Source organism: Carassius carassius, chromosome 6 (assembly GCF_963082965.1).
Source record: "Carassius carassius chromosome 6, fCarCar2.1, whole genome shotgun sequence".
NCBI classification, from domain to species: Eukaryota; Metazoa; Chordata; class Actinopteri; order Cypriniformes; family Cyprinidae; genus Carassius; species Carassius carassius.
This window is the reverse complement of record NC_081760.1, coordinates 1981212-2053300: the sequence shown is the minus strand read 5'-3', so window position 1 is coordinate 2053300 and position 72089 is coordinate 1981212. Positions and strand designations below refer to the sequence as shown.

Genomic DNA, 72089 nt, shown 5'->3' with positions numbered 1-72089 from the left:
TCATGCCGGCGCTAATGATGTTCGACTTCGCCAGTCGGAGATCACTAAAAATAACATTAAAGAGGTGTGTGAACTTGCAAGCACGATGTCAGACACTGTAATATGCTCTGGTCCCCTCCTGCTTACCGTGGTGATGAGATGCATAGCAGATTGTCATCACTCAATGGCTGGATGTCTAAGTGGTGCCCACAGAATAACATAGGTTTCATAGACAATTGGACAAGCTTTTGGGGCAGACCTGACCTGTTTAAAAGAGATGGTCTTCATCCCTCCTGGGGTGGCGCCACTCTTCTCTCTAGAAATATGGCAAATAGTCTTCGTGTTTATACTTGACTAACTGGGGCCCAGGTCAGGAAGCAGACAGACTGGCTAAACCGACCGTCTGCTAGCCGCCTCCCGTCACAGAGGTCAGCTAATTCTCAGCACATAGAGACTCTTTCACCTAGATATCACACTATAGAGACTGTGTCTGTTCCCCGAACTAGAAAAAACAAAAAACCAAGTTAAGATTAACAATTTAATTGAGGTTCAACAAATAAAAAACAGAAGCAATATGGATAAACAAATGATGAAGCTTGGCTTATTGAATATCAGATCCCTTTCTACGAAAACACTTTTTGTAAATAATATGATCACTGATCATAATATAGATGTACTCTGTTTGACAGAAACCTGGCTAAAACCTGATGATTACATTATTTTAAATGAATCCACCCCCCAAGATTACTGTTATAAACATGAGCCGCGTCTAAAAGGCAAAGGTGGAGGTGTTGCTTCAATTTATAACAACGTTTTCAGGATCTCTCAGAGAGCAGGCTTCAAGTATAACTCATTTGAAGTAATGGTGCTTCATATAACATTATCCAGAGAAACAAATGTTAATGATAAATCCTCTGTTATGTTTGTACTGGCTACTGTATACAGGCCACCAGGGCACCATACAGACTTTATTAAAGAGTTTGGTGATTTTACATCCGAGTTAGTTCTGGCTGCAGATAAAGTCTTAATAGTTGGTGATTTTAATATCCATGTTGATAATGAAAACGATGCATTGGGATCAGCATTTATAGACATTCTGAACTCTATTGGTGTTAGACAACACGTTTCAGGACCTACTCATTGTCGAAATCATACTCTAGATTTAATACTGTCACATGGAATTGATGTTGATGGTGTTGAAATTATTCAGCCAAGTGATGATATCTCAGATCATTATTTAGTTCTGTGCAAACTTCATATAGCCAAAATTGTAAATCCTACTTCTTGTTACAAGTATAGAAGAACCATCACTTCTAACACAAAAGACTGCTTTTTAAGTTATCTTCCTGATGTATCCAAATTCCTTAGCATATCCAAAACCTCAGAACTTGATGATGTAACAGAAACTATGGACTCTCTCTTTTCTAGCACTTTAAATACAGTTGCTCCTTTACGCTTAAGGAAGGTTAAGGAAAACAGTTTGACACCATGGTATAATGAGCATACTCGCACCCTAAAGAGAGCAGCCTGAAAAATGGAGCGCAGCTGGAGGAAAACAAAACTAGAGGTATTTCGTATTGCTTGGCGGGAAAGTAACATATCCTACAGAAAAGCATTAAAAACTGCTAGATCCGATTACTTTTCTTCTCTTTTAGAAGAAAACAAACATAACCCCAGGTATTTATTCAATACAGTGGCTAAATTAACGAAAAATAAAGCCTCAACAAGTGTTGACATTTCCCAACATCATAGCAGTAAAGACTTTATGAACTACTTTACTTCTAAAATCGATACTATTAGAGATAAAATTGCAACCATTCAGCTGTCAGATACAGTATCATATCACACAGTGCACTATAGACCCCCTGAGGAACAGTTCCACTCATTCTCTACTATAGGAGAGGAAGAATTGTATAAACTTGTTAAATCATCTAAACCAACAACATGTATGTTAGACCCTATACCATCTAAGCTCCTAATAGAGGTGCTTCCAGAAGTCATAGATCCTCTTCTGACTATTATTAATTCCTCATTGTCATTAGGATATGTCCCCAAAACCTTCAAACTGGCTGTTATTAAGCCTCTCATTAAAAAAACACAGCTTGACCCCAAAGAACTAGTTAATTATAGACCAATCTCGAATCTCCCTTTTCTGTCCAAGATACTAAAAAAGGTGGTATCCTCACAATTATATTCCTTCTTAGAGAAAAATGGTATATGTGAGGATTTCCAGTCAGGATTTAGACCGTATCATAGTACTGAGACTGCTCTCCTTAGAGTTACAAATGATCGACTCTTATCATCTGATCGTGGGTGTATCTCTCTATTAGTTTTATTGGATCTTAGTGCTGCGTTTGACACAATTGACCACAAAATTATTTTGCATAGACTTGAACACTTTGTTGGCATCAGTGGAAGTGCATTAGCATGGTTTAAATCGTACTTATATGACCGCCATCAGTTCGTAGCAGTGAATGAAGATGTATCCTATCAATCACAAGTGCAGTATGGAGTACCTCAAGGCTCAGTACTAGGGCCGCTACTCTTCACGCTCTATATGTTACCCTTGGGAGATATCATCAGGAAACATGGTGTTAGCTTTCACTGTTATGCTGATGATACTCAACTCTATATTTCTTCGCAGCCCGGTGAAACACACCAATTTGAAAAACTAATGGATTGCTTAGTCGATATAAAAAACTGGATGACAAGTAATTTCTTACTGCTAAATTCTGAAAAAACAGAGGTGTTAATTATATGACCTAAAAATTCTGCTTGTAATAACCTAGAACACTGTCTAAGACTTGATGGTTGCTCTGTCAATTCTTCGTCATCAGTTAGGAACCTAGGTGTGCTATTTGATCGCAATCTTTCCTTAGAAAGCCACGTTTCTAGCATTTGTAAAACTGCATTTTTCCATCTCAAAAATATATCTAAATTACGGCCTATGCTCTCAATGTCAAATGCAGAAATGTTAATCCATGCTTTTATGACCTCAAGGTTAGATTATTGTAATGCTTTATTGGGTGGTTGTTCTGCACGCTTAGTAAACAAACTACAGCTAGTCCAAAATGCAGCAGCAAGAGTTCTTACTAGAACCAGGAAGTATGACCATATTAGCCCGGTCCTGTCAACACTGCACTGGCTCCCTATCAAGCATCGTATAGATTTTAAAATATTGCTTATTACCTATAAAGCCCTGAATGGTTTAGCACCTCAGTATTTGAATGAGCTCCTTTTACATTATAATCCTCTACGTCCGCTACGTTCTCAAAACTCAGCTAATTTGATAATACCTAGAATATCAAAATCAACTGCGGGCGGCAGATCCTTTTCCTATTTGGCGCCTAAACTCTGGAATAACCTACCTAACATTGTTCGGGAGGCAGACACACTCTTGCAGTTTAAATCTAGATTAAAGACCCATCTCTTTAACCTGGCATACACATAACATACTAATATGCTTTTATTATCCAAATCCGTTAAAGGATTTTTAGGCTGCATTAATTAGGTAATCCGGAACCGGAAACACTTCCCATAACACCCTATGTACTTGCTACATCATTAGAAGAATGGCATCTACGCTAATATTTGTCTGTTTCTCTTTTGTTCCGAGGTCACCGTGGCCACCAGATCCAGTCTGTGTCCAGATCAGGGGGTCACTGCAGTCACCCGGATCCAGTATGTATCCAGACCAGATGCTGGATCAGCACCTAGAAAGGACCTCTACATCCCTGAAAGACAGCGGAGACCAGGACAACTAGAGCCCCAGATACAGATCCCCTGTAAAGACCTTGTCTCAAAGGAGCACCAGGACAAGACCACAGGAAACAGATGATTCTTCTGCACAATCTGACTTTGCTGCAGCCTGGAATTGAACTACTGGTTTCGTCTGGTCAGAGGAGAACTGGCCCCCCAACTGAGCCTGGTTTCTCCCAAGGTTTTTTCTCCATTCTGTCACCGATGGAGTTTCGGTTCCTTGCCGCTGTCGCCTCTGGCTTGCTTAGTTGGGGACACTTCATCTTCAGCGATATCGTTGACTTGATTGCAAATAAATGCGCAGACAATATTTAATTGAACAGAGATGACATAACTGAATTCAATAATGAACTGCCTTTAACTATCATTTTTTCATTATTGACACTGTTTTCCTAATGAATGTTGTTCAGTTGCTTTGACGCAATGTATTTTGTTTAAAGCGCTATATAAATAAAGGTGACTTTGACTATGACCTTTGTGGAAGAACATTGATCCGTCTGGAAGATTCTGACATTGACTATTAAAAAGCCTCAGTTTCTACATGACTACCAAAATGGCCAATCCCCACTACCTCCCCGAGTTGAAAAAAAATCAAACAAAATAAAAACAAAGTTATATTTAAATGTTTTGTTTTGATTTCTTTAATAATATAAATTTGTTGTATGCACAAAATTCGTCTGTCACTACCATTAAAAAGAGAATCAAGTATGTGATAATTCATTCTTCATTCCCCACAGTCTTTGTTACATTTAATTAGAATCAATGTATCATTAGCAGTACTATGTTTAATTAATTCTCTCAAAATGTCATGGGGGGGGGGGTGATTTAGTAAGCATTCTGGGGTCAAGGTTGACACCTGTTTAAGCTCAACATTTGGCAGTGTAGCAAAGTGGACATGACTGGCACCAAGCCTTCACTTATCTGTTGTGGCAACACCTTGCGCACCAATCCCTCGCTGGCTTCATGCCATAGCAACTCTGACTGCAAAATTCTGGGGTGGATGCGGATCAGCGCCCACCTGCCAAGAGACAATGCCCTCGCAATCATAACAGACAGGGCCACGGGCAACAGTGCTTGCAGCAGGCAGAGAGCACAGAGACAAATACGGTTGCCTGTCAGATAAGGACGTGCGGTTATAAGCTCCAGCATTGGAGACAGGACAGACCTGTCACTTCAGCTTTTATTAAGGGAGATGAGCTGTGCTGACAGACCAGTCTGGACTAAAGAAACATTCTCACAGACAGACAGCAAAGACAAAGCACACATGGCCTCGAGGATTTTTAGAGATGAAAGAGAGCTGCATCTCTTGGGGGATACGTTTAGCAGATAATGCCAATCATTATTTGTATGCTCCTTGAGAATACATGTTTGTGCTATTTAGAAATAGGGGTCATTTAGAACAGCTTTCATCATTGTATCATTAATATCTGAATGATGACAAGCTGGGGATAATCAGAAGTTATTTCAATTAATACTAAGCTCGCTTTCAATTAATCAATTCGCTTTCAATTAATGTTGATGGTACGAGATATGTAGTTATATTTTGTCCCCTTTAAGCTTCACATCCATAATTGTTTTGTGACTTATTTTCTATGTCAGGTGTGCATCAAACTTCACTTTTACCAAGTATGAACTGGAGGATCAAATCCTCTGGTAATCCTGTGCTTTAACTATTCAGATTCATTATGAAAACATAATTTATTTTCTTTCTTTTTTTTAATTAAGGTGGGACAAAATAATCTGCTTGGGCTGTGCCGAAAATTCTATTCCTAATTTGGTCTGACCGGCCTTTTAAAAATTGCTCGTAAATCTTTCGTTATGCTATATTATCGACAAATCTTGGATTCAGTCTTTTTGTCACCTTTGTTTTTGTTTTCAGTTAGAACAGATTTTGTATTTCTTTTTGGAACTTCAAGTCATAGGACTCGTTGATCTGAGCTTATGCACAGAACACAAGTTGATAAAAAGATTGAATCCAATATTTGGTGATAATAATGTAATGAGATTTATAAGCAAATGTTTTTTTAGGCTAGTCATTTTTGACTAAAAAGTGTAACAAGGTGGGCGTATGTTTTAGTCCAATGCTGTAACATTAACTTGCATTTCGGGAAAAAGACTATTTCAGTCCTCTAAAGGTCTAAAATATTCAACTAGGAGACCGCAGCTGAATCAGAAGTGTTTATTTCTCTCAAAGCAAGAAGTGATAGAATAATACAGTACCATAAGTGTTGTAGATTTCTGAGTCTTTGCTTTTTATATCATGCTCTATGGATTTGAAAACCATTACCTCCATGGCACCCCTAAATTATTATAGAGATTATTATTATTGCTGTATTTTCTCCACTGTTCATCTATTTTTCAGACACTCAAAGCCATTGAGGATCGAATTCTCAAAGTGCTCTTTACCTCTGAGGGCAACATTCTCGACAATGAGGAGCTTTTCCAAACTTTACAAGAATCAAATGTCAGTGGATTGTGGTCAGAAGTTTAAAGAGCGGACATAATTTTGTGTTTTTTTACCGATTTTCAGCGTGAAGAAAGTATTTAAAGACTTAGTGAGCAGAGTAATAGACATCATTAGGTCAATACTTATTTTGTAAAGCAGAAGATTGGGCTTGAATCTGTGGTTCCTCTAAAGAAATCTGAATTCATACACTACCTTTCAAACATTTGGGGTTGGTAAGATTTCCTTTTTTTTTTGTCTCTTTAAGTCTCTTATGCTCATCAAGGATATATTTATTTGATAAAAATACAGTAAAACCTGTAATATTTTTAACTGTCATTACAATTTAAAATACTATTATTATAAGAATATAAAATACTGTTTAATAAATTGTTTTCTGTTTTAATATATCTTAAAATGTATCCTGTTTCAAAGCTGAATTTTTAGCAGCCATTTGGCGCTCAAGAAATATTTAGGTTGAAAACGTCTCGGGTTACTTGACTGTAACCCTGTTCCCTGAAAAAGCGGGAACGAGATGCTGCGCTCAATAGCGCTAATGAGAACATTCTTTGTTCGACCGGTTGTGAAGCATGTGTGTCAAACACGCCAATAATTGGCTTAAATTACCTCGGCAGGTGACGTCACTGATAACGTGCACCTGCAGGTTATAAATAGACGTGAAACGGAAACATCCTCAGGTTACCCCTTTGTCTGAAGAGACGTCCGGACATGTCGACAGTGCGGCATTGAGGCACAGCATCTCGTTCCCGCTTTTTCAGGGAACAGGGTTACTGTCAAGTAACCTGAGACGTTCCCTATCAAAAGCTACTCTCGATGCTGCGCTCAATAGCGCTAATGGGAACGAGAATACCATCGCCGCCGCACTGTAAGTGTCTGGACCCCCAAGGTTGTGTAGTGTGTGTGCACAAACATTGAAGAGGTCTCAGACATGACTCTGGGATGTGGACTCAAGGGCATGCGAGCCCGGAGTAGCATCGACATCCAAACTATAGAATCTGACAAATGTATGCGGAGAGGACCAACCTGCCGCATCACACATTTGCTGCAAGGGCGCACCTCTTGCTCAAGCCATTGAAGATGCAACCCCTCTGGTTGAATGGGCACTAACTCCTAGAGGCGAAGTTTGACCACGCGCCTCGTAGGCTAGGGCAATAGCAACCCTCACCCAATGTAAAACTGTTTGCCTGGTGGCAGCCACACCCCTGACTGCTGCCCCCACGGCATATGAAAAGCTGCTCTGACTTACGCCACTGGCTAGTGTGGTGGGAGTAAATCTGAAGAGCACGTACTGGACAAAGTAAGTGAAGTCTTTCCTGCTCCGGTGTTGTAAATGGCGGAGGACAGAAGTCTTTGAAAATGAGTAGTAAGTTAACATCTTAAGTAATTTGTAGATTAATGCTTACTGGAGACGAGAACCGTTTCAAACTATTCAGTTCGATTTGGTGAACTGGTTCAACCGGTTCACTAAGAAGAACCGGTTAAATTGAACGATTCGTTCACGAATCGGACATCACTATTATTTAAGCCAATTCTTGGTGTGTTTGACACACATGCTTCACAACTGGTTGAACAACGAATGTTCTCATTAGCACTATTGAGCGCAGCATCGAGAGTAGCTTTTGATAGGGAACAGTTGTGCGGTATTACCCCTTTATATGGTTTAGTATGCAGTTCAAAAGAACATTTATTTTTCTTCATAACAATGTAAGTCTTTATGGGCACTTTTGATCAATTTAATGCAACCTTACTGAATAAAAGTTTTCATTTCTGATAAAAAATAAAATACAAAAATAATTGACCCCAATTTTTTAAACTATAATCTAAATTCACTAATATTCACTTCAATTTAAATGTATTGCAAACTAATCTGACAAAACTAAAGTTTGTTCTGAAAAGGTCTTGCATCATTTGTTTTCAGAAGCCACTTTTTTTGATCATTTATATAATTAAATTACATTAATTTTTGTTGCCACAGTTTATCTAATAATTGTCACAAAACCTTTTTTTCCACTATGCTAATGACTGCTGCTGCATACGAAATGGAGAGGTTTACTTCACAAACACTGCAAATGTCACAGTTAACTAAAAAGATTATGTGTTAAAAAAAAAAATTTTTTTTTTTTTTTGAATGAGGGCTGACACATTTTATATCATGGCTTTTCTTCTGAGGACAGGATTTGGAAATGGAAAAAATAAATGTCTAATTTCTTGTCGCAAGCAACTCGACATGAACATTTTACCATATTTTTTTTATAATTTCTGTAATTTTACTTGAAACTATAGAAACATATACTTCTATAGTTTTGCAGTACAGTAGAGTTGCGCCACGTTCATGTGTTTCAGTCTTTTCTATGCTGCCTTGTTCTGCATAATTTCTTTAGCACTTGATAATAATTGCTTTCACTGCGCACAATTCATTTTTAGTAAGTTACCCCGACATACAGTAGTGTGTTTACGCCAGACCTGAGCAAGCTGAAGGATCAGAGGCACAGATTGCATGTCACCCACAGAAAGTAATGAAAGGCTGGAGGTTCAGATAAATTGATAGATTAACGAAAGGTTGGACCGGCAATGAATGATATATCCGTCTTAAAGACAAAAACAGCTCTGTCTCAGTCTGACACCTCTGCTACTGTCTCATGCATCTCTGTGACACTGATACTGCTGTCAATGTAAATGGCTTTACATTTCCTTTTGCATTTTAAGAGCTCTTTATAAAACATCAATCTGTCAAGTCATTACTTTTGTCTCTGTTTGAAATGTAACACTTACATTTGACATGCAGCAAATCGGCTTAATATTTATATTCTATTCCTCTTGCACAGATGACATCTCAGGCCATTAAGTCTCTGCTGGTGGAGGCAGAGACGACAGAGGAGATGATCAACGCAGCCAGAGAGAAGTATCGCTCTGTTGCCACACGTGGCTTCATCATGTACATTGTCATTGCAAACCTGTCTGAGACTGACCCCATGTACCAGATCTCCCTGAAGTACTTTAAACAGGTCATTTCAATCCAGAGCAATAATTCTAGGACAGTATTTCAGTATGTTATACTATATAAAAGATGTTATACTATATAAAAGTTTTTTTTAATTCTTTCATTAACCCCACTGACCCAAACTGATTGTCCAAAGCGATTTTGAGTGCTTTAATTTATACATTTTGTCAGTTTACACATTCCCTTGAACTTTCTTTGCAGTTGTTCAACAACTATTGAGTCAGCAGAGAAGCACAAAGATCTGAGCAGGAGATGACAGATCCTGTTGAATCAGACTCTGCTGAGCGCCTTCACAAACGTGTCCTCTGGCCTTTTTGAGCAGCACAAGGCCATCTACAGCTTCATGCTGTGTGTGGAGATCATGATGCAGAGAGGAGAGATCTCCTAGCAGGAGTGGCAGTACTTCCTGCGAGGGGCTGGAGGCATGGAGAAGGTCAGGGAGGTCGAAAGAGCATATGTGATGACAAAGAAAGAAAGAACACCTGTGTGTGTGTGTGTGTGTGTGTGTGAGAGAGAGAGAGAGAGAGAGAGAGAGAGAGAGAGTGCTTATTATAATTCTGTAGAAGGCAATTATCATTCTACAAGTCATGAATGTGATTTAATTGTGTTAATTGTTAGATTGTAGAGCTGTTTTCAAATTTTTCCCTTTCCTCAGGGGCCTGCGCTATCTGTCCCCATTAAAACAACATCTCTCAAATGCCCCATGCTGTTACTGTATATTGTTTTAGTGAAGCAATATATTTTTGCATGTTTTCCAGTAACCAGAGCCTAGTTCTGTTGTGAAGGCAAGCATCTCTGTTGTCTTTGCTCATTGGGCATGGCTTGAACATAGGGATATCCACACAAACCCATTACAGGGATAGTTTTTTTTTTTTTCATAATTTACTCACCCTCATATTCTTCCCAACCTGTATGAGTTTCTTTCTTATGTTGAACATAAAAGGAGATTTTTTGAAGAATGCTGGTGGTAATCAAACAGTTTATGGTCCCCATTGACTTCCATTGTATTTCTTTGCCTACTGTAGAAGCAACTGTTTGGTTCTTCAAATTATTCAAAATAAGTTTTTTTGTGTGTGTGTGTGTGTGTGTGTGTGTGTGTGTGTGTGTGTGTGTGTGTGTGTGTGTTCAGTATAAGACTTATACAGGTTCGGAATGACATGAGGGTGAGTAAATTCTAAAAAAAAAAATTGGGTGAACTATTCCTTTAAATTGATATCTCATGCAGTACCTTTGGGGACAGGAATGATATCTCAAATCATTATAGGATTTTATTATGGGTTAGACATTTAAAAAAGAGAAATTCTTTGGGGAGAGAAATAAGAGTGTAATAATCCAATATACTGTGCATCATTGATTCTAACTAATTTTATTTGGATGATTTTTTATTTCAGTCCGCTCCAATGTTTGTACTCAAATCAATAATGACTTGTTGCTTGATCAAAGTCCCTTATCTCAATTCATGCTGTTTGATGGTTTCTGACATGTATCAGCATGATAAAATATTACTTTCAGCCTTATGTAAACACACACAGACACATTTTCTGTTCATAACACTCATGTTTCCTACTGCAGGAATTTCCAGAGAAGCCAGAAGTGCTGTTTTTTTTATTTTACCTGGGAGACTTGTTGTAACCTAGACTAGAGTTCTGACTGTCATGCTTTAACGGCATTAAAAAAAGAGATGATATTCACAACTAATTCTATCAAACTGGGTATATTCTTCCCATTTCATTAAAACATCACTTGCTTATGGACAGTAACTCTTATCGTAACACTATTTTTCACTCTCTAACTCTCTAATATAAAACTTCAGTATGTGATATTTATGAAGATGTTTTTTTTGCTGTCCTTGTAGTCGTGCAAGAAAGGCTTACCCTCTTCACATTCTGCACAAAACTGGGGTACCACAGGGATCAGTGCTTGGACCTCTATTCTTCTTCAGCTACACTTCACTTCTTCAAATATCATGCTTCTTTTAGCACTGCTGTGCTCATGACATTCAACAGTGTACATCACTTCTTCCTCCTGTGCGTGTGCCATGTCGACACGTCATATATGATCACCTCAGCAATATTTGTGATGAGTTCTTCTTCCTTTCAGCCATGACATACCTCACCAAATCTCTCTCTGTCTCATTCAGAGGTCACATAGTCATTGCCTCCTGGTGCGTATCACCACTTGGTGTCATCCTGGGTGATACACTCTTCTTTTAGGATCACATTATGATAGTAGCAGCCTTACTTGACCACTACTTTAATCATTTTCTTGGCTAGGTTGTCTAGAATTCCATTCTTGTTTGCCAACCAGCATCTGCTATACATCTGCCATATTGCTAAACTGGCTCCAAAATCCTTTCACTCAAATGGTTTTTAACCCTCTGTAATCCTTTCATGTCATGCCTCTGCACGGATAGTTTTCTTGCAGCCAGAATATGATAGAAATAAATTCAAGACACTGTTTCGAGCTCACACTGCTGCCAATTTCCTGTACTCCCATTACTTTCAGTCTTGCAATAAATTGTAAGCCTGAGCCTGGATGCTACTATCGGTCGTTTCTGCTTGCCAACTATGAGAACAGGTGATACATTAGTCATATCCCAACAAAGCCAAAAGAAACACATTTTCAAAAATTTCACCAACTGTCAAGGACTTGTACTAGTTTTGGATAGCCAAAAACTATTCCTGAAATAGAAAGAGACCCTTAGACTGGCGTGTAAAGTATTTTTTTTATTTTTATTAATTTATTGATTGTTTGTTTATTTGTTTGTGTTGATGTGTCATTTAGGCTTGGGTGTATGTGAAATAATTGTAGTAACAATAATTGACCTGACACACTTTGGCAAATGCAGTATCTACAATATAAACATGACAAATAAGTTATTGTGGTTTTCTTGTATTTCAGGGTGAAATCAGTCTCGCTGGGTCAGGGGTCTATTGCGGAGTTCCCCTTCAATGCTTTGTTTTCGGGAATCGTGCATATGTTTAATGAGCTTTGTGTGTGTGTGTGTGTGTGTGTGTGTGTGTGTGTGTGTGTGTGTGTGTGTGTGTGTGCGTGTGTGTGTGTGTGCGCGTGTGTGTGAGGTCTTCAGCAGGGACACCTACAAAGAGAGTCATTCATTGTTTAATATCAAGTTCCTTCAGAAATCATTTCAATATGCTGATTTGGTGCTCAAGAAACCTTTTCTTCTTGCCCTTGAAAGTATTTGAACGCTAAACATTTTTTTCTGGATTTTTTTTTCAAAAAAACAAAACAAAACGATTTATTCAAAATAGTGACCATGCTTAAAAATCACTTTTGATCAATTTAATGAATCCTTGCTAAATAAAAATGTCATTTTCTTTAAAATATATCTTACTGACCACACATTTTTAAACTGTAGAGGAACATATTTGATTGTCTCTCCTGCATTCAAATGTATTAATACATTTTATAAAAATAAGCAGGGCTGAAAAAGTTTGAAACCCTTGCTTAAAGAATTAAATAATCCTCCTAATCTTTATGGATATTAAATTTACAGACCTGATATATGGTATCATAATTTCTCCAGAACCTTGTCACTGAAGCCAACACTGTTAGATTAACTTGATCTGCCAAATAAACATGTTAAATGAATGACTAGATTCTTGAAAAAAAAAATTGTATGTTTATACTTGTGTTTGTGTTCGTGTTTATATGGTTCAGTGAAAATATAATTGTTCTGTTTTAGGCAGTCTCACCTGTTTTGCACTTGCTTCTACCTTATATTACAGATTGTGTGTTGCATTTGTGAATCCATTGTAAAGCTATTTTGTTGTTCTATTTTCTGTTGTACTCTTCTTGTTTGGGCTTTGCAGACACTGTTATCGATGAGGACTTCAGACTGTTCCTTAGCTCCATGCCTACCTGTATGTTTCCTGTCACTGTATTTCAAAACTCTGTCTAGGAAACACAAGAACACACACTTACTTTAGTTTTATGTACTTACTTAAAAGCCATTGGAACTCATAGTCATAAAGTGTTCACAAAAAAGTACCTGAAGGTAAATGTTTCAGGAAAGCATTCACATGCCTTTATCTCATTTTTTATCTTTCGGAGAGGAAAACATACATCAATGTAGAGCCTCTTCTTCACGCATCGATGGCATCCATATGCTGATGACATGCACATATTTTTTACCGTTACACGTCATTCATCCTTCTAGCACTGCGATATGTGTGCATGTATAACAAATTAAAATTTTAGTCCCACTAACACAGTCACACACTCCTGCACAAAGAAGATAACACTTCACAAGGAGGAGTGTTTTCATATTTTATTCTCTCGACCTAATAAATTAACACCCCTGTGCACACGTCTCTATAAGTTAAACCCCAGCTTTACCAAATCACTGAAACCAATAGAAGTTTATAAGGCCTTAAACAATGTTTCTTTATAATGCAAGTGCACTAACATGGATGTCTTTAAGCAGCTAGACTGTGTAACTCGGTTTATGAATTTTAGCAGTTTTGTCTATTTTGTCAATTATTATTCCAGTCTTTAGTGTCACATGATCCTTCAGAAATCATTCTGACATCCTGATTCTAAGATCAGTGTAAAAAATGGTTGTGCAATGATTTTGTGTAAACCAAGAGAAGACGTTTCTTTTTTCTAGTATTTTCAAATGTATGAATGAATGGATTATTGATCACACTAATCTTGCCGCTCTTGATGTATTTGTTTGTGCATGCATTTCTCTGCAGACTTCTCTCTGTACTCTACAGAAGGCAATAGCAGCTCTAGTGGTGATGTCAGAAGAAATGAAGAAGATTTATAACAGCTTCCTGAATAACCAGGTTCCAGGTCACTGGTCTAATGCCGCTTGCTTTTCCAACACCTGTCGGTCAGACTAAAATCAAAATTGCATATGGCTTACTACAATAATCATCATGTAAAAATTAATGTAAAAAGTTAAAACAGTGCTATGAATTTAATTAGTTTAATAATGTTTATCATTATTATTATATATTCAAATTATTTGGCTTCTTACAGTGTGCTGAGTACACCTGTAAAAAAAAAAGTAAAGTTTTTTTTTTTTTGTGGCACTGGAAAATGTCTGACAGACACCAAATTGATGCATTTAACTTTACATTTTACCAAATTGTCTTACAAGGGAGCATGTCCCTGAAATACCCTAGAGGGTCCACCCACTATAGTCTCACAAAATCCTGTAGAAAACACTGACACATATTTTAAAAACAAATTTTAAAATGTCATACCCTTAGATGCATCTAAATCTTTACTATATTATTCCTGACTAAGGCATTAAAATAGTCTCTGGTTTAACACTCACACACACTTCCCCCCCTCTGTATTCAGGAGGTTCACCCTCATTGTACATGGACAATTTCCTCTGGGTTGGTGATTCCAGTGAAGGCCAGTGATGTATGAGCTTGTGTGCTGCTGGTATAATAGTTCATGAATGGAGCCAGAGGGGCTCACAAGCCATTCCAAACAACACACTCGGACACTTGGAAATATCCTGATATTCTCCTCAGCAGTATGATTAGAGGGTCTTTGTCGAGGTCGTGTAGGTAGTTGTGTCCATCAACTGTATCTTTCAACAACCATCTCGTCACTAATTATTTTAAATGATCTGAATTTGGAAATGATCCGAGACTGTAGGCTTTACCTTTGAGCTGACTTCTTTCTCCCTTAGGTGGTGAGTTGTTTTGCTTCGTTGTGCTTTGATTGACCGTTAATCTCCTTTTCATTTTGAATTAAGAAAGTTGTGAAGCACTTTGTGCTTGTGTTGCTGTATGTGTGTGTGTGTGTGTGTGTGTGTGTGTGTGTGTGTGTGTGTGTGTGTGTGTGTGTGTGTGTGTGTGTGTGTGTGTGTGTGTGTGTGTGTGTGTTTGAGCATAGTTGGATCACAAGCGGTCAGCCCAAGTCGTTTTCGATTCCTGGTTTTTTTTTTTTTCTCAAGGATTCCTCACAGGTAAGTAACAAGTTTGATTAAAGAGTTGGTTTGTGTATCTCGCAGGTGCAGAATAACACACGCAAATACAACCTGCCCATAGATGAGCTTAATTTTCGCTTTAACATGGTATCAGTGTACAGAGACCAAACCAAACATGCAGGGATATTTCAACATATATTTTGTGAAATTACTACAGCAGACACTTTAGATAGTTACCCCATGGAAGTGATCCAGTGATAAAGGGATATAAGTTAAATTTTTCTCTGAAGCCCACCTTTTTAGCATGAATAATAATCATAATTTAGTTTTACATGACTATATTCTTCTTTGAAATGTTCAGGCTTGACTTATGCTCCCCTGGGCTTCATTTATTTGATTAAAAAAATACAGCATTTTCAGCATCATTAATGCAGTCATTAGTGTCACAAGACCCATCAGACACTATTTTAATACACTTATTTACTACTCAAGAAACAGTTGGTGAGACATTTTCTCATTTTTGTAAACTAAATATTAAAATTACATCACAATTGACTTCATGTTTTTATTTTGAAGCAGTAACATGCTTCCATATATTTACCTCCTGTCTGTTTTTAAACCACTAGTATCAGAGCTTTGACATCTTTTATTGTCTTTTTGTATATTTTTGTTCTGTCTGTTAGGACACTCCACAAACTGTGGGGTAACTGTGATGTTGCCATCCAACCGGCCCAGAGACTACTGGATTTCAAAAGCATCTGCACTACTCTGCCAACTCAATGAATAAGCTTTACCTCTCCATGCTTTACTTCTGTCCTTTCTCAACAGAGCTTTTAGTGTTTTGAGCATAAGTAACATTAAAGCCTTTAAAAAAACATAAAAAATTGATTATACATTTTGCAGCTTTTGTGTGTGTGTGTGTGTGTGTGTGTGTGTGTGTGTGTGTGTGTGTGTGTTTGTGTTTAAAGCTTTAGTAAGCTGTAGTAAGTTGTAAAAGAAACTTAACTGGGCCCACAAAATATGCCGGGTACAATCTACAGAAAGTGAGAAGTAAATGCTAGAATTTTATTTATTTTTTCTCAAAAATACACAGACTAACCTGGAACTTTTGTAATTGTTTTATTTTTTTAAATCTATATTTTCTAACAAAATGACATATATCCACAGTGTTTACATGGTGTTTTTACATAATACAACAGAGCACAGGGTCAGAATGAAGTCACAAAATAACGCCACTCTGATTATGTGGAAACAAGTGAAAGATTTGAATATACTAATCACTGTAATATTTATAAAAAAAAATAATAATAACAACAACAACAAAAAAAAAAAGATGTCAGAAGGATAAAAGTGATTTTCAAAGTGTGTTAATTCTACCATCAACATATGTTATTGTTGCTTTGGTGAGTAAATGTCAGTTCGGTTCTAAAATAATATTAAATGACAAAAATATTAATAAAGCCAAGAAATTAAAAGAAACTGCGTGACTTCCAAAGGGATTATGGGATTGATTATGCTTGATTTTTAGCACATAAACTTCACAGACACATTTGTAGTTGTTGTGACTGACAGTGTTGCACACTGAGAACACATCTTTACATAAACCAGCCCTCAGGTGCTCAATCCACATACATTATATAAAGACAAAATATCACCCGAACAGCATGTGCAAGGGTCTGTATGTTTGTTCGAAAAGTCACATTTCAAAAATACACAACAATTTTTCTTTTTTATCATTAGTATTGTAACAATAGTTCATGTTGCTCCCAGATCGATGAGAAGAGGAAGGAATTGACTTTGGTGGTAGACACTTCTCACACTCCATCGTGTGGTGTTTCTTCAAAAACAAAAGAAAGTGTGATGCTTTGGCAATTATGTGAAGTCTTTCGAGACTGCCTCGATGAAGTTCGGCGCAGACATGAGAATGGTAAAGGTGCAGATGATGGAGAAAAGAGAAAACGCCACCAGGCAAAGCCGATCCACGACTGCTGCCGCAAATTTCCACTCGCTGCAGATGGCCTCGGCCTCGTCCTGGTCACGGAACCGCTGAGCGATGTACATCACTTCCACTAGGATGCGATGGATCTCCTGTTCGCCTGCAAACATCCTGACTGCTTCCCGCTGTTCTTCGTTTGGTGACCCGCCGACTCGCCCACCGCTGCAAGACACACCGGAGTCACTGCTGGGAGGGCAGCATGCGCTGTCAATGGAGTGGAAGCCAAAGTACAGGTTCATGTGACCATTGGTGGAGTTGGCAGAAGGTGGCTGACCGGGCATTACACCCATCTGAATGCTGCTGGCGCTGACATGGTGCTCTGGAGAGTGGTCGTATTTGTAGCTGGCTTTGCGTTCCTCACCCGGCTTCTTCATGCGCAAGAACCAGGCACACCAGTTGAGCAGGATCACACGTACCTGAGAAGAACAGGAAGAATGTGCTAAAAGATAAAGCCCTCAGATGGGTGCATGAGGCATTCCAGTTTTTATAATGATGATATGCTGTATTAAGATAGCGTATTTCATTAGATTATGAGAGAAAGTGTCCACTGAAGGTTTCTTGTGTTTAAAGATTTAGAACTGCTTCAAGCAGCAGGTATGTGTCCCACTGGACATGAACTAAATAAGAAACACCAGCAAGCTGAAGCTGAGAGCTCTTTTCTTCTCGTAAGAGTAGCAGAGGAGACATTAAACTTTAATACAAATAGACCTCATTACCTCTCCATGATGCCAAGCCATTCTACATCTCACCTACATTTAGTAAATTCAGGGTTCAGGAAGTTTTCTTAGATTTTTTCCAAAGCGATTTTATTTTAGTGGGATTTTTTTTTATGGATTTTTATTGTAGTTTGGTTCTTGTGGATGCAGCACTGGATGTTTGAATGGAAAGCAGTATTTTAAGTTAAAGATCACACAATTGGTGATAACTTAAACTTAAAATATTGCAGTAACAGTGTGCAATGATGTGAAGTGATTTCATGAACTTACACTGTTAAAAATAAAGGTCCTTTATTCGCACCTTTGGTTGCATATAAAATCGTTAACATCCATGGAAACTTTCCATTGCACAAAAGGTTCTTTATAATGGAAAAAAAGGTTCTTCAAGCTAAGGTATTTTTTATTTCCCAATTATGTCATTTTAAAGGTTAATTTTTTTTCAAAATATGCATTTAATATCACCTCATTTTGTGATTCATTCAAAGCAGTTCTAAGATTCAGTCTTTTTAAACCCCTCCTTTCTGTATTTTGAACGCTCAATAGAAAATATAAACATTTATTATTGACCATACTCTCAGGTCGTGATTCAGTGGAGCCAGCTGGTCTACATAAACAGTCAACAGACCAAGTGTTTTGTGAATCCTGCACTGAACTCCCCGAGATTAGAGAAGAAGTCATCAGTTAAAGCCATTGGGTCAAGTTGTTCACAGCCAGCCAATGTACAACATACGTGGGCATTAAGCAAATGATACAGTGTGACATGTAGCTGTCACGAAAGAGGGATTTGAATTACTGTAGACTCATTTAGGCTGTTCAGAGTCAATTCTTTCTTTTGGGAGATAACTTTTTTATTGGCTTAACAATTTTGCAGATCGTTTACATTCACATACAGCTAAAGTACATTACACACTGCATCAAAGGCGATATTTGAAATGTCATAATATGGGCACTTTATTTTCACTGAAAGATTATTTGGGGAACCCCAAATAATACTGCATCATTGCAACAACACCCTTTCGGAACCTTTTTTTAAGAGGGTAGGGTGGATGAGGAGAAAGTCTGAAGGATGGAATATACTATACTATTTTTGTAAAGATTTTCTCCCCGATTGCAGTTTGGAGGAGCTGACACTACTTGTCGAAAGTCAAAGTCAGTTTTGTGCAGTTGGAGTTGACCAATTTTACAGAAAATCATGCCTTGTCTTTAGACTGTGATTGCATCCAGTCAGAGGATATCAAGCATGTTTGATATTTCAACACTGTTGGGAACGTTACTTTAAAAAAGTAATTAGTTATAGTTACTCACTACTAGTTCCAAAAAGTCACTGAGTTAGTAACTGAATTACTCTATAATAAAAGTAACTCGTTACCAGGGAAAGTAACTATTTGCGTTACTGTAAAAAAAAAAAAAGTTGCTATATGTCAAATAATTTTTTTTTTTTTGCAGTTTTCACAAGTCAGTTGAAATAAGTAGAACAGACAGGTGTTCGTACATAACGTTCGAGATTTATTGCACGTCAACAGACAGCAAGAGTTTTATCCTGCACTCTTTGTAAGAAAAGTGTTTTTGGCCACTAGCTTTGTAGATGTGTCACACATTACATGCACGTTCTTGCCTTTGACTACAATGAATTTGAAGTAGTGCTTATATCTCCACCTTGAAAATGCCAACTTTTCATCGGATTGCTCCTGACTCGCCATTTCTCCTGCTGCTGCGAATCTGTGTAGCTGTTGCCTGTGTGTGACTGTGTGTGTTTGGCGCCGCCCGCTGGCGCGTGTGTGTGTAAAAACACTGGCTCTGATTGGCTACCATGAAACACATGACTCTGCCTTAGCCAATCATAATCGCTTATCTCGTTATTAACCCACCTGCTCACTCGCTGTGTGAGCCAGGGGTGCGTTCGGATTGCATATTAAATCAATGCATAGTAACGCACCGCATTTAACGTTCAGTAACGTTAACGGCGTTGTAACGACGGGAAAAGTAATTAGTTAGATTACCCCGTTACTGAAAAAATAACGTTGTTACCTAACGCCGTTCTTTTAAACGCCGTTATTCCAAACACTGTATTTCAAGGTCATTTTAGAACACATTGTTTTTCATTTGTGCATCTCCTGGCAATGAGGCACATGTTTCTGTGTGAGTCTGTTATTTTTTTTTTAATTAGTTATTTTATTAAAAAATTATAAATGTTGTCTTGTCAGACATATTTTTTCATCTTTTCAAGGAATGAACATGTTTTTATGGTTTTAGTTTTAGTAAACAATGATAACCCTGTTCTGAGGTCAAAGTCCTGCAAGATCTTTTTTTTTTTTCACCTTAATCTTAAACAATATGCTTAGAGTTTTCACTCACCCATCTTGGCATCTTTCCACCTTGTGGATCATGATGATGAAACTGCAGAATGAGGACGGTGACAACAACCGACAAACCCACAATCATCATGGTGCTGGCAAAGTACTGAGCTACCGAGCCAAAGAAGACACAAGCATTAAAACCTGCAAGCTGTACTAACACCTCATCAACGGCCAAACTGTTCTTCATGTGATTGAGTATATAATATGAAAATCCAGCAATTTGGACTTACCTATGAGAGGAACTGAGTCAGAGGTGGCCGGCATGATCTCAGCCACTAGCAGCATGAAGACCGTTAATGACAAGAGGACAGTGATACCTGACAGACGGGAAAGTGGAAAACTAATGTCATTTCTTCATGCATAATTGTGCATAAACTTTACATAAACATTGTGATAAAAAAGAGAAAGCTTTATGGTTCTTACCCAGTGATATCTTCTCTCCAGAATCTGCAGGCAGCAGGAAGACGAGGAGAGCCAGGCCAGAGATGAGCACACAGGGAATGAGTAGGTTCAGACCATAATACAATGTTCGCCTGCGCATCGTTACTGTAAAAGTCACGTCAGGGTACGGCTCCTTACAGCATTCATAATACAACTCATTACGCTTCCCAGGGACCCCTGACAAAAGGAACACATTCAGATTTATTTCGTACAACAGCAGGTGTTTTCCACAAATGCAGAATACATTAAATGAAGCACTACTTGCATAAATCCTGTGTTTAGATATTGTCTTACATACTGCAATCAATGCCTACTCTGTACATACTATATCTTTGATCTCACACTTAGTCTCAACGATGTAAGCCAGGTATTGCCTAATTTTATTAAAATATGATTCTGCATATGTAATAATAATAATGATTTTTCTTTATAATGACATCTCATAATAATGAGATAATCACCTCATTAATGACTATTAATGACTAATCACCTCATAATTATGAGAAGCTTTCTTGTAATGTTATGTAAATATGAGAAAATAAGTCATAAATATGAGAAAGTTTATCAAGAGATGTTATTATAAGAATTTGTCATTGTGAGACACTAAGCCAAAATTATTTAGTAATTTTTTTCTGAATTTTGTAACTTATAAGTTCACTTTTTTACATTTTAAATAAATGTAAATACATTTTGCCTATTGATTTTAGATTATTTTATATAAAATGCATTTCATAATTTCAAAGTAACTTTTTTAAACCATATATAAATGCCTCATATTTTGGTTACAGGGTTAAAAAAGAAAAAACTGATTTAATAAAGGTATGTATAAAGACATTAATAAAGGTCAATGATCAATGTGTGTGTGAGAAAACTTCCTTTTGTTAAGTTTTAGATCCTACTGTATATTTTTTATGCTCTCTTTGTTAAAAGCACTAGCAGAGTGGTAAAAGGTAAAAGCTAAGGCAGAACTTCAAAGTGACCCTTCCACTCTAGAACTGAGATGAAGATCTTTCTGAAAACAAAGGCTGTCAGTCAAGACGGGCGTATTTGTGACAGGACCAAATCACAGACAGGACCTTCTTGACCTTTAAAGTGCATAACCTCTAAAACTTTGTTGAATCTAAAGCAAACACAAGATCCAGCCATTATTTGTTTCCTGTGTCTTGTCCTTGATCTGTGCATGCACAAGACTAATATTTACTTTCCATTTTCCAAATTTATTGCAATGCAATCCGCTTAATCCTACGGTGCTCTCTAAAGTACACATACGATTCAATAACTCGGTACTTCACAGTCAAACATGCCCAAGCCTAGTTTAAATGATATGAAACACAGTAATGTTGTCATATAATATAACACAACCCAAATTCCAAAATGCATGAAATAAACATTATTTCTACCAGCTGCAAGAGTAAAGGGAAACAACCACATGACATGTTGCAAATGAGACAGTCTTGATCTGTCAGGGTCAGACAGCCCTCCTCTCCAATTGATTAAAAATTAAATCAAAATTGTAATTAATCAAACTAGGCAGGCGGAGGAAGAGCTTTCATCAGGATTTCACGCTAGCCAGAATTGTCATGGCACTCAGAGACAATCACATCAAAGCAATTTGCTGGTTTGAGTCGTTTAACTGATTACAGAAGACCTACCTGAGTGATGTGGTTTGTGTGCGTTTCATGAGGGAGGCGTTCGCAATCATAGTAATGCAAATTTGTGAGATGAAATAAGGGAAAACAATCTAATAATGCATATGTAAAGATTTGTGTTACACATCATATATGTTTATATTTCTCTGCAACAGGCTGAGCAGTTAGTTTCGGCTGTGTGTGTGCAGCGTGTGACTCCCTGCAGTGTAAAAGATACCCGTTCACAGATTGCTCATGTCACTGCACAATCTTGGCACACAACTGGCCATTAGTGCCGGCCAGAATCAGTGCCAAATCACTGCCAACTACCATCAGGACCCCATCTGTCGAACAGACCCTGGGTCGCACTGGCATTGAAAGTGAAAAAATGAGAGACCGAGACAGAAACAGAGAGATTAAAAGGCCAAACGTGATCAGATTATGAGATTAGAAAAACTGTGCCACATAAACATTCATCTCTAATATTAATATTTCTAACATTAGTGCAAAACATCACCTACGGTGTTGCACAACTACAAGAATTTAACACATTAACAATGTTATTTAATTAATCCTGTTACTATAGACGCTCGTTTCCAGCACTAAATATAGAATAAACATGTTAATTGTTTATCTTTTTATTGCCACGTTTTTTTCTCAGAATTGCATAAGTCGCATGCAATTGTGTGATAATTGAGTTATAAAGTCAGTCGCATAATCACTAACTCATCTTTTTTTCCCCTTAGTTTTGTACTTTATAACTCGCAATAGCAATTTTACATCTCACAGATCTGAGAAAAGAAGTCAGAATTTCGAGATAGAAACTCCCAATTGCAAGAAAAAAAAGTCAGAAGTGCAAATGTATATCTCACAATTGCACGTTTTTATCTTGCGATTTGACTTTATAACTTGCAAATGTGAGTTTCTAAAAAAAAGTCAGAATTGCGACAATTTTTTTTTTTAATTCAGCGGCAGAACAATTAAATAAAATTGTATCGAAAAGTAAATGACTTTGTTGTGATTGGCAGGATGTTAAAATTCTGTATGTCTTAATCCATAAAAACAACAGAAGAAATGCTCTCATGAGAATATGAGTCAAGACACTTTCTTTTTATTCTCCACCTGAGAATGGACATAAAAAAGAAGAGTGTCTTTCATAGACCTTATGTACCGCATACTAAATTGGTGTTCCCTACAGTCCAGCAGCGAGGATGAAATGATCACCTCGGCATTCAGATGAGCCAACAACACTTTCACACTTTTCCATGAAGTAGATGCGGAGGAGAAATTATCAATAGTTTCCCTTCAGGCAAAGAAACCATTCAAACACACAAAACACACTGATACATTACTGACACTCATCTTCCAAAAGTGTGAAAAGCAAACAGATCTATAGCATTAACAAAAGAATGTGCGAGTCACAGTGTTTGTACTCAATGCTTTCATAAAAATGGATTTGTTTCCTCACAAAATGCTCACTCTCTGAAAACTCCACTGGAATCTAAATCCATAAAACATTTTCATTACTTTAAATAAAATAAACATTAACTACAATAAAATGAAATATATAAAGATTATTTTATTTCAGCTGGATGCAAAGAAAGCAACTAAAAACAAAAGATGCAAAAAAAAAAAACATATAGACATATTAACTCTGGGCTTCTTCGCCCGAAAACGGGCGAAAACTTGAACGTTTTGAAATGTTTAATTTTCTTGCTTCATCGGATGGGTATGAAACTTGGTGACTTTTGTTGTATTACCTATATGAACACACAAAAAAATCAAGGAGATGATTCTGATATGTTAAAGGGTCGTAAAAAAAAAAGTCACACTTAGCTTCCTCCCGCCCGAAAACGGGCGACATAGGAAATGAATGGGAAATACGAAAAAATAGGAAAACTCAAAGAAACTTTTGGTGGTACAAGCTACAGATCAGCAACTGTGCTGAAAAAAAGTGTACAGCAATGAAGGGGTGACACTCTAGAACATCAAGAGTGCAAATAAGACCCCCCCCCCCACACACACACACACCCACGCACACAAACACACACACACACATACACAGATAAACTGGCGACTGCAACAGCAAATTTGAAGAATATTCCACATAAAATCAATAAATGAAAAAAAAAAACTTGCTCAAATGCACACACACACACACACACACACACACACACACACACACACACACACACACACACACACACACAGATAGAGAGAGAGAGAAAAAGAGAGAGACTGGTAAGACTGCAACAGCAAATTTTGAGAATATGCAAAAATAAATAAATAAAAAATACAAAAAGAGACTCTCGCTCAAATGCAACACACACACACACACACACACACACACACACACACACACACACACACACACACACACACACACACACACACACACACACACACACACATTCACTCACACATACACACACACACACACACACACATTGTGTTCCCTTTCTAACCAAATGCTATAGTTTGATTGTAATCATAATGCAAAACCTGATACTTATCTAAACATTTTTGTTAAGAAAATAAAGTAATCATCTTTTAGAATATCTAAATGTATATCTAAATAAAAAAAAACGAATAAGATAGAGAAATCATGTCTAAAACAACAAAAGGAATCAAAAAGCCTTTCTATATAGGATATATAGGAAGCTATAGACAGCCTACAGGCTGGTACAGGACATTACACAAAAGTGGCTATTTTTTAAAGCCACTAGATGAAGTTCTTCTCCTGGAACATTTTTTTTTTAGGCTGGCACTCTATTTTGATGTGAAATGCTGCATTTATTGAATTTTTTTTTTTTTAAAAAATATAAAAAAAAAATGATATATTAATTCTAATGGAAAAAATAGCTCATAAAAATTATATAATTAATGCAAAGTATCATAAAAAAATCTAAAAATTCTAAATAATAATCAGAAAACATTATAGAACAAAAATATATTTGATTGGTTATCCTGGGAAAAAGTAAAGTACAATTTTAAGGCTTCGCCCGTTTTCGGGCGGGAGGAAGCTAAGTGTGACCCATTTACGAAGAAGCCCAGAGGGTTAAATAATAATAAATGACAAAAACATACATCAAAAACTATGCAGACTAACATGTGTGTTTCTCCTGTGCTCTGCCAGTTGTTGAATGCTGCATTTGCTGTTGTGCATTTGTTTTGTTCTCAGTTTTTCAATGTTTTTTTTTTTTTTTTTTGTCACTTTATTAAACTACCTGCACACAGATCCTCACCCTCTGCTTGTTTTCTCCACCTGGTGAAAGCTCTCTGTTATCATCTCAATGGTAATGCCAGACACTCTTACCCACTAAATCCCATTCTCCATTGGGGATGTATGTGGAGATGTCCACTGCCTGCATCTGCAGGTCCAGCAGCCAGCCGTTATAAGTCCAGGAACCAAACTTGAGGTCGCATTTCTGTATATCGAACGGGAACCAGCGCACATCTATGTAACATGTACTCTTCAGAATACCTGGTGATTACATACAAACACACACGTATCAACAAAATCAATCACAGCAATAGAGTAAATCATGTTGAACTGTAATTGTAAAAATGAAAATTCTATTAACTAAACCACATATAAAACTTGTTAAATCTGCAAAACAAATTGGAGATAAACATATACAACATGTAGAAACATAAAATAATGAAGCAAGTTCTCTTTTATCGAGTTATTCAGCAAAGTACAGGTTAAAATTGTGGGTAAAACTTTAATTTAAGGGCAAATTCTCACTATAAAGCATGCATATTACAAGTGTATTGGCTATTTATTAAGTACTTATAAAGCATATATTAATGTCTTATTCTGCATGAGCATATTTTAGATACCTAAACAACAACTACCTTATTAACTATTAACAAGCTTTAAGTTAGGAGTTTGAGGCAACAGTCATGTTTAATAGTAAAGTTAATGGTGATAATAGGACCTTAAAGTGTGACCAATTCCAGAAAAATAGCCAATATGATCATTTATTTTTTCATTTTGGCAGATAATCGATAAATGATAGATATTAGAAACTCGACACTATTTTGTCTAAATAAAGACAAAATAAGTGCATTTTAACTGCTACATGTGAATTTACATCAAAATATTAAAATGTACATAACGAAAATGGATATTTATTTAGATTTGCTAAAAATTATGTAGCATTGTAATTCAATGATTAGGTATTTTAAATATGCTTGTATGTATTTTAAAATTATTAGTAAGCTTAATAAAGGGAAAAAAATTATAAAGTGACAAAAACTAAATTGCTTTAACAAATTTAAATGAAAAAATAAAAAATTTGACCAAGAATTATAATATTATAATTATAATAAAAGCATATCAAGGATACTAAAAGAACAGTTTAAATTAACTTGAAGTAAGTGTTACATGACAACAATTGAAGTAATCTAAATGTAGAACTAGTAAAAAAAATGTATAGCCTGAATGCATTGTAAGTCACTTTGGATAAAAGCATATGCTAAATGCATAAATGTAAATGTAAAAACATAAATTGAACTGAATATCTATTATTAACCAAGAAATAAAAAAATCTCTAATATTGGTCAGTGATCAAATTAGCAGCAATAAATTGTGTATCCCTAACTAATCTCTTCATTTTAAGACAAAAGCGTATTTGTGTGGTTGATACAGTGGCAAGAATAAATTGTACCTGGTGGTATGTACTGACAAGCACCTGATGCATTAACCAGGACGTTCGTATGAAAGGTGGCATCAAATCTCTCATCGGCACTGTCGAGAAATACAGAAAAAGGTTCAGTCAGAATATATTTTAGCAACTGCATTCTTGAAATGTTTGCTGCCTTGTAATCTTCATAAAGTAACACACACTAGCCAATCAAAAACCATTTACTATTTACACAATGTGATCGGTTCCAAATGACCTTAAATTGTTTCAATCCAAGTAGCTCTCTGTAGAATAATACATGTGTCCATGTCCTTTGTGTTACTTCTACCTCCCACAAAACTAATATTCTCTTGATTAAAATGTCCAATTCAATTGGCACTGTAAATACAAGGAGGCAGTCCAGCAGCTGTATTATTCAAAAACTTATCCATAATTAATCATACATACCAAAAGTCCCATCAGCAAATGATTATGACATGAAATCAGGTCAAATCTGAGCAGGGACAGAGGTGTTTGATAATACCTTTGTATAATAATGTAATAAATCCTCAATGACATTTAAGACTTTTTCGTATGTACCTGTAGGAGGTACAAAATATGGTTTTAAATATTTCATAGTAATTATACACATGTCCTGACCTTTTATCTGACACATTTGTCATTTAATTAATATTTGGACAGTTTTTGTAGCTTGCAGTCTTGTTTATGTGAGTGGACAGGGATGTGGGAACACAATAAGCATCATATATATATATATATGTGTGTGTGTGTGTGTGTGTGTGTGTGTTTAGTACAGTGTGTTTGTTTGTATAAATGTAGCTTCAGGCACTGTGGATGCTAATGCAAAGATGCAAAAAAAATGAGTGTGTGTATATATATATATCTTAACTTAAATAAAAATGTGAAATGTTCCCTTAGCAAGTAACCCCCCCCCCCCAAAAAAAAAAACAACAACAACTATATGTATATTTATGTTTTCATGTAATATTTTCTTTTATTTTAAGTTAACAAAAATTAACCATTTCTGAGTTTTTAATAGAACACTGATTAGTAGTCTCTTTTTTTATTTTTACAATGCTGCGCTTTAACCTTTCAATCTTAAAACTTGTCCTAAAAGTTGTTTTTTTCATAGAGAACATAATCCAATTCAAAGTTCTATACAGAGAGATTTTAACTCCTCTTTGCTGTTGGACATCAAAGATGACCTTTCAGCAGCATTGCCAAGGTAATAATGTCTCTAATCCTTTCCATTTCTCAAAAAGCTTGTTTGACATATGACAACCTGACAAACTGAAAGAAGGCTGCCAGCCATAGTAAAAAAAGGTCAATATCTCACATTATGACAAAGAACAATTATTTTTACACACAAGAACCAGCCAGCAAATTACCAATTTGCAATACAAATCACCTGTCATGCTCACAATGATGCCTTTGCTTAACATAAAATATCCATTGTGCTTGTAAAAGAGTCAATGGCTAATCTGTTAAGGATTCAAATTAAAACTATGAAAATTAGCCCGTTATTTCTGACCAATTAATACACACACTTGGCATTAATTATTTATTTGGTTATAATTTTTATTGCATTAATTTAACATACAGTATATAAACAAAAGGGGGGGGGGGGGTCCATAATTTGTAATTCGTTTTGTCTTCCAGTTTAAAACTGTTGTAAAACAATCTTCATTTTTGCGATTCTGTGCCACTAGTGATGATAAAATTGCTTACAGCTGCTTTAATGGCGTCTATGCTTTCCTTAATCAGATTTGAAATCTCACAGAGAGCAGTTTTAATAGTGAATATTCTTTAGTTAGTAGCTGACGTCATATATTCAGTTTTAAGGTTTTCGTGAACAACAGGTCTAGCTGAGAAAAGAAGCGTCTCTTTGACTATATCCTCTTGCCTCTCTGAGATAAAGTGAAATTGACAGCTTTCCATTGTCCACGGATGCATTCACCATCAATCTTCATGCCAAAAAAATCCACACAGACACATACTAAATCATCAGATTTATCCAAATTACTAAAAATCTATCTATTCTAAAACAAATAGAAGAATCAATGGATGATCACACATTCTTTGTTAGCTTCTGTCCTACACTTTTACATTAGATTGCTTAATTGGCACAGATGTCTATGCACTGCATCACATCCATCCTCATTGAATATTGCATCTTGCCTTGTCTTTAGAGGTTTATCCTCTTTTGCCTCATCCTCAGAGTCAGGCAGCAAAGTCAGCATCTCTTGCATGTTCTCTTAATGTATTCATCTTGATATGACCTGATGTTTTAGCTAATGTCTCCTGAAAAGTGGATCAATGTTATTGATACAAGTGGCCATGCGCGGTATTTTAAGGCGTGCATGATCTGGCAGAATTCAGAAGATGCATTAAAAGCTCTTTACATCTTTTCCTCACAAAGCAAGTTGTTGTAATGCAGCTTTAGGAAGAGGTGACACCTGTCAAGCTACGACAAAAGAAATTTGCATAATGCAGATTTATAAAGCCTGCCCATAGAGAAGCCAATTACTGCTGTCAGTCACTGACACAAAACACAGCTCCCATTTCTCTATCACACAGGCACATTTAACTGCAACTCTAATTATCCATGACAAATGTGTTCAATTAAAACCAATGTATTGTACAGAACATAATGCTATTGTTAGGATGGTATTATTATTTAATAGGGTGGAAATAAACTGTTTGCAGACCAATCTAGACCAATAGAGCGATGAATAAAGGATACATTACTAACTAAGTTAGTAGATTTAAATATTAAATTTGTTTCCTTTCTCCTACAAACTTCTTGATCTTTGAGTGGCGGATGTAAGTTTCTCTTACAGAACCTTCTCTTATTTACCACTTTCAAGGATGCAAACTAGTGAAATGTTCTTAGTGACTTGCCAAATGTTTTTTTTTATTACATTGTCGTTCAAGCCCAGTAGTTTTCGTCACTAATTAAATCACGCAGCTGTAATCTGCTCGATAAATGAGTGTTGCTCACAAAATCTGGCACACAATATGTTGCTGTAGTTCTGAACCAAAATAAAAGCTCATTTTAATTATTGTTGTACTCAATCCAGTTATAATAAGCCTGGGTTTATGCCCTTTATTAATATACAATGCCAAAACACACACAGTCACAAGCTCTTGACACACTATTCTCTGATGTTAAAGGTCCAGCAAAACAAAATGAGGCACTGGCTGATATGATATAATTCAATATCTATGATTTAAATAATAATAATACATAACCCTACATCTGTCATCTCTCAGCACAAACAGGGTGTTTACACTGGGGTTTACTTTGCAAGTACACTACTATGCATTAATATGTGTTATAATTATATTATATTCAAATGATGTGCTGATTTTATATTTCCAATGAAAAGTAAGCTGTTAACACTTATTCAGCACATACTTATATTTCCACCCCTAACTGAAAAAAAAGATCCTTTTACTGTGTTAAACATAAAAATGTGAGCTTTTTAATGCCCAGTATTTTTAATGCCTTTACAATTTTATCTTTAAATTGTTTCTTAAAAGTTTTATTATGACACTCTGACTTAAATTCGTAATTCAATATTATGATTAAACCATTCTCAGTGAAAATGTTTTAATGGTTCTGCGGCTGTTGGCAGATGTATATTTATTAGTTTGTTAGTTATGATTTTTTTTTACAAATAATAAATAAAAAAAATAAAAAAATAAAGTTGCCTCCAGTGTCCCCTAATGCCAACTTGCAAAGTGTAAACTGATGTTTCACTGCCTGTCTTTATTGCCTGAGCTCTCAATTCTGTGGTAAGAGCAACTAGAGTGAAGTATGATGTTATAAAACTGAGTGCATCACATAGACTTCCATTCAGATGGCACAGATGGTGACTCGAATCTACTGAGTGCTGACACGAGGCTTGAGTTTTCAAAGTCCACCCAAGATATAATAATGCCTAAAGGGATAGTTCACCCAAAACTGAAATACCCTCATCATTTACACAAATTCATGTCACTGTGCAAACATGAATGACTTTCATGTTGTGTTGAGATCTGATAAGGAATGTCCATGCTGATTTTCCTCACAGTGTCCTTGATACACTTTAAATAGACTTGAAATAGTAATAACAGTAGATAATGCATAATTTCAAGCAAATATAACCCTAATTTAACTCATCTTTAGTCCTAACCCTATAGTAACTACATGTTAATTCATGTTACCCTGTGTATATTAGTCTATAATCACACTATAGGACACCTTAAACTAAAGTGTAACCACTTGAGGTACTAATTAGTGTCTTTTTTCATACTGTTGTAGCTCATGTCTTATAATAATCAACTGGAGTTTGTTGCATGGCAAAATAACTGATCAGCCTCTTGTGGCTTATTGCTTTGGTAGAATAAATTTATAAGCCAGAAACAAGAACACACTATTGTGGGCTCCAAGCAAACAAAATGATCTAAATGTGACTATGTGTCCAATACCTGTTGTACAGCAGAATATCTGGTGTCCAGATCTGATTGGACGGGAAACGCAGGGTCTGAACACCAGGGTAGTTATCAGGGTTCCAGCTCAGATAGATATCCGTCCATGACTGAATACATGAAACACACATCAGATTCAGCATCATTAAAATGCTTTATAGCTAGACAGAAACATATTCTATACACACACAGCCAAAAAACACAATAACACAGTCACACAGCTGGGGTCTCCCCAGGGTACACACACATGTACCTTTACCACTGGAAAATAATTAAAGTTAAATATAGTTGTCAAAAATTGTAATACGAGTAATGTGTGTTGACATCTCACTTCTTTGTGCATTAACTGCACCTGATCCTTCTTCAGAGATGGCCCTTGGCTATATTTTCTCTATCCTAAAGTTGCCTCTCCGCTGTATTATGGGGCAGGTTAATATGTGGCGCCACACTGCATTTAGAGTCTTTTTTTAAAGCTTTATTAAGCATCACACAAGCAGTCTTTCTTTTTATAAGCAACATAAAGCACACTACTATTCTATTAAATGAGTTTAGAGATGCCCTCAACTGAGAAAAGGCGAACAAGACATTGCATTCTGAAATTAGACTTGCTGTTTTGATAATTGGAACTACGGCTGTCACAATATTTTATTTTTCACTACAATGGCCACAAACAATCACAATAACGATATATCATGATATATACAAATCTAAAAATAAAACTAAGTCAAATTCATCTTTTGACCATTGAAACACATCATTGCATTCAGAAAACAAAACAAAAACAATTAAACTAAACAGAAGAGACTAAGATGCTAACAGTTTTTTTGTACAACAGCATCAAAGTACACTTTATGAGAATAACAACATTTTTACTCCAAACAAGTGTTTTAAATAACTTTCTTTTATGAACTGATTCTCATAGAATGAGGCAGAAATTATAATATTTTGAAGTATTCTATACAGTGATAAATGCCATGTTGATTAGCAGTACCGTATAAATATGTATCCTTATGACAGTACCTGAGATGGCTTGAAGAACACAGATAAACCATATACATATTGACTGTCTTCGTGTTTCATCAGATAAAAGATTTCTATCCGCATTTTACACAATAGCTGGATTCCAACAAGAATAAACGTTTTTGGATTAATTATCCCTGTAACTCTTGGAAATTTTGGTAGAAGGCATGTGAAAAAAATTTAGTTTCTACAAAAATAAAAAATTCTGTAGTTTGGACACATCTTTTTTATGTTTGTCCCTCTTTATCTCTTTTATTACATATTGCTGTCATTATAATACAACCTTTCAACTATTTCTGATAACTTGTGTGTGTGTGTTCACTGATGCACAGTTAACTGAGTTAAAACAACAGGGAGAAAATCATGTTTGTTTCATCCTCACAGATCACATCAGATCAGTCAGGAGGAAAGAAGAGTTTCTGTCCCACACATCTGTGTGTGTGTGTGTCTGTGGCTCAGATGTCCCAGTGTGCTTTAGTGAGCGTATTCCCCGAGGCGCTGCCTCTCTCTGTGGACACGACGACTTGGTCGGCACTGACATCTTGATAGGATCAGGGAATGTGCGCTGCACTTATTTCAGAGATGTACTGCAACACATACTTACAGTAGAACATATGGTTTCTACACCATGTCCAATAAAAGCATGGGAAGAAAACAACAGATCCACTTTCTTCACAATGTAAAATGCAGTTTCATGTTTTTAAGCAAACCTGAAGATTTTAGAACCAATAAAAGATGAGGTGAGAAGTAAATTTTTGAACAAATTTAATATTTTATTATTTGCATGCTTTATATATTTTGTATATTAGAATTTAATATTCTATCTTTTAAGATAATTCCACAATTCGACCTTTCACAAAGTTATATCTAAATTAACTGGTTATACATTTTTATAAGTTAAATCATATAGAAATAGTAAAGGTAACAATTTCAGGCTAGAACATGGATGGAAAGAGATTCAATGGTTTTTGAAAAACAATACTTTTGAAAACCCTAATTATTATTATTATTATTTTAATTTTTAACAATTTGTCATGCATAAACATGAGGAATGACAGGCAGACAGAAGGTTTAAGCAGTAAAAAGGCTGAAGTCAACATGACCTCTTGGAGTAGGCTGCAACAATGCAACTCCTTTTCAAAATCAGTTCTTTAAGTCTGCTTTATAATCTCATATATAAAAGCAACTGAGGTTTGTAGATGACAGATGTTACTATAGTACTTTGTGCTAAAATTTGAGAGATCTAAGACCAAAACACACCACATTCGAGTCAGTTTGTGGCTGATCATCTGTGCAAGGTCTGTCTCTAAGCCTGCTCGGAAAGCACTTTGGAAAGCAATTGGTCTGAATGTTGGGTTCAAAATCAGAGCGGCCCCTTTGTGGAAAATTTCTTATCCAGCTTAATTTCATGGTTAAGTGCTCAGTTGGCTAAACTCATGCATTATGGCTGATAAGGTCAATAAAGGTGAATTAGAGATGAGCAATGTTTCAGACAGATAGAAACACCTTTTAACAACTAAAACTCACAGTTGGCACCCATCAATTGGTGCCATTTGAGTATATTCACATTTGCAAACATGCCTTTAATGAAATTTCACACTTGCCTGCTTTTAAACTGATTATGTTTACCAAATATATTTAACGTGCTTATGTTTTGCACCTTTAGTGGGCTTTGGCATTTTAGGAAATACTCTGGTTTTTAATGTTTCTCAAGAATATATTGGATAACGCTGCTTATTTTAAAGCACTCTTTGGAGCCAAAAACAGTTTGTCAGCCTCATGGCATATTCATGCTTTTTTATGGTGTTCATTTACAGTAAATCCTGCGGTGAAAGATAATATCAACATTTGTATTTACATTCTTCTGAAATTAGTTTAGAACTCTATTCTATTGTTTAAAGTGAAACAAAATATAAGTTACATAAAAATGCAATACAATGAAGGTGCACCAAAGGATGGCAGCCATGTGCAGACTGATCCTAATGCAAACAGCTATGTTATAAAGTAAGAAAGCCCATTATAAGTCAAGCTCCCAGACATAGACATGTTCCTGCTCCACTTCAAGCTGTTATTTTAGTTGTACATCCACCTGATGTGCCCAAGGGGCATGACATTATACCAAGAAGCCATTGAAATGTCATTATCTTGTTGCTCTGAGGTCTGAAACCTTTGTTTGTCACCTGTGAGACATGTGACTGGAACATGTATTTAAATTTCAAATAATTCTGCTGTGGTTTCCGGGTGATGTCTGAACAATGAGCATTTGAGCAAGACATGCCACTGAGGCATAACTGAGCAAGACAGGAACACAATGACGGTTATGTTTCAAACAAGCCAAATCGCCATTAGACTTTCAAAAATGATCACATGACAGTATAAGGCAGGACATGGACCACTTTGTAGAAAATGAAGGACAGAAATCATAACATCCAATATGTCAGATATAGGGATGGAAGTCCTTTCAGTAAAAAAAAAGTTAAGTCTAGAATTTACTCCGTAATTAAGTAAACAGAATGCTTTACCAGGTGAGCTACTGAGCAAGTTTACTACAGAAGAAAACTCATACATATGGTACATATGATGTAAATGGCAAAATATATTAGTTTATAACTCATGCAATATGGAGAAGTGCATGGTTTTGAAGACTTACTTAGCAAGGAACTATATGGAAACAAGACTTTATGAATCAATACTCTGCTCTTGTGATTATAATTCGTGTGAGAAGGTTGTTGGTGTTTTACTGCCATTGGTATTGAGTTGGAAATTGCTGGAAACTGCAGTGAATTGTATGTATAGGTGTGTTTAGGAGCTTTGCAAAAATGTAGGTAGAGGCTTATATCAATGAGTTTTTTATTGCTAATTTAAAACACTTTTTGGTCTTTCCCAAGAAAAGAGTGGCTCTTAGTAAAAAGTAAGCAAGCAGCTTCCCGGAAATGTTACCAAAAGGACGTATTACACACATGCAAAGAGTACAAAAGGAAACTAAGTAGAAACTCACCAGCTGTAGCCAGGCGTTGGTTATTAATACCTGATTTTTTTCATCCTGGAGCAGTGAAAGAGAAGAAAAAAAGAGATTCAGTATCAAATGAGGACATAAATGAGGGATTACTTCAAACTGAACAAATCTCCTTTCTGCCTCTATAATCCCAACCCTTTCTATGAACAAAGACTTTTCTTCTTTCTTTTTCTTCTTTACCCTCTGTGTACCATTTGCTCTCTATCTGTCTCTTTCTCTCACACACTCAACCACAGACTTTGCCTTTTGGAGCATTTGAGATAAGGCCAGAAGAGACCAGCTATGACACCCAATGAATAGGAGCAATCTAACCTTAAAGCAGATTCACAATGTGACAATCACCATTACAATACAGATCTCGCAGTAAACCTCTCGGGCTTTAAAGCTTCACTTCGCCATGCATCGATCTGTGTCAGAATCTGTGTGTGTGTGTGTGTGTGTATTTACATGAGCTCTAGAACATTCAGCTTTAAATTATCAAAGACTTTGGTTTCATTCTGAGAAGTGTCAGCTCACATTTCCTCACATTTGGACCAGGAATGATCCACAGTGTCATCAATTTACCATTTGATATACTTGTTTCTGGCTTCAGCTATAGTTCAGTAAGTAACTGTCCAAACAAAAAAAGCATCAACCCTGTTTTAAAGATACTATAATAGAATGAATAAGATTTTAAAAAAGAAAACTGTTTAGGAATTTTAGGGAATGTTTCAATCACAAAAAAAGTGTTTTTTATGTGCTAAATCAGAAAGTTATCAGAATGTGTCTTCGGAAATGTGTGTAGACTTCAGTCAGTTTTTCTTGTTCATCCAAAAGTAATAAGTACTGATTATTTCACAGATATAAACCGGAAAACAATTATCTTTCAACATCTTTCATCATAAACCAGTGATTAGTGTATTTAAAGCTTAATCTAATTGTTGCCGCCCAATACATTGTAAACAGGAGTACTGTGCTTAATTTTCAGAAACACATGACACAGTATACAGTATATTACTGCATTTACGAATTAGACCTTCAAAGCTAAGCTAATCTATTCATGCATATATGTGCCAGTCATCATAAATCACCCAAGTCTAACTGAAACCCACTGAAACATGAACACAGCTTCAGGCAGCTGCCAAATCTGAGCTATCAAATCATTTTGCTTGTCTAAAACAGATCAATAGAATGCTTTCTAAAGAAACCTTAAAACACTAAGAGTGCTGTAAATGTAATTCTGAACTAGAGAGTTATTAACTCTATGCACAGATTTAAGTGATGAAGATGCATTTCATTGACTTATATTTAAGGCACCTTTGTGAAAAAGAGACCACATTAAGAAACTTAATGATTACATTTGTAATGAAGTTGCAATTTATTATATTTAAATTATATCTGAGTCAATATATTTAATATATAATAAACTGCAACTTCATAAAAAATATTGTATTATATTAAATATATATAATAACACTAAAGTTTAAATAATCAAGCAGTAAAAAGTAAAACTCTTAAATAAAATTGTTTTTAAAAGGTGTGCTAGGAAACAGTCATGAAAGTGACATTTAAAAAAAAAATGTTAAGCTTAAGTACACTACGAATCCACATTCAATACAACTAAGCACACTTTTTTCACAATGGCATTTGCTGATATCTCCATCACCTTAAAAAATTACCAGGATGTTACAGGATTTAAAAGTCCTTTGCTACAGTAAAATACTGTATTAAGATTATGATACAACCAATTACAAAAAAATACAGTTTATGTAGTTCTTGATTGTGGGGTAATAATGTATTTGAATACCTTACTGCAGTAACAAGTGTTCCATTTGACTGGGAATTTGGACCTTATTTACATTTAATTAACGTTCTGCCAGCTAGTGTAATTAGTAATTGCCAGCTAGTGTAATTAGTAATTAGTAATCTGCCAGCTAGTGTAATTAATTGTAAATGTTAATGTAATTACAGACTAATTAGTTGCACTGTAAGCTGCCAACTATAAGCATCATTACTTGTACTTATGTGCAATTTTGTACTTTACAGTTCATGGGAAATGTTATTAAAATATTAATAATAAAAATAATTTGAATAAATAATTAGGGATGAGCTATTTTTCTGAGAGGATGCTATCACCCGTGAACATGTGGTTGAGTTATTGGCATACAAACTTGCCAGCATATTGCTGTGAACACTAATACACAGTTAATCTGCCAATTCACAAGAGATCCCTGTAATGCACAGCTAATCACTGTGCACATGCTAAACATTAGTGTTTCATCACAGTCTCTTGCATAAACTGTTTGTATTTTGTTTATCGGCATCTCCAGAAAGCCGACACATTTAAGATTAAGAGTTCAGAAACTGCTTATTTAGTGCTGATTTTGCTCATCAACCCATTCAGACTGTATCACAGTCAGTGAGTTTAACTAGTCAAGAGTTTTGTACAGTGAGTCTGTCCACCACAACTCTGAGAATGAACACTTTTACAGTACTTACAGGAAATGAAGCACATGAAAACCTGCGGTAATGAGCATTGACTGACTATTGTGATCGCACTGAGATAAAAGGGCGTGTGAACGTTTTTGCTCGGTGAACCGATAAATGTAATCTTTCATATGTAAAACTGTGAAATGAGCATGCATTGCAGATGACGGGAGATTATCCATAAGTATGGAGGCTCTTTAAATAGAGAATATAATAATATCTTTCACTTGAGGATGTGACTCTAGCAATATGCACTTGATACGAGGAAGTGAACAATGAAGCAGAACTATGAAGAATTGGAGCTACTATTCTAGGCCCTATCTATCTATACCCTCCCTCTCTCTATCTTTCTCACTCTGTATACACCACAGTATGTGAGCAAAGCATACATGATTTTTGCTTGGAGCGAGGAACATCTTTGAAGGCTTTGAGTGTTCTCACTCGTTTGAGGATTGTATTAATCATGACCATAACATGTTAGCAACCCATACTGTAGTACAATGATAAGTGAGCAATACGAGGAAGTGAACTGTTCTACACTTTCTTAAACTGTTCTGTTAGTAACATAGAAATAAAAATATTTATATAATATGTGTTTATAGATGTATGTTTATATGGATATATATAGATTCCTACTGGATTTCGCCTGCAAAAATGTAAAAGCAAAAACTGTTTTTCTCAAATTTAATGGATGAATGCAATGCTAAACATGGTTTGTGGAGATTTGAGATTTGTTGAGGAAGTAAATGAGATGTGCTTAAAAAAAAGTTCTTTTAATATATGGAATATAATCTAAAGGTGTGTAATTTGTCTTTTCAGATGTGTAGTCAAACGAGTAAAGCAAAAAAATCAAAGATAATTTCATAATTGATATAAAAAAAATGTAGAGAGGTATCAGTGCAAATGTGTGATATACAGTAGAGAAAACTTTTTCAGTCAAGTTTTTTTGTGTGTTTGTTTTTTGTGAGCAGGGAACAAGCTTGGAATGGGAAATGGAAAACCTGAAGTTGAATGATTACAGAATGCTTTGAGGATGAGAAATTGCAGTCACTCCACTCATATATTGTACTGTAGTGCTCAAAACCAGTCTCGAGTTCAAGATCTTATTCTTCTCATGGACTCATACTGTAAGTATTTAAATTCAATCTTGACTTGGATTTTAACAAGTTTAACAAGCTTATTCCTTATACCAGTCAAAAAAAGTCAATTAATTAATAGAACGGTGTTGAAAATATTGATAATAAACATGATTGAACATCAGAAGATATGTTGAAAGAAACAGGACAAATTACTGAAATGTATCAACTCAATAGTTCAATTTAATAGTTTGTGCTATGTATTTGAGTTCTGATTCGCAATATATTGGTTTAGGTAGGTTGTATGGATTGCATTAATATTCATTGAGTAATGGAGATTGTGAAATATTACATTACTTTGTTATTTATGAATTAATAGTGCAGTACTTTCTCAGAGAATCTGGTTTGTTGTGTGAACAAACTGAAATGTAGGTCTTTATTATTTACTGTATGTTAAATGGAGATATATAGAGAAAGAGTGCATGCAAATGTTGACCGAATTTGTGGAAAAACTATTTTATAGAAAGTTTTTCCATTTATAGAAAGGGACCCTGTTTGAAAATTAAACCCACTTCTGGTCTCGATCTCGTCTTAGACTCGACCCAATCCTGGTCTCAGACTTGACTCGGACTCAACAAGTTTTTGGTCTTGGTTTGGATACAAATGAGCTTGTCTTAGCTACATTATGCAAATATGATCTGTGAACAGATTGGTCTTTCTCTGAAAAAAAGAGTGGTGGTGAGAGAGACAGGACTGTACAGTATGGAGGCTGAAGGACAGCAGGATAGAGGTCACAGGTTCTCTGGGCAGATGGTGAGTGTGAGAGATTCCTGCCCTGAATTGAACCTGCCCTCAAATACTGCTGTCTGCATTCCCAGAATTCACGTTAGATGTCTGCTGAACCATTATGAGGACATGTAAACACATACACATAGGGTCAAATCTAATACATGGTGAAAGTTCCCGGTTGAGAACAAGTTAAACATTAACATTAGTTGGTTATCATAGAAAATTTACTAAACCTGTCCCTTTGTCAATTTTTTTAATTTTTTAGTAGTTTATAACTATGGTTACAGTAATGCTCTGACAACACAAGTAAACCGGGCCAGTGCTCCAGGAGGTTTAAAAGCGGAAATATGAACCTCATGTTTTTGTTAAAGCACTCACATGAATTATTCAGTAAAAAAGCTGTTTATGATTTGAGCTGTACATTTGCCTAAAATCAGCATTTTTTTTTAAGTGGGAAAACTATTCTATGTGGATGAACATATGCAAACTGTGTCTCCCATCGGATATTATGTCTGACCGTAAATTTGAATAAGATTGCATGCCAAAGTGTTATTATACATGTATGTAACACAACATAGCGTCACGTTAGAAAGTGAATGTCGATTGGTTATTTTACTGTCAGGTGCTGGCTTCACGTCACAGTGGCTTGTCTTGAGAGGAAGTATAAATGCACGATATGGTGTCATAATCCATTTGAAAAAACATCAGCCACATGGAAAGACTTATTGGCGATATTTAAAAAATACCGAATATCAGCCGATATATCGACTAAGGCGATTTATCGTTTGACAACTAGTTATAGTTATAGTCACTGACTATAAACAGTACTGAGTGTTTAACGTAAACATCCTCTTTTTTGTTTCCTATTTCTGGTGAGTATATACAAATTATCGGCATTAGGTGGTCGATTCACTCTATTCACACACCCTCATGACAACATGGATAATGTTTAAATGTTGAAACAATGCTTATTTGAATATTAATTTGTCTGACACGCTGACCCAATACGTTGATTGTTTTACCAGAAACGCAATTTTTCCTTTTCAAAAAAGATTTTTCTATGGTAAACAAAACACTCTAAAAAGCTGTTGTAGGGTCCATCCACAGAGCTGAAAGAATATCAACCTTGCTTGAATTTGAACCTTTCTTATTTTGTCAATTCTAGATCATTAACTGTTTGGCTTCCACTCCCCTATCAAATTCCAAACTTCTGTATTGTCCTCTAAAACTACAGTCTGTTTCCAATTAAGCCACTTCTGATACAGGAAAGTTTTCTTCCACATAAACTCTATTCCATGTTGCAATGTAATGGACAACTCAAACAGGCCTTTTCTAATGCCAAGGATTCTTCAGCTTTTGTTTCTCACAGTCCACCTACACTCATATGGTGATGTAGAACGGTGTGGCAGCTGCCACCCCAAGCCCCCCTTAGCTGATTGCGAACAACTCATGCATTCACAGTTTCACAGCATCCCAGTCATAGCCTATGGGCCTCTCGCCATCTTGGGTTGCACAAGAGCCACGCCACAGCAGCCATGATTGAACACACAGGATAAACAGATATTTCATAATTCACACACTGTGATGGGTGAATGGAGATAGATTTCAGCTGGGTGATGGGGCCTTTGGGACCGGAGAAATGGGAAAGTCAGGCTTTCTCAAGTTTTTGTTTGCATAGGATATGGTTAAAATCAATTTAAATTCAACAAAAAGCTTAAAATATTTTTTGACAGTTAATATTTTCTATACAACATCTAGCAGGTTCAAAGAAATGACACTCTTTGACCTTCAAATCTTTTAAGTGATCTGCATATATATTTTATGCTCATCAGCCGTTTCACAGGATAATCTGTCATGCAAACACATTGCACTCATGATGCACCCATATTCCAGGATGATAAAGTTAAACTGCATGCTGTTAAGTGAAATTCAAGACTCTTGTAAACGCAAGGATGGTGATAAATGCCTTCGATGGCCTCACAAATCAGCAGACCTAAACCTCATTAATCCTTTAAGGGTAAAATCTAAAGTGCAGAGTATGTATGTTTTCACTGATGTTGCAATATCAAACTGTGCATAGTTTTGGCCTTAAATACCAAGAAGCCCCAAGTTGATTAACCATATGTATACTGAAAATGCTTTCAAAAAGTTGGAGATGCAGCACAATAGGGAAAGACTGAACTAAAATAGTTCTGAAGATAAAAAGTACAATGTCTACTAAATAATCCCTTTATATTAATTTATTTTCCATAGGTTTTGTCCACTTTATTCAATGCCTACATACTTATCTAATGGATATGCATAAACTGTCAAGAGCAACAGCTACTAAGCCAAAATGTTATTTATGTCTGATTAATGTTCCATGTTGTTTTTGTCATGCTCAGGGATTCCTGCTGAGATGTGACACCAACATATGTATTCGTCTGGCATATGAAAGGGCGAGATAAAATGAAAAAGGAAAATGTGTCACAGTGTCTTCAAAAAGACTTTGTGAAAAATGTAACTTTTCACCTGAAGCTGGATGCACAAAGCTATCTTAAGTAAAAAAATAATCTTCTAAATGGCATCTTCTTTATATTGTCTAAAAATAAAAAAAGTTTTTTTATTTTTTTTTCTATTGCTCTCAACCTCCAATTTGTCCAATTTTATCCTATTTGTGCAATCTCGAAAGGTAAGATGTTACATGAATTTAAAGGGTTGCTTCAAAATAATTATTGTCATTAAGTATTACTACATAAAAACATCTACATATAATGATTTGTCATGATTATGCGTGATGTGACTTGTTGAATTTGAAACTTTTTAAGTTTAATTATTATCTCGTAAGTTAAAGCTGTTTTGTTCTGTGATATTAGGGGGGGGGGGGGGGGTCTGTAGTTGGTTAAGTTAAGGAAATCAAAGTTTTAACAATAAAGGCTTTTATTAAATTAAATGGTTTAGTACAACTTGGCAATAGGTCTTGGTTGCCTTCAGAAGTACATTAAAAATTGTGGCAGTTAAGCCACAAGATAAAGTATATAATTAACTTCTCCCGACCTATCTGCACTGGAAAGATTCTATAGATGAAGAAATAGATACAAATTACTAACTTTTATATTTTTAAGAGTGCAGGTCTCCTAGCTGTATAATCTCAAGTGTAATTCAGCACATTAACTGTAGAGCTGAGATCAATTTTTTTACATCCAACTAATTTTTGGTTTGATATTTTATTACAAAATGCATATATATAATGCATCACTATGTTTATATTTTGGGGTTGTAAACAAGAAATGCAAATTATGTAACCAACCAGCTTTGTCTGTGCAAAGGAATTTTTTAGCATTTTTTTGACGGTCCTTGGATATGCAAGAATGGCTGTAAATAATGTACATCTGTACCTATAGATACTATAATGGAATACTGTACTTTGGAAATAGATTGTTAGTAATTTTATAAAGACATTTTTAAACTATTGTATTTTGCCTGTTCTTCACAGGAGTACAACCTGAATCCACATTTCAGTTCAAGGCTTGTCACACTTTTTAATTTGATTTTGATGGTGAACCATAGGACAATGACCTTCATCAGGCTCCATATACAGACTTATCAATCAAACCGAAATCAGTGGATGCAGTAGTAAAGGATGGATCCAGCTGCAAATCACCTCTGAAAACACTGGGAAGTGGAATATGCATGGTGTGATGAATCATGAGAGGAAGACCGTATGAAAGAGAAGCAGTTGCAGACACTCACCACGTCTATGATCTGAAGCAGTGTGAGTCCCAGCTCCACCACTATAGGTGCAGAATCATTGAGCACAGGCCTTTCCAGTCTGTTATAGCTCTCCATCAACTCCTTATACAACTTCCGCTGATATTCCCCCTGTAACGAGTCTATAGAATGAAAGAAAGGAAGAGATCAAATGCCATCATTATTTACTGACTCTCAGCAATTCCAAATTGCACAAAATACATTTTGAGTAATGTACTTATCACTCTTCCCCTGCAGTTATAATTACAATCTTCAAAAATGAAGAATCATTAAAGTATTATAAGATGTTTCATATGATGATGTTCATATGTTGTATTTATGAATGAATTCTTTTTAGCTGGATCTTTTCAAAGAGTCATTTCCTCTAGTTCACAAAACATGTTCATGACAAGTGTTAAATTGCTCAAAAGAAGGCAAAAAGATCAGTGAATAACAATATAAACTTTGGACTGTTCTTCACAAAAAGCTGTCATGTGACTCCTAAAAACATAGCACAAATACCAGCTCCTGTGGACCACATTCATGATACTTTTATGATTCTTCAACAATAATTTGCATGGCCATTATAATTCTCCCTTTATGTGTCATAATGGTTTGGAACGAGTTTAAATTATGAAAGACTATTGTTAACTAATTCACAGACAGATGGTTCAGAGTTAAATTATGAATTAATCGTTAGACGGATTTGATTTCCACATGCTCTGATAGGTGACTCAGTACTGAGACGTATACAGTGTTGTCCTGTAGATAAAAACACATGAAGGAAACATTCTGAGAGAAGAAAAGAATGTGTAAACCTGCAGCGTATGAGCAGGATAAAATATTCATAATGAACACACACCTTCCAAAGATGGACTAAAGCTCCCTGACGGGGTTTGCTCAAATGTAAAAATATAATGAGATGGAGAGATGAAACGGAAAGTTCCAACAAAATAATGAATGACATGATATTAGCAGTCCGGGATAATTCAGTGTGGAAAATTGAATTTTCTTGGAACATCTGTGATGATGTCTATGTTTAGATTCAGTATGGTTATGCTGTTATATAATCAGAATTTCCTTCATAATTCAAAGGAACCCATTCACATTCTAAGCGAGACGCATCATTCACACACTCCTGACTCATAATGCATATGAGGAAATTAATAGCAGCGTATGTTCTGTGTATCAGACTGTGCGTGAGCTTGAAGTTATGATGGAGAGAGACAGAGCAACAGAGCAAACCATATGCATCTCAGAGAATCTGTTCAACATGAATCAAGTTTTGAACGAATGCACTGATGCAAACTATCAGCATTCTGATGTAAGATATGCATCATATCCATGTCAAACCTGACTTTAATCTCTGGGTACGCATAAATCATCACTATTGTTTTTGAAACAACAGTTCAAATAGAAAAATCTAGTCAACTTTGATGTTCAAATAGATTCATATTTGTTTAAGAATTAATCCGTCAAATTATTTAAGAGGACAGTTTTTAAAGCTGGCACTTGCCAATTAGAAGTCCTTAGTTGATGTGTTTTTTTATTGTAGCATTTTTTGTTGTTGTTGTTGTTGCAGCAAGGTTTTTTTTTTTTTTTACCTTCCTTTTTTTTTTTTTTTTTTTTTTAGCTAACTGGCTTTTTGCACTTATTTGGTCCATACACACAGATAAAGCAGCCAAACCTTAAATGGGCAGATAACAGAAATAGAAATCGGCTAGGTCATAATTAATTTTAATAAGAGCACACATAGCCCTTACTTTTAATTACCACTGAACCATATACTATTAAACATCCTTTCCTGATTCAGCATGATGTTCTTTTCTCCTGGCATTTCAAATGGCTGATACTTGCAGAAACAATTACACAGAAGTCATAACCACACCTCTGCCGCACTCTGGTGTTTTATTGAAATCCTTTCCATTAAAGGAAATGTCAGGCATGCATGTCAATGCATGGGCATTTGTTAAAGAAAGAGACTTCAGGTAGATTGGGAGTTTCTGGATACAGGACAAGCCAAGCAGCAGCATACAGGCTGGGCTTGTAAACACTCAGGATAGAAATCCTATTGGAAGGTTGCTTTGAAAGTTTACTTTCTAAAAGACTGGTTCTTCAATAGTGTCACTCACACATATACACATCAAACACAGTGTGGAGCACCGACAATAGAGGGGCAACAGAGATTATGACACTACAGGATTACAGCCCATAAAGAGAATGACTGACACTCTTAACGAGGTCCCTACTGTGAGGAAATGACAGATTCCATCAAAGGTTACACATTCATTTCTATTTTGTTCTCTTATATAATCAGCGCAATCTGGGACCTTATTTTATTTTTATTTTTTTTGCAAGATACTATGACTTCACCAAACTCTTTAGACTGACAAATAGAAAAAAAAATCATATTTCTTTACCATTTAAAAAATTAAGACATAAATATCATGCTAATATTGGATATTTTTACAGTTTTAGTGTGCATTGTGCCTTGAAATTTTATAAAAAAAAATATATATATATAATATATAATCTTTGCTTGTTTCTGCTTGTGGAAAATAAGTACACTTTAACTTCATAAGAAAATAATATTTAGAATTTTAAAGAATTTAAAGAATATTCTTAAAATTGTATTGTAAAATTGCATGTTAATTGCAATCAAATTAAAATGAAACTTTAAATAAAAAGAAAAAATATCATTTAAATTTATTTAAAGCAATTAAGTGAACAGTAGAGTGCTTTCTTACCCACTTAGCTGCATATTTATATGTAATTTCCTAACTACTTGTATTGTCTTTGAAATATTAAGTGTACTGCTGAAAGTACTGATGAGCATTATGGTAAACTATTTTTTTCTATTGAAACTAGAAGTGGATATTCAATACAATTAAGTCATTTAACAAATGACAAAAAAATGCAATAAAAAAAAATTTGATTGAGATGAAACACAGCAAAAAGTAAATTCTTACCTAAAATTTTTGTTGTGCATCTAGATTTAAGAATATTTATATATTTGTAATGAAAGATATTTACTTGAGTGCAAAATCACTTGAGATGAATAAGCCTGGTTTTATGAAAAAAGTATACCTTTTGTTCAAAATTTGATTTTTTTTTAAATAAATAAGTTGCCAACAGGGCAAGAAAAATAAACTTGTTTTGCTCTTTAATTAAGATTATTTTTGTTAGCCCACTGGCAAATATTTTTCATGTTTTAAACATCTAAAAAATGTTAACATAATATCTGAAGTCTTAAATGTTTCTGAATGTTTAGAAATATATATGTGAAAACAAGAAAAAATGCAAGTTAAAAATCTTGTTTTGCAGTATAAGATTTGATATGAAAAATCTGCCCAGATGGACCACAGGTAATCACCATATTAGTTAAGTATGTGCCGTCATTGATTAACCCTCTGTTGCCTTGGGTTAACTAAACCATTTTCTCAACTTCACAATCACATGATGTTTAAAAGATAAATAAGGCTATAAAATGGCTACTTAATTTAATTCATTAATTTTAATTCATGCATTTAGCAGACGCTTTTATCCAAAGCGACTTACAGTGCATTCAGGCTATCAAGTTTTACCTATCATGTGTTCCCAGGGAATCGAACCCCCTACCTTGCGCTTAATAACACAATGCTCTACCACTTGAGCTACAGGAACACTACTTACAAAGGAAAGACTAAAATAAACCAATACAAATTTATTTCATGGTCACACTTCATCCTGGTGGACAAAAAAAACTTTTCTGGCAATGCAAACTCTAAAAAAAAAAAAATCAAAAAAAAAAATCCAATAAATAAGCCACTCTATTAGTTTCTGTCATGTAGTTTTGAGACTGCTAAAAAGAGAAAGCTGAGCATAATGTGAAAAGAGAAAAGAGAACTGAGAGAATGTGTTAATGCAGTGTCTCAACGGGTTGTGCTTTAAGATTTTACATTGGGCATGAAGTGGTGACATAATTGTTTATTGCAAAAACAAAACAAAACAAAAATGTCCTTAAAAGTCAAACTTTGAAATGTATTATTATTAAAACATCATTATATTAGCATTATTAAAACACAATATTTTAATGATAATAATAATAATAATAATTAATTTTTCTATATTTAAAGCATTGTATATTTTTCTTTTATGTTTATTACTTAGGAAAGGTTTTTTAATGGTTTTTGAGGGTGAGGGGATATAAAGTTAATTTTGCATTTAAATGTTTAACTCTCAGGTTACAAATCAAGATTGGACTTATAGACTATGCATGATTAGATGATTATTTCCATTTTATTATTTGCATCTAGAAAATATTATATACTGTTTGACAAATTTTGGGGTCTTTGCTCACCAGTCAAGAACCACTGTAGAGAGTGAAATGTACATACTGTAAATCTAAATGAGAGAGAAGAAATATTGAAATAGACAGACTTTGATTTCCTTTTTTAGATTTTTCAAGCTCTTCTTTCTCTGACAAAAGGACCAGACGCAGATGTTCTTTTGCGTGTGTGTGTGTGTGTGTGTTTGCTTACTCACAGTCCAGGCCTTTTATGGGGATTTATGTCAATCCAAGTATGATTATTGCAGAACAAGTTAGATCGGAATCAGAAACGCTGTACATTACTCTTCTTCTCCACTGAGGATAAAGAGTAAATCTTTTTATATGGAAGCCTGATCAGGAACAAGATATTCTTTGACTCAAACATCAAATCATCCGGTCTAATAACAAATCAAGTTTCACCTCATGCCTTTGGAAAAAAAGCACATGAGGAAAAAAGAAAGAGACAGAGAAAATCCCTGTGGAATAAATGGGTCAGCTCACTCTCTGTAGGATTGTGTTATAGTCCAGATTAGTGATGAACATCTGGCTTAAAAGCTGAATTTATTATCACGCCACTCTTTCCCTGATGAAAAACAAGATATAGAAGGGGGAAATGGCTAAACAAAGCACGCTTTCCCAATGAATTCATTCAGTAATGGCAGTACTGGGCTAAAGCGGACCGAGGAGACACAACAGGGCTGAAGAAAGTCTCTAATCCTTTATTCTCATGCTCTCTGTTTTCTAGTGCCTACATAAGGACACACGTTATTTAGAGGGTGAAATATTAGCTTTACAGTACATTAACTTCAACACTTTTGCAACAAATCATCGCTTTCAGATTTTTCAGCTCTGGCCAAGATCAAGGGTAAGGTGGTAGAAGTAGGGCTGTAGATCATTTAAAAAATATACAATAATTAATCATACAGATTTCTGTAATGAATCACACCTAATATGGCAATAGTATTCATGTGGAAACAACATATGTTAAAAATGTATGTAGTCATAAAAAATATACAAAAATCATAGGAATGCATTTATTGAATGGACATTGTTTTATTTTATTATATTTTTATTGATCATTTATTAACAATAACAGAACACTAAATAAGTAATGTGCGTTACATGACTTATATTTTTATACTTATTTTTGTTGTAATCATTGTTTAGAAATGAACTTTGATATCACATATATATTTTTTCTGTATTTGAATGTACTCTAAAAATAGTACTTAATTAGTAAACTGGTAATTAATGATTTGAGGTGAATATCAGATGCTAAGTTTGTGCAGTGATATCCATGCATCTTCCATACAATAGTTTCTGTACATGTGTATGGGAAACAATAATAAACCCTTGGTGAATCCAAGCTTAAAAAATTTTGGGAACATCTGTTCTACAATGTTAGGAAAATCAGACCTTTCCAATCTTGGCTGACAACTGCAATGCTTTTTCCTACATGCACAATCAACTTTTGAAAATGATCTATGTAGATGACGGTACGCTTGGCCTTCAACAACCCCAAGAGAGTGTAAGTTACTCCTTTCTTTGTCTCAATCTACTGGCTGCCAATTGCTGCTTGCATTAAGTGATGACTGCATACAGAACAGTCACTGTATGTGCACAAAGAGACACAAAAATGCCTTTGCCAAAACCTTTCCTTCAATATACCACTAGTGGAATGTTTTTGCCAAATCCAGCATCAGCTTCAAAATGCACTTATTACTGTTAATGCACTTTAAAACCAAAAACGTAATTCTCTTTATGTTGTCTCACATGTCTCATGTAATAAAAGTATATAAAGATATTTATGGAAGCCTGTTTTAGAATCAACAAATAAACAAAGTAATCGCAACATTTTATTTCACAAATGTTGCAGAATTGACAGAATTTCTCTCTTACAAAATATTGAAATATAAAAATGGTAATTGTCATGGAAGAAATAATCTTCAATAGAAAAAAACATGTTTTATTTCCAGCAATCTTTTACTCCAATTATTATTCTTAAACATTAATTAACATTTAACATTAAAGATTAATTCAGTGTGTTACTTGCTGTTTCTTTGTAATAAATTGTAAAACAAAAAATTTCTAAGTGAAAATTGTGTCTACATCATTTTTTTCCCTGAAAGTAAACTTGAAAGTAGACTTTTTTCAATGGTAGAAATGCCACATAAATTTAAAGCTGCAGTCTGTAACTTTTTTTGATAATTTGTTTTTAGCAAGTAGGCCTAGATAACCAACCAGTGTTCAAATCTGTCTCCTTGCTTTAGCCAGATTCATAACAGTATGCTTGTACTCTAATAATGTGTTCTAATTTGAGTAGTACTGGTCGGTTTTCGTGAGAAATACACGCATGTCGCCGTTCGTCTTTGCATCACGTCTGTAAACATAAAGGAGTCCCGACTAGTAGGCTATTTCACATGTGAGGATGCTGCAGGCAGCGGATCATTTATAGCATTTTTCTCACAGCAGCTGGAATAAATAATTAATATAATTTTGATTGTAATCCAGAGAGGATTATGTGTTAATGAAACATGTAAGTGACTGAAATTAGAATACATTCGAGTTTAAAATGCATATGATTACAGATATGTGGGATAACACGAGATTTGTATTTCAAAAAAAAAAAAAAAATGTTCCTTTTAAGGAACATTAATTAGCTTTTTGAGGTTAAATTCAGATGCTTCCGCATCTAAATCAAGCAAATCATTGCATCTTTGTTCCACATAGAAGAAACGCTTCCAGATTCGATGAAGCTAAGGGATGGATTAATGTTTTTTTTTTTTTTTTGAAGATTGGTACAGTCAGTGAGGTGCATTCATAATGTGATTATGAGGTCATGGTTCACTGTTCAAGAGTTCAAGTCTAGGTTTTAGGAGTTCACATGTTACTGATGCAAAACATATCTCTCATGCTGACATTTTCTCTCATCCAAACAGTGTAAGCAGCTAGTCTATGGGATTTTAAGGTCATGGTATACATTCTAACCCTTCATGATGGCCGGGAGTGTGCTGTGAATATTGTCAGAATGTAGGATAAAATTAAATTTCTGCCAATGGAAAATGCCCATGCTGTTTTGGTCTCAAGATATCAGACAACAGTGGCCCAAGAATCCAGGGTGCCTTGTGTGCAACTTTACCTTTTAAAGAAATCTGCAAACTCAGCCTTACAATATTACCATAATTGGCACAAAGCTGACTAAAGTCATAACTGAAGTAATTTAGCTGAAATATTAAGGGCAATGGGTGTGCATGACCTCTGTAAATAGTTTTAAGGGAATTCCAGACCTTAAATGGCAAGAAGTGAAAGCCACACACACCGAAATGTCCAGACAAAATCAATCAAGGAGCTTTAATAGCTGTAAGGGAAATTAAAGGGCACCAAGAGACCACCTTCATGATCAGTAACAGAATGTTATTTATCCAAAAAGTCACATGTAACAAGTTATCTCTTTGACAGGTTATTATTCAGAGCAGTTCCAGCTCTAATGCTAATGTGTAAGAGAGGTGGATTATACAAAGGTAGTTGCATTCCACAAATCTGATTGGCTGAGTGATGTTTCAAGAGACCTGATTTAATTCAGTCCAACAGCCATGGCCCATGGGTTATTTCACTGTTTGTATCAGTCTGCATGTCTGTGTTTACACACAAAGGTTGATGCTTTGGTTATTTTCTGTCAGAGATTTACGAAGTAACTCGCAATTTTTAGAGGTAATCAATATTAAATGTCATTCAGATATAACATCACTCGCGCAGAACAGATTTATTGCGCGAGGCGTTATTTGAAAGTATCGAAAAGAAGTCGAGCATACAGATAAGCACTTGATGCGCGCGCATACCCATACACTCGTGCAATGAGTTAACCCATAATAGGCTACACTAAACTTATAGGTCATAAAACATGTCTTTGGTCCCGTCTCACACTGGCGTGTTAGCAAGCAGACCTAAGGATGCTGTGCAGTATTTTTGTCAGTGCTCATGCTTCAGTGCGATCGTGCCAGATGTCATGGGGTATTAAGAGGTCGAGATGCTGCAAGGCAAATCGCACACAGACACTCTTACAAGCTGTACACAAAGACAAACACACTTGCTCATATTTTTATATAGTGAAGTGACCAATCCTCGCTTTAATAACTCAGCATTGTCTTACTTTACACTTTCAACAACACAGAAGTAAAATAACCATTTAGATATGATGCATCTTCACGGAGTTTATACTTTTTCGATTACAAATCTACGTAAATTTTGTGAAAGGCAAATAACCTTAGCAAATAAATAAATAAATAAAATAATGAAAAAAATCCTACCTTTAATACAAAATGACATCCATATAAAAAATCCAAGGCGTAGAATTCCAAAATATCTTTGATTCCGCATCATTCATGTAATGGGAAGTTGTCCTTATACACACAAGCCGACGAAACTTTAGTCTGTCAGCATCTGAGCTGTGTGCTGAGATAAGTAGCACTTGCGCTCTCTCTCTCTCTCTCTCTCTCTCTCTCTCTCTCTCTCTCTCTCTCTCTCTCTCTCTCTCTCTCTCTCCTTTGCTTTAATTTCTCAAACACATTTGTGACCGCGATGCAAGAGCAGTTTGTTTATAATCAGCATTATTAACTGTCAGCCAAGAGTCTCATTACTATGCATAACACTACATACCCGATTGATGGCACTGGCACCGTTCTTATATTATGCGTTAAGACGCCATCTGAACACGCTAGCATTTCATTCACTGTGGATAATATGCTGCAAGCGCGACATGATACTTGTGAAATCTAAATTTAAAGTAGGCCTATTGAATCCCCGTGATTTAAATACCTCTTAATGAACAGTGCTCTGTATGGATCATTATTTGGTTCAGTGAGGATTTATAAATATGAGCTTGCAGCCCGAGCGCATTATCAGGTGTTTGTGATCGGGGCACTAAATCTGAAGTATTAGATTCCTCTCGTACATTTTTTTAGAGGTCAAAGATGTGAACTATTGATCCGAAGGTCGCTGTTTTAAACACCGTTAAGTGTAATTCATGATTGCTGTCACTATTGTGCCACTGAGCAAAGCACTTAAAGGGTTTGTTCACCCAGATAGCAAATTTATGTAATTAATAACTTACCCTCATGTTGTTTCAAACCCGTAAGACCTCCGTTTATCTTCTGAACACAGTTTAAGATATTTTAGATTTAGTCCGAGAGCTCTCAGTCCCTCCATTGAAGCTGTGTGTACGGTCTACTGTCCATGTCCAGAAAGGTAAGAAAAACATCATCAAAGTAGTCCATGTGACATCAGAGGGTCGGTTAGAATTTTTTGAAGCATCGAAAATACATTTTGGTCAAAAAAAAATAGCAAAAACGACGACTTTATTCAGCATTGTCTTCTCTTCTGTGTCTGTTGTGAGAGAGAGTTCAAATCAAAGCTGTCTGGATATCCGGTTCGCGAACGAATCATTCAGTTCACCAAATCGAACTAAAATCGTTTTAAACGGTTCGCGTCTCCAATACGCATTAATCCACTAATGACTTAAGCTGTTAACTTTTTTAATGTGGCTGACACTCTCTCTGAGTTCAAACAAACCAATATCCCGGAGAAATTCATTTACTCAAACAGTACACTGACTGAACTGCTGTGAAGAGAGAACTGAAGATGAACACCGAGCGGGTTTGAAACAACATCAGGGTAAGTTATTAATTACATAAATTTGCTATCTGGGTGAACTAACCCTTTAATGCTATGTTGTTCACGAGGGAATTTCCCTGTAGTCCAAAGGCTGGTACTGTTTGGATAGTGCAAATTGGCCTAATTGTCACACTTTTTACTTTAGTGAATATTTTACAGGGTAGTTTTATTTTTCGAAGTCAGCTCCTGTATAAACACCTTGAAGTCTTGACTGCAAAAAGATATTTAATAATTTCAGCCTTATTGCCATAGCACTTATAACGTGCTGCCACAATCTAGGATAAGTCACACTTATTTAGACACTGATTTGAGAAGAAAACCCTTTTTTTCTGAAATGTTTAAAAAAAATTCTGTCTATATCTTTTCTGATTTAAACGAGCTACTTTTTCACTGGAGAATGCAATATTATGGATGGAGTATGGAATGCAAATGTATTCACGATGTAAGGAATACAATGCATTCTCTGTCTAATAGTATAGTATAGTATAATCCTCCCATGTAATAAATAAACAAAAACCTGCTTATCACATATTATATTTAGTAGAATAAGTTAAAACGAGACCTAACAGAACACCACAACATTTCAGAATCAGAGGAAAGTGTGATGTTTCAATTTCTCCAATCAAATCTATTTTTCTAACCTCCAATGATGCATTTTATGGCTAAAGGAAATGTTCAGTAAATTATAATTGTATTCAGCCGAATGCAAGATTTCCATGGCTGTAGACTACATGACAGTAAGGGTAGATTAAATGACCTGTGACTCTGACAAGACAAGACGAGAACAGTAGCACAAAAGTTAGTTCATGCTCTCTGAGTGGAGCTGATGGTGCATGAGGCACCAACTGTTCTCTGCTCTCGACTGATGCTGAGAGACAGTTGTGCAAATCTTGTGGATGCCGTGAGAAGTGGGAGAGGTCATATACTGGTGTCTGCCACCGACAGGGTTTTGGGGACTGTCAGATTTAATGTCTTGCGCTTTCATTCATAGTCCTGTGTGAGAATGAACGTCTGCTGAGGCACCAGTGTGTGATGAATCTGTTTGCAAATCATACAGCTGCAAAGTACAGCACAGCGTAAAAGCATATGTGCTCTTGATGTTTGCCGGCCTGTAACATCAAGCAGTATAATGTGTGAAATTGTTTTCAATACTTGTATAAGTTTAGAATATTTTATATTAGAACACTTTATATTTATAAATGTAATTAATAGGGAATGCTTCAAAACTATTATTTTGTAATAGATTATAACCCCACACTGGTACCCCCAATAAAATAAATGTAATATAAAAAAAAATTCTAAGCCTTTTATAGGTTTTTTTTTTTTTTTTTTTTTTTTTTGAATGACATTTTAAGCATCAAAGAAAATGTAAAAAGTACACCTTATACGTACAAGGAGAGAAACAGAGATAGGAATCATAGGAAGTATTACAGGATCAGATTTATATTAAAAGACCCTTATAACCTCTGGGAAGACCCTAGAAGGCACACTATCAAGGTTTCCATATCGTTCTCTTTCTCTTTTACACTCTCACTCTCTTACCTTTCATTATATGTGGAAGAATACGAGTGTTCAGAAGATTGGAGTTAAAGCTCTGAAGATTGGAGGAAAGCAGAAGAAAAAAAGCTGTAGAAAAAAAGAGGAACAGACTTGAACTTTTCTGACCCTCAGTCAACTCAAAGAGAAGAGATGAGGAAATAACAGCTTAACAGTAACCCTGATTTCACTTTAAATGAAATGCATTATTATTTTTTATGCATTTAAAAAACTTAATGAACGAGACAACCCAGAGCACACAGTGCATTTTATATAGATTTATGTAAACAAAAAACATTACACTGAGATTGTATATGTTCTGTGTTAATAAAGACTGGCATGATGATGTCCCTTCAGATTAAATGAGTTTGCTACTTTTAGCAGATGACACTGATTCCATTTCAGCTGTCATGTTACAACTGGTTTCTACATGAAATTTCAACAAACTATTGAATCACTCAAAAACACTTGAATAAAGCATCAGAATATATAGAGAAATAGAATTCAGTTGGTTGTTGCTTTCCTGATAAATGCAGTTCTGTTACTCATAATTACTGAATTATTGAATAACTGAAGTGATTGAAATTGTTCTATGGATGAGGGTAATGTGATGGGCAACATGTAATGTTAGTGTATTATTAGGATTGTGTGGGAATTATATATGTTTCGGAATGTTGTATTTTATTTTATTTTTGTGTGTGTGTGTTGATCTGCTCTCCTGGTTGCTTATATCAAATTTCTCCTAAAGGGGCAATAAAAGAACTTACGAACTTACGAACTTACTTAATGTCTTGAAGACATTACATTAGAACTGCACAACTCGTAAATATCAGTCATACCCGAACAGATCAGACCAGGAATGAGAGCAGAAGGTTAGCTTAACTACTTGCACTGTAGTGTGTTATCTCAGTAAACCACACAAGTTTTATTTTTAACCAGATTCATTAACATTCCTTCACGATGGATGCTGGTCATAACGATGAACGTTATTACACCAGTATCATTAGTGGATTATGCTGCCATCTGTTGGAAACCATTTGCCATCTGTTGCCTTATTTTTTATTTTATTTTATCTCAATGGCTGTGTTTTTCATTTTGTCATCTCCTCTGAATGTCAACCTTTAATCAGTCGAAACAATTTAACAGGTTAATTGATGTAATTTTTTTTGTCTCTGGAAAATAGTGATCTGTGACGTTGTATTAAGATAAGATCTGTGGACATAATGTTATCAGTTTTATGGAGTAAAAAAAATTATTTTGAAGTGGAAAAAATTAGACCCTTAGGATAAGAAACTGGCCAGCAAATGACATGTGGTTAAATGTAATCCTTATTGTATGTATTACTATTGTATTTGTTGTTCAGCCTGTTTTAAGTTAGTTTCAATTAAAAGACAGGCCATGTATGCATTTGCATCCATTTTTGACAGGAGAAGACTTTTTTGTGGCATCCTCTAAGGCTGCATTATGCATTATTAGAACAATGCATCCATCCATTTATTATGTAAAATAAATCCTTTAAAAATAAACCTAATCTACTGTGATTTGAAACTATTAGGAAGCCCTGAACCTTGCATACAAAATATGTTGCACAGGCCTAGAGCCTCATCTACATCTCTTCAAGTTTTACTGAAAAGCATCCTTGAGCACTGGAAAGGCGCTTTATAAATAAAACATATTATTTATTCCCTGTAAAAACCTATGGTAAAACCTTTTGGCTGGTTGATGGTAAAAAAAAACTGTACTAAGTCTAATGGGACTTCATAGAATTTTCCTGTAAAATAGCCCCACTCTTACATTTACAGTTTTTTGAAAGTAAAAGAAAATAAGTAATCTTTAAACATTGAAAAACGTCTTGGTTACGTATGTAACCCTCGTTCCCTGAAGGAAGGAACGGAAACGTTACGAATGGGATATCGCCCGAGAGCCCAATCACCTTCGAGTGGTACAAAACGAGCCAATGGTACACAAAGTACCTTGGTCTGCGGGATTTGCATCACGAACTCCGCCCCGCAGAGCGGGTATATAAGGAGCAACGCAAGCAACTCGCATTCAAGTCTTCGCTGAGGGGCCGATCCAGTGACCCAGCCGTTCAGCGGAACAGCAATTTGGCAAGGGGACGTAACGTCTCTGTTCCCTCCTTCAGGGAACGAGGGTTACATACGTAACCAAGACGTTCCTTTTCAGTCGGTCACGTTCGACGTTACGAATGGGGTCCCTTACAAAACGCCACATGGCTGTCTTCCAGCGACCCGTGTGAGTGATAGCAAGCACCCTGTCGCGAGGCCAGCACGAGTGAGGGCTCAGAACTTACACAGAATACACTGGGTAGCATATTCCAGCTGGACGTATGCTACCAAGCTGCCTGCCCGTTGGAGGACTTACAGAAGGCAGGTATCCACCCAGGTGGTGATACATAAGAACTCTGCGGTACCCAGCCTGCAGGGTGGAAGTTTCAACGACAGAGCTGGCAAGGGGCTTGCCAAGGGAAAGACACATGCTGCGGAGAGACTTACTGTGGACATACACATGTGGGATTGCCCAGAAAGCGGAATCACACCACATGGAGGCACCTAGTCCCACACAGGGCTGACCAAGGGGCATGTACACAAGTGTTGGACATTAACAGTGCTGGAGGAACCCAGGGTTCTGACTGAGGAACTCATCTGAGGGGAATAGCGCACGTATCCAGTCCGCGGAGTGGAATGGCGCAGCAAGCGGATTGACACCAAGCAGGTCCTTACTGGCCCGAAGGGGCGAGTACCCGGGAGGACACGGGCTCTACACGGAGATTAGAAAATCTTGGGAATGTGTTTAGGTGTCGCCCAGCCCGCAGCTCTACAGATGTCTGTTAGCGAGGCGCCATGCGCCAGCGCCCAGGAGGAAGCTACACTCCTAGTTGAGTGAGCTCTCACCCCTAGGGGGCATGGCAGGTCTTGAGCTTGATAAGCCAGGACAATAGCATCCACTATCCAGTGGGATAACCTCTGCTTGGAGACAGCCTTTCCCTTCTGCTGGCCTCCGTAACAGACAAAGAGCTGGTCTGAGGTCCTAAGGCACTGAGTTCTGTCCACGTAGGTGCGGAGTGCACGTACTGGACAGAGCAGCGCCAGGGCTGGGTCTGCCTCCTCCAGGGGCAGCGCTTGCAAGTTCACCACCTGATCCCTAAAAGGAGTGGTGGGAACTTTGGGCACATACCCAGGCCGGGGTCTCAAGATAACGTTAGAGTTAGCCGGCCGGAATTCCAGGCACACTTCGTCAACTGAAAATGCCTGCAGGTCCCCGAACCTCTTCACCGAAGCCAAAGCCGTCCGGAGCGCAGTTTTCAAAGATAAAAACTTTAGCTCAACTGAGAGCAAGGGTTCGAAGGGAGCCCTCTGCAGTGCCGATAGAATTACTGCGAGGTCCCAAGAGGGGACTTGCTGAGGGGAACCTGATGATCAGATCGTGCCTCCCCAGAGACTTACCTTCAACAGGGTCATGGTGAGCCGAAATGGCGGCCACATAGACCTTGAGGGTGGAAGGAGTCGTTCCAACCCCTCCTGAAGAAAGGAAAGCACTGACCCAATCGGACATTACCAGGGGTCCTCACGCCGTGAAGAACACCAAGTGACGAAGAGGTTCCACTTCAAAGCATAGGCGTGTCTGGTGGACATGGCTCTAGCTGAAGTGATGGTAGCTACCACCTGTGGTACCTAAACCTTCCGTGACCCATCCAGGACCCACACTTGTAGGTTCCACAGATCGGGATGTGGGTGCCAGAGGGTGCCCCTTCTCTGAGAAAGAAGGTCGTTCCTCAGAGGAATTGGCCAGGGAGGGGCTGTCGCTAGGAGTACAAGTTTGGGGAACCAGGTCCAGCCGGGCCAAAAAGGCTCAGCCATGAGGACCTGCTCCTCGTCCTCCCTGATCTTGCACAACGTCTGTGCAAGAAGGCTCACTGGGGGAAACGCATACTTGCACAGGCCCAGCAGCCAGCTGTGTGCCAGGGTGTCCGTGCCGAGAGTGCCCTCAGTCAGGGAGAAAAACAACTGGCAGTGGGAATTTTCTGGAGAGGCAAACAGGTCTACCTGAGCGTCTCCAAATTGTTCCCAAATCAGCTGAATCGACTGGGGGTGGAGTCTCCATTCCCCGGGGCGAGACTGCTGCCATGAGAGCTCGTCGGCTGCACGATTGAGCCTGCCTGGAATGTGAATGGCACGAAGCGACCTCAGATGCTTGTGACTCCACAAGAGGAGATGGCGAGCAAGTTGCGACATGCGGCGGGAGCGTAGACCACCCTGACGGTTGATGTACGCTACGGTTGCAGTCTCGGGACTCGGTCATGAAGCCAGTGCTGAAGCGGTCTCATATGGAGTAGCCCGAGCGGTATGACCGCCGCCGTAGACGCCATATGCCCCAGGAGCCTCTGAAACAGTTTCAGTGGAACCGCTCTCTTGCCCTCGAAGTGTCTCAGGCAATTCAGCAGTGACTGCGCGCGCTCGTTCGTAACCCGCGTGAAAATGGCGACCAAGTCTATTTCCATACCGAGAAAAGAGATCCTCTGCACAGGGGAGAGCTTGCTCTTTTCCCAGTTGACCTGAAGACCCAGTCGGGCAAGGTGTCTGAGCACCAGATCCCTGTGCTCGCACAACCGCTCTCGAGAATGAGCTAGGATCAGCCAGTCGTCAAGGTAGTTGAGGATACGGACACCTTGTTCCCTGAGAGGAGCCAGGGCTTCCTCCGAGACCTTCGTAAAGACGCGGGGAGACAGGGCCAACACGAATGGGAGAACCTTGACTGAATGGTTGTTTGTGAAACCAAAAAATGGTTCTTCTATGGCATTGCTTGAAGAACCCTTTGAAGTACCTTTATTTTTAAGAGTGTATTTAATTGTGTAATTACACTGTAACAAGGACACCGTAAAATGAAACCAAAAATATATAGTGCAGTGAATATTTACAGTACAGTAATATTGTCAAGCTATCAAAAGTGTTCATTTTACCTGAATTCCCTCTACTACTTTTGCATTATTAAACTAGTCTCAAAAGATAAGGGCCAGGTTTGGGGTTCTCTAAAAAAAAAACATTATTTTAAAAGACCCAAATAACACTAATTCATTAAATGCTTCCCGTGCAAAATGACAAGTTATTCTGAACCATAGAGAAATGTGTCTGATGAGACACTGCAGTGCAGAGTAAAAGACACTTGATCAGATCACTTACAAGGTTATTTACATAAAACACATGTTAGACATCCAAACAACAAAAAACTGATACAATGACATTTCCATTTACTGACCAGTGTAAATGAACAGAAATAAAGATGGAAATCATAATAAAGTCCTTGCTTATGATGCTAAACACAAGCTGTGATCAAGTAATCTCTCCCACTTGAATCAGCGACAGTATCTCCAAGGATTTAGGGATAAGAATGTTTAATGTGGTGTAGACGTCATCCTAAAAGCACAAATGGGAGATATTGAGATTTATAAATCCATATATGTTCCACATATGCATCTATGTAAATGTCTTTTTTTTATAAATCCCAGATTGTGGAAGATTGTAGATATACTTACACATGCACTTTGTATTATGCATGGCCTCATCTGCATAACATTTATATATGCATACTGTCATCCAAAGGCATGATACTACATGCATTTAACAGTACTAAAAACTAGGACAATAGATGCAAGACTGTACAGTAAGGAACACCTGTCCCAATAATAGAGATACTGTTATAATTTCACATAATAACTATCCAATCTACTAATCTTCTCCATGCTCCAGAGTAATATCTGTATAGTGTAAAAAATAAATATTTACTGCATACAGATTGGAATTTTAATCTATTGAATAGGTTTGTTACCTAATGACTGGAATGATAAAATATTACTGTAAAATATTACTTAAATGAACAATGACACAATTTTTACCCACCCTAAATAAATAAATACATAAATACATGAATGAATGATAACAAGTGAAATAAGAGGCATAAAAGATGTGGTTACACCTTTTACATCACAGTAAAGTCAAATTATTGAAGATCTTTAAAACCATGACCCATTCCGAGAGATTACACAGATCCAAACAACCCCAACTTCATAAGCTGCCTCTTAGTTATGTGTTAAACGGGCTGAAAATGTTTTGAAACTTTTTTTTTTTCAGTCTAATTACCGATCACAGCTAGAAAGGAGAGCTAGGAGCTGAATTCTAGGAGGATTACAGATGTGGCTAGGTCAGAAAATGACGTTTAGAAGGATTACTGGGATATTGTGGGAACTACATATATTTCAGAGGGGTCATAAGAATGTTGTCAAGGGTAAAGGAGATTTGGTAGGCTGTTTTTTTATGTGCTGAAGTACATCTGCAGAGCTGGGGTGAAGATGAGGACGGTCCCAAGCACAGAAACTGTAAGAAAGACCCAGAGGAAGATCCGGTCCAATACCTGAGCCACAAACTTCCAATCCTGAACAACCTGAGAGACAAACAAGACACAAATGCACAGCTAGTCATTAAATTGCTTTTTCACCTTTCATAGACGACCTCTAACATTGAACTGTCCCAAACAATTAGCATTAGGGACTTTCACACGGGATATATGTTTGCCTTAATTGACACTACTTTTTATTTCACAATCACATCTTTGACCACTTTTTTATCTGAAATAATATATATATATATATATATATATATATATATATATATATATATTTAGCTGATTAATTTAATGCACATTTGTAAATTTTCATGTAAAAGCAACACTTTTCTAAAAAAAAATATTAAATTAACATTTTATATCTCTATAACAACTTTTGCCTTTGCAGGTGGCTATATTGTCAAAATGGTGTTTCTAAGTGATGGGCGCTTTTAAAATACTGCTTCAGGCTTGTAAATCTTCGTGAATCTTTTGTTTTGAATCAGTTGTCCGGAGCATGTATCAAAGTCGCTTGATTTAAGCAAATGCGTCTAGAAGTTAATAATACACTACACTAATACAAATACTACAAATTACTAATATGAAAAACCTTATGCAGACACTTCTTTTTAAATGGAATTTGATTTCCTTTCAGATTTGATTTAAAGCTTTAATTAATTGACTGGAGTCATGTGGAGTTTGGCTTTTTTATCAGCTGTTTGAACTCTCATTCTGACGGCACCCCTTCACTGCAAGAGGATCCGTTGGTAAGCAAATGCTAAATTTGTGTTGTGATAAAGAAACAAACTTATTTACATATTGGATGGCCTGATGGGGGGGAACATTTTCATCAATTTAAAATTTTGGGGTGAACTATTTCTTTGATAAATCAAAGTTTCAAGAAAACGATTTGAAACCGTGAACCATTTGCAAAGCAATTGGTTTAAATGACTCAGATTTGAAAGTTTGCGTGCATATATAGCAGTTTAGAATTGTTTTATTGTTAAATTTTAAACATAAGCTGAAAACATAAATATTTGTAAATGTATCTATTATTTTGTCAATTTGATTTATTTTTATTTTCGAATTCATCATTTGATAACTGACTGCTTCATTGTATTTTTACTACTCTTAGTCCTGTATAAACAGTGTCCTGAATGAACAAATCTTTACTCTAAAATGTAAAAAAAAAACAAGTCTAAACACCTCTCTGATGAAGTGTTCCTTCTTGATGTGTCTGGAAATGTAGTGCACTGAGTGAGTGGCTTTCTCCAACAGGGCAATCCAGGCCTGATTCTCATCTTCCTTTAACCCTCCTCGCCCTCCTCCGGCACTCTTCTGTTGCCCTCTTTTCATCCCTCGTTTTAGCTCTGGGCTCCGCAGCTCGATGTCTGGGTACTGATAACGATCAGTATGTCCCCTCATGCAGAGCAGTATGGGTAATCTCTGAAGGAATAGACTCTTAACCCACGGTGCCATTGGATGGTACGTGGCAGAAGAACGATGATGGACGTTGATGACAAACACAGTCACGATGATCGAGAATGTGACGAAGATCATGATAAAAAGCAGATACTCTCCTATCAGAGGAATGACTTTAGAGGAAGATGGAATGATCTCTTCAATGACAAGAAGAAACACAGTGAGAGACACAAGGACGGAGGTGGAGAGGGACAGCTTTTCTCCTTCATCCGAGGGGAGGTAGAAGACCAGAACCGTGAGAAACGACAGACCCAGACATGGGATGATGAGAAAGAGTGTATAAAATAGAGGAAGACGTTTCAGAATGAACGAATATGTGACGTAAGGATAAGAGTAAATGCCATCACGCCGACTTCCCCTCTGGCCGGTGGCGTTTAGTATTTCCCATTCGCCATTGTCAAAGAAGTCTTTACGGTCTACATATGCGTCTAACAGAGTCAGGTCCACCATAGTGCCATCGTACGTCCACGATCCAAACTTCATCGAGCAGTTCTGCCTGTCGAAGGGGAAAAAGGTGACATCCATGGTACAGGAGGATTTATAGCTGGCAGGAGGAGTCCACATGATGGTACCATTAAACCTTACAATGGCTTTGGTCATCAGAGAACCCTCAAATCGGCCATCAGCACTAGGAGAGATGGAGAGAAGGAAACATTATATTACCAACTACATTTAAAAAAAAATAAAATGTGAGTTTTGATTGCCCGTGTTGGTGGAGACTGACTTTTCATATTCACCATGCATGCTCACATCTTTTGTCTCATAAAAACACAATTGGTAAGTTAAAAGATGACGTGTTAAATCAAAGGAAGTGAATATAAGCTGTTTTTGTTGTTGTTGCTTACTTAAGGCAAGTCTTAGTCTGTCTGAGTATGCAGCGCACAATGATTATGATTGTTTGAGAGATTAAATACATAGTGTGTCATCTCTGCTTTTCAGATCAAGTGCACAAAAAAGAAATCAAGATACATGACACAATGTAACAAAAAAAAACAGTTTTTATGTTTATTCTGTAATTCTATGGTGCTAATTTTTATTGTACTATCTATATTCACATAGCATCAATATTTTGGTCAATATTTCGGTCAGAACTTCTATCACTAATTCTGAAACAATGGTTTAGTACAGATATATTTAGCTTTTGCAAGGATGCAAACATTCTAAAAGTTTAGCTTATGTAAGTGGTCAACACATTTTTTTAGCTTACATGATCACTGTTAATGATACACAAAAAAAGTAATGTGATATTCTGCATCTCAAACGTCATGAAGAAATATTAAAAATAAAAGCCAAACAAAACTTTTATAAAAACTTGTTTCACAGGTTTATTTAATGCATGCCTGTATGACATTAATACAGGAAATGTATGAAATTTACTTCTCGTAAAGGACAATGTCTGGTAGCCAGATCGTTTCTGAGGGCACTCTGATGGATGTGATTCCACCATAATCTTCCGGATTCCACCGAAGCTTATAGTCTGTCCACTCCTACAGGAAAGAGACCGGGATCAGGAAAATATTTTGGGACATTCTTAAAAATTAAAGCAAAAGATCTTTGAGTTACCTGCCACAACCAGACATTTGTGGTCATTAGTTGATTCTTTTCATCCTGAAATGAAAAATAAAAAAAATGCACGATGAAAGGTGATCAATATCTATAGCTGCTAATTTGATTTTAGTGCATCATACATGAGCTTGGATCACATGTCTTGTGTTGAATAAACCCAAATGCAATACTTCTCTCAAAGCCTCTAAAAATCTCTCACCTTTGACCTACTTGTGCCATACAGATGATTAACTCAACTGTGCTATTTATATATGCAGCTCAGTAGATAGTATCTTTTGTCCTTTTGTTACACAAAAGTTAAATTCAGACTCTGAATAGGAACCAATAGACTGAGACTAAACTGTTAAGGAATGGCATGAAAATCAATTGTTCCCACAGTGTTCAGTGTTCCACCAGCCAGAAAATTCACACTGCCAAGTGAAGACAACAAGGTGAGCACAATGTAGTGCTGATTACAGGATATGACCATTAGGTGGCTCTGCAGAACTACTATACTTAAATTGTGGCTGAATCCCAAACCAACTGATTTGCATCCTGAATGCTCAGACTAGACTGGCTTCAAACTAAATTCCAACAAAGCATCATACTGTCACACTAATTATTTAGTTTATGCCTGAAGTGCACTTTGACATAATTAAGCAAATTTAATGACTTTTAAAAATGTGTGTTTATAAAAATGCAAAAGCCATGGAAGATGCCATTTTTTTTGTCTTTCCACCAAAACGTTAAAGTGGAAGAGAAACTCTGCTCATACAGTAAGACATAATTACTCTCACACTTCCTGTACAGTGCATTACTGCATGATTTATGGGCTACAGAAATAGGGTTTGAAGAATAATGTGTTATGGCTAAAGCATCGGAAAAATTGGAAATCGGTTGCATATGGTCTACCTGCAGAAGTATTTCAATGCACCCAAACCTGAATTTTGACACATTTTACACAAGATTTAAAATGCAAACATAGTTCTGTATTAATCTTTCTGTGAAGTTATGACTTTTTATGTAACAGAAGTATACTTTGTTATTTATAATCAATGCAATATCTTTCTAAACAAACTTAAATGTTATTATGTTATTAAATATGTTAAAAAACATTTAATAAAATCATTAACTCTCCCTCACGTCATTCCAAACCTTTGTTATTATTATTATTATTATTATTATTATTCTTTAACAGAAGAAATAAAGTCATGCAAGTTTGGAACAGAGTTTTTTACAACAGCAAAGCAACTGACAGCATTCAGACAGCTGTTTTTAAGAAGCTTCTGAAGAAGTCAGTAGCCTTGGGATTCACATACTTTTTTCTGCCCTGCCTCTTGCATGTTTACACATTGTGTGTTCTGCAAGGATGCATCAATGTTTACGTGCTATTTGATAAGGCATTTGGTGACTTTTTTAAAGATCAGATGTTGTGGTGCAAATGTGTGTGTCTCTCACCACATCCACCAGCTGCGAGATCTTCAGACCAAAGCGAACGGTAATCGTGTCGTTGGCGTGAAGGATAGGTCTCACCCACTTCTGATAGCCCCGAAAAAGATTCCTCAACAAAGTGTCCTCCATCTCAGCCAGTGAGACAAACTCCTCAGGAGCTAGAGAGATTAAGGCTGGATTAATTTTAGAACAATTAAAAGGAACTAAAATGACACAAGAGCCTCAGGTGGCATGTGGTGATAAGGTAAAGCATAATCTAAAGCTACCATGCTGATTACCAGTACTGCATAGGCCTATACATTCACATACTGTCTCTGTCTGGTTATGTAGGAAGTATGTCCATATTTGATTTGCCATCTAGAGAAATCCCACGTTAAATTCAGAAACACTCTCCCACGAGTGTTAGATGAGCACAGAGTCATGAAGTGACAGCTGGCCCAGGCTCCTCAGAGCTCCTTCTGCTGACGCAACCATTGCTTTGACATGATGACCTCAGACAAGCACACTCCAGAGAGCATCAGGGCAACAAGATGAGCCCACACACACATTCACTCGCATTACTGATGACACACACATACACTGACTGAACTATGTATCATAGGAGTACCACAAAGAATTTGTTTTATATATAAATAGATGCATTTAAATATTTTGAAAAGTCTTGATTTTATTCATTTATTTAAATTAAATAAATACTAAATTAAAAAATGCTACATTATTTTAAATGCAACATTTAAAAAGTTAGGTCACCTAAATTTAACATTCTGTCACCATTTATTCATGCAATTTTAAAACCATAAGACAAAGAGGTTTGTTCTTGTACATGTATAATGTATGTGCATTTATAAATGTTTATATGTGAACAAAAACCTTAATCATTTAAAGTGATCATGTCTCTTGAGAGGACTTGAATTAAACTGCTTGCTTCATATGGATTGCTTTTACAATGTCTTTATGTAATTTTGGAAGCCTAAAAATATTGATTATGTAGACTTTCAATGGATGTAAAAAAAATATGTGATATAAAAAAAAAAATAATAATAATAATTAACATTTGTGTTTAAAAGATGAATGAAAGTTTAATTTATTTTAAATAACAACAATAATTTTAATTTTATGGTAAACTATGACTTTAAATTCCATTTTCAATTTGCTGGTTTTTATCTGTCTGCCAAATGCTTTTCTTATCATAAAAATTAGTGCATGCTACCCGTTGACATTCTATTTAATAGTAAATAAATATGTCTGCACCATTTCAGACATGGGTATGTGACAACAAATAAATAAAAAAGGGGCATTTACAAAAAATAGACTGATTTCTTAGAAAGTGTAATTCTGATTGGTAGAGTTGCAGAATAATACAATTTTAAAATGTACACTGTAATTCTCAGCATGAATATTGTTACTCAGAGTACATCCAGAACAATCATGCATGGACTGAGAGTTCATAATTCTATTATACAGTATAATTCATAATTCTATTTTAGGTCAATAGAATTCTAAATACACAACAATTTAATGTAATATTATATATATAATTTAATTATTTTATAATGTAAATTTAACAATGTATATTTACGTGTGTGTATTTAAAGAACAATAATATCTTCCATTAAATAAAAATTTAGTGTGTGCATTTGGAGGTTGGGGTTGTTCATAAAAGTCTTCTGTAAGCCAACATTAGTGGCACAGCAATCTGTGCTCCACCACATTAATGACATTTTTACAGGATGTTACGCCCATCATTGCTGAATGACCAGCTCTGCTTCCTTCCTCGGCGCAGTCGGTCATCCCCTAGCAAAAGGCTTCTCTGCTTGGCTTGGGGAAGCTGTTTTTCCCGCCCTGAAGGGCTGTGGGTCTTGCTACAGCAAGTGTATTAAATTACATCATAAATAAAGACCGTGTGCAGGGAAGGCCATCTCTCCTGGGTTTATGATCCCACCAACCAGGGACCAGACAGGGGCGTGTAAATCAAAAGATAATAAAGGGGAGGAGGGTGCACGAGAGAGTGTGAAAAACAGAAAGAGTGTGTTTCTGCATTCTGAAGTGTGTACAAACCTACTTCAAGGTAACAGCAAGACTTTGGGTTATGCAAGAGGTTGTTGGTTCTTCATTCATTGTGTTAATGAGTTCATTTTCTCCTTAATAGAAGTAAGATTACTGTCAATTGCATCAGGATATTCAAAGCCACTTTAATGTACTCAAGCATACTGCAATTCTTAGGTCATCTCTACACAAAGTGTAAAAAAAACTCACTATGACTAATGCTCTCAGTCAATTGCATTCATCTGTTGCTATGGTGTATTTTTATTAACTATATGTAAAATTACATTATTTCCCTCTTATAGTATCAAATTAAATATCGTGAAAAACCATGGCTTTATTTGCATAGGTGGACAAAATTCACAGACGTAACCTCATTAGTCACTGGCTTAAAAATTTGAACAGATGACCTCTTGTCCTCCCCGACAGCAAACCATCTGGTCTGGTCTTTTACGGGTAAAAGGTAAATTTTGGGTAAATTCAAAAGATAAGCATGTTAATGTTAATTAGTGTTCCTGTAGCTCAAGTGGTAAAGCATTGCGTTAAGGTTGTGGGTTCGATTCCCAGGGACCACATGATAGTTAAAAATTGTTAGCCTGAATGCACCAGTAAGTCGCTTAGGATAAAGGCCTCTGCTAAATGCATAAAAAACGTTATTACAGATTAGCATAATAACCAGCCATATTGGAATTAAAAAGTTATTTGATTTTAACTACTTGTAGGAACTTTTGTAAAAAATTAACATTACACTCATAGTCAAGCTGTTGTAGTGAATATCAGCATGAGAATATTATTATTCAGCATATGCCATGCTGATTAAAAAGGCTGCAGCTGTATTATCGCCTAAACAGGCCTTGTGTTATCAGATTTCAGATTTCCATATCAGAGTTCCTTTACAACACAACTGCAATTCAGTTTATCTATCAATGCCAAGTTTGATTGCAATTTCCCTTGATTAAACAACTTCTTCCACATCAGTGAGCAGAGAGCGAGAGAAAGAGAGATGTCAAGTAAGATATATGAAAATCCAGTTCAGCGGCTCCATTTTCTGATTAAAGCTGCAGATGAAGGCTCTCACTGCCTCAACACTATGCCAAACCCAAACAAAACACATTTCTTGCATTAATGCTTCAGTGTGACACATGGCAATCAATGTGAAAAATCTTCTCTTAACCTGGTCCAAAATGCATGGTGGAAAACCAGTAAAACTGGTCGCACGCGACACTCAAGAGAGCCAATGGAGGGCGCTAGAAGCCAAGCAATAAGCGTAAATTAAACGAGCGGAATTCTTTTGTATCTTTCATTTGTTGCAGGCATGAACGCACAAGATAAAACGGCTTATAATGCTTGCATGCACTGGATGCTTTCTGGTAATTTATGAATTCGTCTAAATAAACATTTTAGGTCACATATAGGCTATTGGATAATATACACAAGTAAATAAATATGCAACCGCACACGGAGAAATGCAGGGGAACTCTTAAAGATCAGTGTCAAGTGCAGTAGGTTACTCACCTTCTATCGTTGCATAGGCTACTGCAGTTACGAGCAAAAGACCGGAGATTTGTAACTTCATGCTGTCTTTCCCGGCTCCAATCCCTTCATGCAATAGAATTATTTCATGCTGGTTGAATAGCGAGTCCCTGTCATCGACAAAAAAATGGGGTATACTGTTTTTTTATTCATATGGCTGGAAACCGGGCCGTTTTGAAAAACGATCAGATGTTCTGCAACCTGCTGTGTGTTAAAGCTATAAATTAATCATCAGCGGAGTGGGGTTTTCAGCCCCGTGATGTCGAGAAAGATGCCATTCGTTGACCGAGCAGCTGCAGCGGAGCAGGGCCAGATGAGCGCTAGAGAGCGTGAGGGGAGGGGATAAACACACCGACGTCCTCAACGAAAATTGAATATATCCTCCAGAGATTTTTTTTTTTAATAAGATATTTTATTCACATTTTACTCTATGTCCTTTGTAGAGGACGCCAGGACTAAGTTATTAAAAAAACATGACGAGGCATGTATAGGCAAAAACAATGTTTAATTTTTTATTCACTTTTCATTCAATCAGTTTTAAGCCAAACTTTGTACAAAGATGAATCTCAACTGTGCTATGAAAGACATAACAGAATGATTTGATATAATAATGTACTTTATGGAATATGTGCGTGAAATAAACTGGTTTTGCCATTCTATACAATGTATCTATAAATTGCATCTAATATGCATGTGTTAATGTGTTATTAATAATGTCATGAGCTGTGTCCCAATGCACTATTTTTTATATTTGAATTGCTGCAAATATGTCTTCATTATAAATACTGTAATGTATAAGTACTGTAAACTAATATATTTGGTATATGTTTATTTGTATGCCATGGTCTGTCTGAAAACTCTATTCTGATTGGCTGGCAGGTATGCATTAAAACCATTTAATGCACAGGTAGTTTCAAGTCAGGTTAATCACTGTTTTATAGTAATGCGCTGCTTTCATTGTAGTAGACAAACACACACAACACACATCACTAGGACACACAGAGAGAGAGAGAGAGAGGGGTCAAAGATCACGCTGTGTACACACAAGCACTCAGGAGCATAGAAACACTTACAACTCTCATCTCTCCCTCCATTTCTCTCTCTCGATTGGTCAATCAATCAATCGATAATTAATTCAAATAAATGTTATAATTCATTATCTAAAATAAATGTGATCTTTTTTTCTCTGCTTCATCTCTGTGTCTGATTTGAAGCAGGCAGAATGCTAGAGCTAACGAGCTGTAACGGATGAAAATAACGTCTCTGTTATGTATGGTAACCCTCGTTCCCTGAAGGAGGGAACAGAGAAGGCACGTCGGTGACCGATGCAAAATAGGATATCGCTTTGATAGACCAATCAACTTTGAGTGTAAACTAAACGAGCCAATGCACATTGGCATGCAATTATTGCATCCAGCTGCCGCTGATCACAGCGTGAGTATAAGAAGGCAGCAGGTGCAATGCATACCAGGTTTTCACTGAGGAGCCGAGCCGGAGACCAGGCAGCTCAGCGGCGGTACAGCAACCATGGCGACGGGACGTGGCGTCTCCATTCCCTCCTTCAGGGAACGAGGGTTACTATATGTAACCGAGACATTCCCTTTCAGTCGGTCACTCTCGATGCCACGTCGGTGACCGACGCAAAATGGGATCTACCTGCGAGCCACCTGCGCCCCTATTAGGTGTAGGCCAGGGCTCAGAACAAGTAGTTCCACTCACCATTGTCAAAGCACTACCTCACTGGGTGAGATTGGATGACACTGGAAAAATGTACCAGCTGCCTAGGGTGATGGAGGATTTCAACAGGGTCTACAGTACGGACACTCTGGAGCAGTTTAAGCAAGCCGACACTAACCGGGGCCTCTCAGTGCCACTACCCCTTTGAGGTGAGAACACAGGAGGATACTGGCTCTACACGGAAGCTATAGAACCTAGCGAACGTTTTAGGGGTTGCCCAGCCCGCAGCTATATAAATATCTGTCAGCGAGGCACCACGAGCCAGCGCCCAGGAGGATGCAACACTTCTAGTTGAATGAGCTCACGACCTGAACAGGCAGGGCACACCCTGAGCCTGATAAGCCAGGGCTATGGCATCCATAATCCAGTGGGCCATCCTCTGCTTAGAGATGGCACTCCCCTTCTGCCGGCCTCCGTAACAGACAAAGAGCTGGTCTGAGGTCCTGAAGCTTTGTGTCCAGTCTACGTAGCACCTTAATGCTCGAACGGGACAGAGCAAAGTCAGGGGTGGGTCTGCCTCCTCCAGGGGCAGCACTTGCAGGTTCACCACTTGGTCTTTGAAGGGTGTAGTGGGAACCTTGGGCACGTAGCCAGGCCGGGGCCTCAGGATTACCTAGGAGTCAGCCGGCCCAAACTATTGGCACGAATCATTGACCGCAAGTGCATGCAGGTCCCCTACCCTCTTGATGGAGACCAGTGCAAGCAGGAGCAGAGTTTTCAATGAAAGAAACTTTAGCTCAACTGAATGCAAAGGCTCGAATGGGCCCTGCTGCAGTGATTTAAGCACTAGAGTCAGGTCCCAAGAGGGTATAGAGGGGGGCCGGGAAGGATTTAACCTCCTGGCCCCTCTAAGGAACCTGACGATGAGGTCATGCTTACCCAAAGACTTCCCATTTACAGGGTCATGGTACGC

At 36.6% G+C, this 72089-nt stretch overlaps 2 protein-coding genes across 2 annotated transcripts; both read right to left on the bottom strand.

Moving 5' to 3' along the window:
- Positions 1-16235: 16235 nt before the first annotated feature.
- On the bottom strand, positions 16236-52242 carry LOC132142194 (neuronal acetylcholine receptor subunit alpha-7-like). The gene is made up of 10 exons (XM_059551856.1): positions 52090-52242; positions 43477-43616; positions 35396-35440; positions 31378-31487; positions 26929-27008; positions 25572-25739; positions 20610-20804; positions 20417-20503; positions 20185-20294; positions 16236-17529 (listed from the first exon to the last, which is right to left on the bottom strand). The coding sequence occupies exons 1-10, from the start codon at positions 52160-52162 to the stop codon at positions 16990-16992; spliced, it is 1548 nt and encodes a 515-aa protein (XP_059407839.1). The 5' UTR covers positions 52163-52242; the 3' UTR covers positions 16236-16989.
- Positions 52243-61161: 8919 nt separating this feature from the next.
- Positions 61162-69746, bottom strand: chrnb3a (cholinergic receptor nicotinic beta 3 subunit a). Its single transcript, XM_059551854.1, has 6 exons — positions 69422-69746; positions 65870-66021; positions 64430-64474; positions 64244-64353; positions 62591-63494; positions 61162-61444 (listed from the first exon to the last, which is right to left on the bottom strand). Exons 1-6 carry the CDS (start codon positions 69480-69482, stop codon positions 61316-61318), a joined length of 1401 nt encoding a protein of 466 aa, XP_059407837.1. The 5' UTR covers positions 69483-69746; the 3' UTR covers positions 61162-61315.
- Positions 69747-72089: the final 2343 nt, after the last annotated feature.

Bases quoted from the DNA above. Each gene is read 5' to 3' on its own strand.
- LOC132142194 (XM_059551856.1), bottom strand. From the start codon at position 52,162: ATGATGCGGAATCAAAGATATTTTGGAATTCTACGCCTTGGATTTTTT. The intron at 27,009-31,377 runs GTATTGGACACA...ATTTCTCGACAG, and splicing joins GATATTCTGCTGTACAACAG to TGCCGATGAGAGATTTGATG. The intron at 17,530-20,184 runs GTGAGTGAAAAC...TGTTCTTCTCAG, and splicing joins GTGGAAAGATGCCAAGATGG to GTACGTGTGATCCTGCTCAA.
- chrnb3a (XM_059551854.1), bottom strand. From the start codon at position 69,482: ATGAAGTTACAAATCTCCGGTCTTTTGCTCGTAACTGCAGTAGCCTAT. The intron at 64,475-65,869 runs GTGAGAGACACA...TTTTCATTTCAG, and splicing joins TCTCGCAGCTGGTGGATGTG to GATGAAAAGAATCAACTAAT. The intron at 61,445-62,590 runs GTGTTTAGACTT...TTTGTCTCTCAG, and splicing joins AGGAACACTTCATCAGAGAG to GTTGTTCAGGATTGGAAGTT.